The sequence below is a fragment of the Pleurodeles waltl genome, chromosome 8, assembly GCF_031143425.1.
Source record: "Pleurodeles waltl isolate 20211129_DDA chromosome 8, aPleWal1.hap1.20221129, whole genome shotgun sequence".
NCBI classification, from domain to species: domain Eukaryota; kingdom Metazoa; phylum Chordata; class Amphibia; order Caudata; family Salamandridae; genus Pleurodeles; species Pleurodeles waltl.
Genome location: NC_090447.1, coordinates 620854655 through 620926743, shown reverse-complemented (window position 1 = coordinate 620926743; position 72089 = coordinate 620854655).

Here is a 72089-nt window from a genome sequence, read left to right as displayed (position 1 = left end):
CCCCAACCGGAGAACTGAAGTGGTGGTGGATGCTAGCCCCGTTGGGCTTGGAGCTGTTCTCTTGCAGGAACAGCGGTATAATGAGTGGATCCCAGTTGCATATGCCAGTCGGGCGTTGTCGGCAGTTGAAGCGAGGTATGCGCAGATTGAACGAGAGGCCCTGGCCATTCGATGGGCATGTCGCCATTTTCATTTGTACTTGTACGGACACGAGTTTCAGGTAGTGACTGACCACAAACCTTTAGTGTCATTGTTTGCGGGGAGTCCCCGTCTTGCACCTCCGAGGATTGAGCGATGGACAGTTCTTCTTCAGCCTTATAGGTTCACGGTTGTTTATCGGCCGGGTGTGAACAATCCGGCAGACTATCTGTCGCGCCACCCCTCTCCGCAGGGGTTTGATGCTCGGCAAGGACAAGATGAGGAAAGTACGGAGTGTTTTGTCAGCATGGTCGTACAGTCGGCATGTCCTAATGCTCTTCTCGTAACTGACATTGTAAGTGCTACCCAGGATGATGCAATGTTGAGTCATGTTAAGGAGACTTTGAGCCACAAACAGTGGAAGTATTTTCTAGAAAAGACACATGTGTCCTGCCCTGATCAGAGGATAGCTATGCAGAGTATTTGGAAGGTGCGTGATGAGCTGTCCACCGACAAGGATGGTTTGGTTCTGAGGGGGCGAAGAATTGTACTTCCACAATGTCTCTGGTCCAGGGTGATTGCTCTGGCTCATCAAGGGCATCAAGGAGCTGCTAAAACCAAAGCGAGATTACGTGCTAAAGTGTGGTTTCCAGGCATAGATAGTCAGGTTGACGAGATGGTAGGGAAGTGTCACTCCTGCATCATAACATCGATGGAACCCCCAAGTTGCCCAGTGGTGACCGAGCCGCCCTCCCTGAAACCGTGGGCTAAAGTAAGCATGGACTTCGGGAGCTTTCCAGATGGGAGATTGACTGCTGTTCTGATTGATTCCTATACTAAGTTCCCGGTGGTCGAGGTGGTATCGTCAACGGCGTTTGAGAACGTGCGGCCAGTTCTACAAAAGACGTTTGCTTTGTTCGGCCTGCCTGATGAAGTTAGAACTGATAATGGGCCCCCGTTCCAAGGGCAAGAGTTTAGACTGTATCTTGACAGTTTGGCAATTCGTCATCGCAAAATAATGCCATACTGGCCTCAGGCAAACGGTGATGTGGAAAGGTTCATGCGAACTCTGAATAGGGCTCTTAGGATTGGAGTGGAGCAAAAGGAAGACAGTGAACAGTGTTTGCATCAGTTCCTAAGTGCTTATCGTCAAACGCCCCATAGCACTACTGGTTGTGCTCCTTCTTCCTTGATGTTCCGAGTGGCTCCCCGTGACTGTATTCCCTCAGGCCCTAAATGGAAACCTCCGGTGCTGGACGTTGAAGCAACTCAAAGACGACGAAGAGCTAATAACCAAAGGGCGAGTAACCAACGACGATCTAAGTATAGAGGGTTTCAAGAGGGAGATCGCGTGGTAGTAAGGAATCGGCGAGGAGGAGGAAAGTTTAAAACACCATTTGAGCCTGAGATCTGGGAAGTCATTGGGGTAAAAGGATCTATGATAACTGCAGCCCGAGGAAGGAAAAGGGTCACACGAAATGTGTCCCACTTTAAGAGAGCTGGCCTGAGGGAGCCGGCTAGTGAAGAAGAAGAAGAGGAAGATGAGACCATGGATGGTCCATCCACGATCGCTCACGAGATGGAGAGTGTTACCAGGCCAGTGCCAACTAAACAACCTGGGCCTGGTTGCATTTCAGAGCAAGGAGGTTTGCGTACCAGAAGTGCGAGATATAACTTACGCCCCAATCCTGTGCCGAGCAGTCAATTGAAAGACTTTGTCTGTCAGATGGACTGTCCGTAACATGGGTTCTGCTGATGTCTAGTAAAGGTTGAGCTGCTGTCGGAAAAGGAAGTCGATAGTATAAAAGAACTTACAACTGTTTAAAAGACACAGGCCCTCATTCTGACCCTGGCGGTCGGTGATAAAGCGGCGGCCAAGCCGCCAACAGGCCGGCGGTCTAAAATATGCAATTCTGACCCTGGCGGGAACCGCCAACACAGCCCGCCGTATTAACACTCCGCCCGCCACGGCGGTACAAACAAACAGCGCGGCGGTCCCCGCCAACAGCCAGGCGGCAGACAATGTACCGCCCACCCTATCACGACCCACCAATCCGCCACCTTTTCCGGGGCGGGAGCACCGCCGATAAGAACACGGCGGAAACAGACTACGAACGGGAAAACGCTCACCTCTACGCACTCCACGCGAGATTCCGGCAGTATGGAACCAGAGTTGCAGGTCATCCCCGCACTCCTATACCTGCTCATATACCAGGAGCACGCCCGGCGGCGCGGAAGACATCGGTGAGTACTGCACCTACGACACAGGGGAGGGAAAAGATTACCGGCACACACCCACCCACCCACACCCACTACAACACACACATCAATGCATTCCCACAGATCACTGTCACAACCCACAAACCACCCCCCTCCGAAATAATGCAAAGACCAAAATAAGAGATCATAAACGGGCAGATATATTGAAATATGTACACCAGTAATCCCAATAAATAAATAAACTATGTACAAAATATACACAGCTACTAAATGTAGTCCAACCACTGTCCGTGGATCACAGGGGTCCTGTGCAAAGGGGCAAGGCCCAGTCCCACGACAAGAACTCCACGGAGAGAACACTGCAGGGGCATCAGAAAGAAAATAGGACAGGCACCTCAGGGGGAAGGGAAGGGGGGGCACCTCAGCCACTTGAGTACACGACGCCAGATCCACGAGGGGACTCCATGACCACTGGCCCATCCTGGGGAGTGCTAAGCCACAGTCCATACAGTCCATACAGTGGGTGGCCTGCCCACTGGGCCATCCTGGGGAGAGCAAAGCCACAGTCCAAACAGTCCATACAGTGGGTGGCCTGCACACTGGGCCATCCTGGGGAGAGCAAAGCCACAGTCCAAACAGTCCATACAGTGGGTGGCCTGCCCACTGGGCCATCCTGGGGAGAGCAAAGCCACAGTCCATACAGTCCATACAGTGGGTGGCCTGCCCACTGGGCCATCCTGGGGAGAGCAAAGCCACAGTCCAAACAGTCCATACAGTGGGTGGCCTGCCCACTGGGCCATTCTGGGGAGTGCAAAGCCACAGCCCATACAGTCCATACAGTGGGTGGCCTGCCCACTGGGCCATCCTGGGGAGTGCAAAGCCACTGTCCATACAGTCCATACAGTGGGTGGCCTGCCCACTGGGCCATCCTGGGGAGAGCAAAGCCACGGTCCATACAGTCCATAACAGACCCCACTGCCACTGGAGGAGGCAAGTTGGCCAGAGGACATCCTGCAGCCCTGCCCGAGATAGATCCTGCCCTGCCACGTCTGCCAAAGGGCCAGCGGTTCTTGCCTTGAAGGGCCCAGTTCAGCGGTTCTTGAGACGGCGGGGCCCAGCGGAGCGGTTCATGAGACGGCGGGGCCCAGTTCAGCGGTTCTTGAGACGGCGGGGCCCAGTTCAGCGCTCCTTGCCTTGAAGGGCCCAGTTCAGCGGTTCTTGAGACGGCGGGGCCCAGCGGAGCGGTGCTTGAGACGGCGGGGCCCAGTTCAGCGGTTCTGGAGACGGCGGGGCCCAGTTCAGCGCTCCTTGCCTTGAAGGGCCCAGTTCAGCGGTTCTTGAGACGGCGGGGCCCAGTTCAGCGCTCCTTGCCTTGAAGGGCCCAGGTCAGCGGTTCTTGAGACGGCGGGGCCCAGCGGAGCGGTGCTTGAGACGGCGGGGCCCAGTTCAGCGCTCCTTGCCTTGAAGGGCCCAGTTCAGCGGTTCTTGAGACGGCGGGGCCCAGCGGAGCTGTTCTTGAGACGGCGGGGCCCAGTTCAGCGGTTCTGGAGACGGCGGGCCCAGTTCAGCGCTCCTTGCCTTGAAGGGCCCAGTTCAGCGGTTCACGGCGGGGCCCAGCGGAGCGGTGCGTGAGACGGCGGGGCCCAGTTCAGCGGTTCTGGAGACGGCGGGGCCCAGTTCAGCGGTTCTGGAGACGGCGGCCGGTCTATGGCCAACTGCTCATTGCCTGGTGGTGCCCTCCTGGGCAGCGGGGATGGTGCTCCTTCAATGCCCACCTGGGCTGTGGGTGGTGGGGCCCTCCTGGCCAGCTGGGCTGAGTCCTCCCTGGGCAGCGGCTACGGGGGTGGTGGGCTCTCCCGGGGCAGCTGTGCCGGTTCCTCCCGGGGCAGCGGCTATGGGGGTTGTGGGCTCCTCCTGGGCAGCAGGCCTGCTGCCTGACCTCTCCGACTTGCTGCCCTTGCCCTCCTTAGTCGTGGGCCTGTGGCCCTTTCCTCCCTTTGGAGCTGTGGCTGGTGACTGTCTCTGGGTGGTGTCCGGGGGGGATGTAGAAGGCGGGCTCCTGCGGCGCCCCTTCCGCCTTCTGCTCCTCTTCCCAGGGGGTGGGCTGGCTGTCCCCTTGCTGCTGGGCGAAGATCCAGACATGCGGGCTGGCGGGCTCCAATACCCCTGCACCCTTGTCAAGGGGGCTGCAGGGCTGGTGGTGGCTGAGGTGCTCTTCTTACCCCGACGAGAAGGAGGGGGGGGGGCTCAGGGTCAGGAAAGAAGTTAGTAGTGGCGAGGAAGAGTTTCTTGGGACAATGGAGAGTGGGAGGTACAGTGGGAATGGGAGTGGAGGGAGAGGATGTGGTTGTAGGTGAGTCACGTTTGCTGTCTTTGGGTGCAGGTGCAGGAGGGATAGGCTGTCGTGAGGTGGATGGCTGTTGGGTGGGTGGGTGGCTGCGTTTGTGTGGTGTGGAAGAAGGGGTGACAGACACAGTGGGAGAGGACACAGGGGACGTGTAAATGGCAGTGGGGGTGGTGACTGCACGTGTGCGGACTGGAGTGGAGGGTGTGCTGGTGATGGAAACACTGGCTGATGGTGAGGTGAATGGAGGTGTGAGTGTAGACGTCACAGGGAGGGAGGAGGGAGACGAGGAGGTGGGGGTCACAGAGGCATGTCTGCATCGGAATGTTGCGTGTGTGAATGTCTGCGTGATCTGTGGTGCTTATGTTTGGATGAGCTTCTCTTGGGTGTTGAGGTGTGTGCAGGCTGGTCTGATGGTGTGGGTGGGACAGGCAGAGGAACAGGAGACTGGGAGGAGGGAGTTAGTAGAGGGAGGCAGGAGACAGGGACAATGGCTGCCGTCAGTGCTGAGGCCAGAGCCTGGAACGATCGCTGATGGGCAGCCTGACCCGAATGAATGCCCTCCAGGTACGCATTGCTGCGATGAACCTCCCTCTCCACCCCCTGGATGGCATTCAAAAGGGTAGTCTGCCCAACAATGAGCGTTCGGAGGAGGTCAATGACCTCCTCACTGAGGGCAGCGGGGGTAACAGGGGCAGGGCCTGAGGTGCCTGGGGCGAAGGAGATGCCCGGCTTCCTGGCAGAGCGGGCACGGGGCGAACGCTGAGGGGCTGCTGGGAGGGCGGAGATGGTGCGCTGGGTGGCGGCTGTACCTGTAATGGCGGGGGGCACGGATGGTGCCACCCCCGCAAGGGAGCCCCCTTCCGAGGACGTGTCCGTGTCGCTGCAGGGTCCAGTCGTCCCCGTCGTGGAGCTCCCCTCGCCCTCCGTCTCACTGGTCCAGTCTGACTCTGTGGCATGGCCCTCCTGGGCCATGTGAGATGCAGCTCCCTCCTGCCCCGATGCCACTTCTCCTCCGCCTGATGATGCTGATGCACACAAGCACAGAAAGACAAACAAAAAGGGGGGGGGAGAGAGAAATAAAGGGATATTGAGTACATGGATCTCCGGTACAGTTAGCGGACATGACAGACACAGATGCCCCCTGCACTAAGTTGCGCACGTGGGGTCCGCTACGCATTCCGTGGAACATGCCCTACACGCCTAGAGTTGACAACTGCACCCATGGATGACACGGCCCAGGGATGGCTGTACTGACAAACTACTGAGGGTGGTGGCTGGGGACACAGGGGCTTACGGGGGTGCCCAGCCTACAGATATCGCCCTGGCCTAGGGGGACCCCCAGCCCTCCTCCCCCACCCAGACACCTCCACTGCGCGACAACAGAGTAGATAATGCTTGTACTCACCCCCTTGTGTCTGCTGTGCTGCCCTCACGCGCCCATCCAAATCAGGGTAGGCCACCGCCAGGATCCGGAACATCAGGGGGCTCAGTTGACGGCAGGCACCCCGCCTACGTTGGGAGGCCATCCCCAGCAGAGACTCGGCGGTCTTCTTGGTCCCGCGGCGGATGTCCTCCCACCTCTTGCGGCAGTGGGTGCCCCGTCGATGGTGGACCCCCAGGGTCCGGACTTCCTTGGCGATGGCACGCCAAATCCCGATCTTCTCATGGGCGCGGACCTATGTGACACGTACAGGGAGGGAGAAATACCACGTTCAAGTTTGTCAGCATTTTCCTTGCCAGTGGCCCAACGCCCCCCATCCCCGCCAGGCCCCCCGCCATGCCCCCCGCCAGGCCCAACATGCCCCCCATCCCCGCCAGGCCCCCCGCCATGCCCAACATGCCCCCCATCCCCGCCAGGCCCCCCGCCAGGCCCAACATGCCCCCCATCCCCGCCAGGCCCCCCGCCATGCCCCCCGCCAGGCCCAACATGGCCCCCATCCCCGCCAGGCCCCCCGCCATGCCCCCCGCCAGGCCCAACATGCCCCCCATCCCCGCCAGGCCCCCCGCCATGCCCAACATGCCCCCCATCCCCGCCAGGCCCCCCGTCATGCCCCCCGCCAGGCCCAACATGCCCCCCATCCCCGCCAGGCCCCCGCCATGCCCCCCGCCATGCCCAACATGCCCTCCATCCCCGCCAGGCCCCCCGCCAGGCCCAACATGCCCCCCATCCCCGCCAGGCCCCCCGCCATGCCCCCCGCCAGGCCCAACATGCCCCCCATCCCCGCCAGGCCCCCCGCCATGCCCCCCGCCAGGCCCAACATGCCCCCCATCCCCGCCAGGCCCCCCGCCATGCCCAACATGCCCCCCATCCCCGCCAGGCCCCCCGCCAGGCCCAACATGCCCCCCATCCCCGCCAGGCCCCCCGCCATGCCCCCGCCAGGCCCAACATGCCCCCCATCCCCGCCAGGCCCCCCGCCATGCCCCCCGCCAGGCCCAACATGCCCCCCATCCCCGCCAGGCCCCCCGCCATGCCCAACATGCCCCCCATCCCCGCCAGGCCCCCCGCCAGGCCCAACATGCCCCCCATCCCCGCCAGGCCCCCGCCATGCCCCCCGCCAGGCCCAACATGCCCCCCATCCCCGCCAGGCCCCCCGCCAGGCCCCCAAGCCAGCCAGTGGCCCCAAATCCAGATTGAATTAAACTCACTTGTTGGTCTGGAGGACTGTAGAGTAGCGCATACTGGGGGAGGACCCCATCCACAAGTTTCTCCAACTCCTCTCCAGTGAAGGCAGGGGCCCTTTCCCCAGGCGCAGCAGCCATTGTCCCTTCCAGACCGAGGTCACAGCAACACTTGCAGTATAGGTCCTCTCCTGTGAAAGTTCAAGTCGCAAGTGGATAAGTAGATAGAAAATGGCGGTCACGTCCGCGGCGGTGCGTACCGCGGCGGTGCGTCCCGCCACCGCCGGCGCCCTTCGCCATTGGCTCCTGAAACCCATAGGCTTCAATGTTAACCAATGCGGCTTCGCGCCGCTGTCTTCGCCCGCCGCCCGCCGCGGTGTGCCACGCCAGCGCATTGACCTCACATCCCATTGTCACACTTCACAGGTCAGGCAGCCGCCATTTCCAGGGCCCACATGGCTCAATTTCAACTGCGTCACACAGGCCTAGGCCTTGCATAGCCACTCAGACACGCCATTCACTGCATAGAGAATCGTTTACTGTGCTAGCTGTGAGTACGTACCTGTGGGTTGCTTGACTGTGTGCTCCATGTTGTCCTTCCTAGGCACCGTCCGCTGGGTTGGGCGAGGAGACGGATGAATCCTCCCGTGTACCGACCGCTGGTGGACCTGTCGACAATGGAAGAACGCCACATTATCCTGACCTACCGTCTTAACCGTGCCACTATCCATGAACTGTGTGCCCAGCTGGAGCCCGACCTGATGTCCCCCATCCGCCAACCCACAGGGATTCCCCCTCTGGTGCAGGTCATGTCAGTACTCCATTTCTTGGCAAGTGGGTCATTTCAGACAACAGTGGGAATTGCTTCTGGGATGTCTCAGCCCATGTTTTCGAAGGTGTTATCCAGAGTGTTGTCTGCCCTGATGAAATCCGTGAGGAGCTACATCATTTTCCCTGAGGTGGGCGAATTGGCTACAGCGAAGGGTGATTTCTACGCCCTTGGACATATTCCCAACGTAACTGGTGCCATTGATGGGACCCATGTGGCTTTGGTTCCCCCAAGAGACAGGGAGCAGGTGTACAGGAACAGAAAAAATTACCATTCAATGAACATCCAGGTGGTGTGTTTGGCTGACCAGTACATCTCGCATGTAAATGCCAAATTCCCAGGGTCAGTGCATGACGCCTACATCCTCAGGAATAGCAGCATCCCTTACGTGATGAAACAGCTACAGAGACACTGTGTATGGCTAGTGGGGGACTCTGGGTACCCCAACCTGTCGTGGCTACTGACCCCAGTAAGGAATCCCCGGACCAGGGCAGAGGAACGGTACAATGAGGCCCATGGGCGTACTAGGAGGGTGATCGAACGCACCTTTGGCCTCCTAAAGGCCAGGTTTAGGTGCCTGCATATGACAGGTGGATCCCTAATGTACTCACCTAAGAAGGTGTGTCACATCATCGTGGCCTGCTGCATGCTTCACAACCTGGCTTTGCGCCGCCAGGTGCCTTTCCTGCAGGAGGATGGTCGAGACGGTGGTGTTGTGGCAGCGGTGGAACCTGAGGAGAGTGACGAGGAGGAAGACGACGGGGCTGAAACAGACAACAGGGACAGAATCATTGAACAGTACTTCCAATAGGACACAGGTAACATTTCAAAGATAATTTAGTAAATGTTAACTACTCTCCTGCATCTCTGCTGCCTGTCTATTTGCCCCAGTGTATGATGACTGAGTTTTGGCTTTTCCCTCCCTATTTCAGATCTGGGGTCCCCACTACGAGTCCTGTGCTTCGTTTCCCCATGGACTACAGCTTTGTGGCAGCTGTTTGTTGACTTCACCATGTACAAGGACATATTTGCACTGTCATGTCAATTACAATATATTGAAATCACAGCCAGACTCCAGATAGTTTTGTGCAAAATAGGTGTTTATTTAAGTGCTCAAAATGGGATGGGTGGTTTCAAGTGGGTGGGGGCTATGGTGAAGGAATGTCCATGGCAGAGTCCAGAGTAACAGTCACACAGGTGCATTGTCCAGAGGCCTGTGGAGAGATGGAGCATGGGCAGTTCAAGGATGGACAGGGTGACAATGTGGGACAGTGGGATGACATCAGGTGGTATCCATTGCTGGCGGGGGTCTTGACATCCTACTCTGTCTTCTTGCGAGATCTCAGGGCCCTCTTGCGGGGTGGTTCTTCTCCTGCAGGAGGTGGGGGTCTGGTGGGCTGCTGCTGTGCGGGGGCCTCCTGTCCACTAGCGCCGGCGGAGGTGGTTGGCTGTTCTTGGTCCAGGCTAGTGGCAGGGGCCCTTGGGTGTTGTTGAGTGTCCGCCCTGGTGTTGACGAGGTCCTGCAGCAGCCCTACCATGGTAACCAGGGTGGTGTTGATGGCTCTGATGTCCTCCCTGTACCCCCGATAGTGTTCCTCCTGCAGTACCTGGATCTCCTGGAACCGGGCCAGTACCGTCGCCATCGTCTCCTGGGAGCGGTTGTATGCTCCCATGATGGTGGTGAGGACCTCGTGGAGAGTGGGTTCCCTGGGCCCGTCCCCCCCCTGTCGCACAGCTGCCCTCCGAGTTGCCCTGTTTCCCTGGGCCTCTGCCCCCTGGCCGGTGTGCCCACTACCACTGCCCCCAGGTCCCTGTTGTTGTTGGGGTGGTGGGTTATCCTGGGTGCCCTGTAGTGGTAGACACACCGCAGATTGACGCGCCCTGGAGACAGAGGCATGGGCCCGCTGGGTGGGAGCTGTGCTGGTGTTCCCAGAGGGGTTTGGGTCTGTAGTGGCCTGGGCCTGTGTGAGGGGAACCGACTGTCCAGAGGTCCCCGATGGTCCGGGCTGGTCATCGGTGTCCAGGTCGACAGAGCTGCTGTCATCGCTGACGGCCTCTTGGGTGGGGGGGTGTGGAGAATTCTGGCCCCTCCGCCGCGCTGTGTTGACGGTCGGGTCCTGCAGGGGTATAGAGGTATGGTTATAGTTTCAATGTGTGGCATATGGGTGTATCTATGGGTTCTCGTGTCCCCAAGTGCTGGCATTCGTGTGTGGGGGCTTTGGTGAGGGTGGCTTGTGGGGGGGATGTGTATATGCATTGGGCATGCTTTGGTGATGGGTGTCCATGCTTAGTGGACGCATGTAGGCCTAGGTTTTGGGATGTGTGGGTTGTGATGGTGAGACATTTGCGGGGAATAGGTGTGCTGGGGGTGGGGGTGAGGATGGTGGTGGGGGTGAGGATGGTGGTGGGGGTGAGGGTGGGGGTGAGGATGGGGGTGGGGGTGAGGGTGGGGTTCGAGGATGGGGGTGAGGGTTGGGGTATGATTTGGCATGCAGGTGGGGGGGAAGCAGTAGTGAAGCTTCAACTTACCAGTATCCATTCCTCCGCCGACTCCTGCGAGGCCGTCAGGATGCAGGATGTTCAAGACTTCCTCCTCCCATGATGTGAATTGTGGGGGTTGAGGTGGGGGTCCTCCGCCAGTCTTCTGCACGGCGATGTTGTGCCTGGATACCATGGAACGCACCTTCCCCCGTAGGTCGTTCCATCGCTTCCTGATGTCTTCCCGATTTCTGGGGTGCTGTCCCACTGCGTTGACCCTGTCGACAATCCTCTGCCATAGCTCCGTCCTCCGGGCAATGCTGGTGTATTGTATCTGTGTGCCGAACAGATGGGGCTCTACCCGAACGATTTCCTCCACCATGACCCTGAGTTCTTCGTCTGTGAAGCGGGGTTGTCTTTGGGGTGCCATGGGGTGGTGTGTATGATGTGTGGGGTGGAGTATGTGTAGTTAAGTGTGTTGAGTGTGGTGGTGTGTGTTGTTTTGTGTGTGGATAGTGTGTGGGTGATGGTGTTGAGTGGCTGTGGCTGTTAGTTTGTGGATGCTGGTGTCTCGCTCTGGCCTTCTTTCAGAATTTTTTTGCGTAGGGGTTTGTGGGTGATGTGGGTGGGTGTTTTATATTGTATTGTGTGTGTGGGAGTGGTGTGTGTATGTGTATCAGGTGTGTGGGATTAAAATCATCCAATGTGGCTGAGTTTTGTTCGTTTGTGTGTATTCTGACCGCGGCGGTGTGTCCCGCCAATGGAATACCGCGTTTGAATGACCGCCGCGTGGATTCGTGGGTCGTAATGGCATGGGCGTATTTCTGTTGGCGTGGCGGTGGAGGTTTGGTCACCTCCACCTTTCCGCCGACCGCTGGTCTGGCGGTAGGTTGTGGCTGTCGGATTTTTGGAGGTTTGCCTTCTGCCTTCTGAGAATGACCGTGGCGGGTTTCCGCGGCCGCGGCGGTGTTATGGCGGTCTTCTGACCGGCGGTAAGTGCATTTTACCGCCGGGGTCAGAATGACCACCACAGTGTTTGCGGTCCTGGGGATAAGGGTGTTAACAGGGTTTGAAGTGATTATTATTATTAGCTAGTTATATTGTTCCTGTTTTGTTTAAGTTTTGCTTAAGGTTATTTTATATTAATCCCTCTCCATGTGGAGTAAAACATGGGGGGGATGTAAAGAGTGTATTGAGAGCCGTGCGGGCTCTCCTTGTTTGCGTAAGCATGCTCTGCGTGTCCGGGAGGGGCACGGAGCACGAGGGTATAAATAAAAGAGGAACTGCGATGACGCAGTCTCCGGAGTGTACGCAACCAAGCACTGTCTCCGAGTTTTGTGTGCTCGCCCGCATGTTTCTCCAAACTAACAACTGTCATATCAACAACTCTATCCATATTAAGAGGGAGGAAAAAGGAAAAATGGGCACAATATCAATCTGTGCCACAAATAACTATCACACCAAGGATCCAAATTATCAAATACACCCCACTCCAGCGCCTCCGCGGTAACTAGTGGGGATTATTGCTAAATCTCTAATTCTTTTCCATTTTGTTGTTATCCTATAACAAATTATTTCTCCCAAATCCTTACTCATCCTCTATTGTATATACAAAACACTGGCTGTAATATTCTTGTGGGTACTGATGGGAAGTTTTATTCCTAGTACAAATACCTCTCTGAGTCACAACATGTATTCCATTCCCAATCACTGAAGGTCACAAAATTGGCTTTGAAATGTTTGTGCTGTTTTGTCAATACCTGGTTGTCCAGCTTAAGGAGAGAAATGATACACATTCAGGTGCTTTATCTTGAGGCTATTTATTTGGAACATATCTTTTTCCCTGTACTAGCCAAAGATTATCTGTGATTTGCCCTCCCTTTATTTACAAATCCAATGTTTTGATAAGCTACTTGCAAATTTTGACAGAAATCTTGAAACGTCCCACTAATAATTTTATCTGATGAAAATATTTAAGGGAGAACTGTAGACATATATTCAGCTATGAACCCATACCATTTCTACACCCAGTAAGAAATTGAGTTACAAAGACATAACCACAGTACAAAAACAATTGTAATTATCTTAGGGAGAGGGCTCACACTGATTTTAAAAATAAGAAGTTACAATGATCAATGTGAATTTTCACAATGTGTTTGGCACCTAGAAAATAATGGGCCTCATTATGACCCTGGCGGGCGGCGGAGGCCGCCCGCCAGGATCCCGCCCTCCAAATTACCGCGCCGCGGTCAAAAGACCGCGGCGGGTATTACGAGTTTTCCCCTGGGCTGGCGGGCGGTTCCAGTAAAACCGCCCGCCAGCCCAGGGGAAAACGACCTTCCCACGAGGATGCCGGCTCGTAATCGAGCCGGCGGAGTGGGAAGGTGCGACGGGTGCAGTGGCACCCGTCGCGTATTTCAGTGTCTGCAAGGCAGACACTGAAATACTTTTCGGGGCCCTCTTACGGGGGCCCCTGCCGTGCCCATGCCATTGGCATGGGCATGGCAGGGGCCCCCAGGGGCCCCGCGACCCCCCCTACCGCCATCCTGTTCATGGCGGCTTTCCCGCCATGAACTGGATGGCGGTAGGGGGGGTCAGAATCCTCATGGCTGCGGAGCGCGCTCCGCAGCCATGGAGGATTCCAAAGAGCAGCGGAAAGTCAGCGGGAGACCGCTGACTTTCCGCTTCTGACCGCGGCTGAACCGCCGCGGTCAGAATGCTCATTGGAGCACCGCCAGCCTGTTGGCGGTGCTCCCGTGGTCGGTGGCCCTGGCGGCCACCGGCCGCCAGGGTCAGAATGACCCTCAATGTCTCCATTACTCAAAGGCTACCTTAATCACAAGTAGCTCCCTATCAACAATAGAGTAATTGCTTTCTGCTGGGGACATTTTTCTAGAGAAAAAGCAACACATTGTAATTGTTCAGTTTTAAAAATCTATTTGAGATAGTATCACACCCTCTGCTGCCTGAGATGCATCTATTTAAGAATAACATGTTTACTGATATCAGGGTGCTGCAAAAACAGAACACTAGTAAAACATAGTTTTGATTCAGTTGAACACCATTTCTGCTTCCTCAGTCCAACTAAAACACACCACATTTTTCAGTAATTGGAGAGACGACTTTGGTAAAATGTCTATGAAACACCTGAAGAAGTTTGAAACACCCAATAATCTCTGAACATCTTTTACTGTTTCTGGTTCTATACATTGATAGCTTTCACCTATTTTTAGTGTCCACAACTAGTTGCTCAGGGGAAATGTTGAATCCTAGATAATCACACTTAGTCACAGGAACCATATATTTCTCCAATTTGGCATGTTAATGATTGGGTCCCAAGTTTTAAATAATTGCCTTTACATTACCAATATGCTCTTCCTCTGAGTTTGAAAAAATCACAATGCCACTAATATGCATATGGTCACAAATATCATTGAATTAATGTAAAACCTGAATAATAAAGAAATGAGAAGCTGCTTGAGCATTAAACAACCCAAAAGGCATAACAGTGTACTCAAATAGTCCAAATTTGGTGCGAAAAACTGTCTTCCATTAGTCACCTTCACTAACTCTGTCCAAATGATAGGCTGACGATAAACCAAAATGAGTGTAGCATAAGCATTACAAACATGCTCCAATAGTTCAGGTATCAGAGGCAATGGATAATGGTTTTTAACCATAACGTGTTTTAAAGCTCTGTAATCAATAAACATTCTCAACTCACCACTTTTCTTTGAAACAAAAAGCAGTGATCAAGAGTCAGGGGAATTTGAATAAGGAATAAAAACAATTGCTAACAATCCATCTGTACATTTTCTCATGAAGTCACTCTCTTTTTCTGGAAGAGAAAAATGCAACTACAGAGTAAAGTGACCCTGACCTCAAATCAATGCAACAGTCAAACTCTCTTGGGGTGGTATCACTGTAGCTTTTACTTTGTCAAAAGCAACTCAAAATTGTTCATATTGGTTAGGTATTGACACCTCTCCTTCATATCTGACACAGCTGTTGTTTACTTATAATTTCAAAATAATGCTCATGAGTACAATTATCTTGATAAGACTGGGAATTAAACTCAAGACCATGCTTTATCAAACCAATTTCAGAATTATGTTTGACTAGCCATGATAACGTCAAAATTACCTGAGATATGTGAGGGTATGGGTCCGGGGGGCAATTCAGTCCTATCAATAGGTCCCACAGCCTCTCTTTTTGTTTAGAAATTATAGGTATTTCAATGGATATAGCAAACATGAGATCCATAAAATTGCCCCTTGCTTCAGAATCAATTAAAGTAATGATATATAAATCTTTTGTAACATCTTTCGCTGTTACAGAGGCAGTTACTAAGTAATGCAGTATGGGATCTAATTTTACATGCAATACGTTATGTGAAGTCTGAGCACATTCCTTACTTGAAGAGTGACCTCAGTCACTACCAAGTGTTTTTTCTCCTGTAGATACTGATTAAAATTCCCTGGTTTATTTTTTTGTTTAGTGGGGCAATCACAAAGCAATTGGCCGGCTTTTTCACAATATTGACATTTTTTCCCTTCACCCCTATTTTACCTCTTTAGACAGTGGACATCTGATTTGCCCAATTTGCATAGTGTCAGGGTCTTCAATTTTAGGAATTGATTTGACTCTTTCTTCTTGTAATTAAACCAGCCTAGGATCCTTCTTATTTTTCCCAATTTTTCTCGCGATTAAGCAATGGTCTAATTTTACAAGAAGATCTGTCAGGTCAGAACAATTTTCAGGTAAGTCATCTATTGGGACCAGCAAACCTAAAAAATAATATTTTAATTCCTTAGAAAAATGGGGGAATCTCTTACACTCAGGCTACTGAAAGTCTGCCACAGGGCAACTAAATACCATTAAATAATTAATTAATGACTATTGCCTTGTTTCAGTTTCAAAAGCTCAATATCTACAGACTCCAAAAGAATGTTTAGGGAAAGAAACTGTTTAAACTCCTATTTAAAATTGTTAAAATTATACAAAAGAGGATCATTTCTCTCAATCAAAGTCACAGCCCAAAAAGCAACAGTTCCACCCAAAAATGACAACGCCAATGCCACTTGGGATTGTTCATTAGGGAAATTTGAGGGCTCACATGTACAATGTGTCTGGCATTGAGCCAGAAAGACTACACATTTATAGTGTCCCTCAAAAAACATTCTGGTGGAGCTAAAGAAGTAGTTGGTGCTGAAACAACATGAACAGCTGAATTGCCAGTCATTAACAGCAATGACTCTCTAGAATGCTGTGAGATTTGAGTGTATTCTTTATTAAATTGAAAAGTGGCTAGACAAATAATGGGTGTAGGATAGTGATCTATTGGAAAAGGTAGCACCCACAAATTTGTAGCTGCTTGTAAATTATTCAATCTCTGTACTCACAAATTAGTGAGAAGCTGTGAATAATTCAGCACATTGTGTAATGTTTGATTATCCATTTATACATTTGCAACTACATAATCATCCATATCATGTAGTCAGAAAACACGTTCTTGGACGTCTTGTACTGTCTTAGCTATGCAAAAGCTTTTAGAACAACCCATACAAACCACAGAATTTTCTGAGGAGGTGACAAAGACGATAAGCTCCACTTACCCAATGTGGCTAGACACCCCCCCCTGAATGTTGGTAACCTGAGGAGCGTGACTACACAGGTGCTGAAGGGAGAAGTGAATTAAAGAAATCAGAAACACTGGATTTTGATATCTTTTACTGTTTTCTTAAGAAATCAGCACTAAGTCATCATTCTTGAGTGTTGATCCAAATAGTGAAAAACATAGTATTACTAAGGTGTTCATTCTGAGTTTGGCGGTAACCGAACCGCCACGCCAATGGTGGTCTTGTGACCGCCGGCAGGGTGGCGGTGCAGACCGCCAAATAACGAGTAAGGCGGTGAACCCAACGCAATACAGACAACTCTCCGCCAGCACCGCCACCGCCGATGAGCAGCATTCACTGGCGGAAGACAACTTGAGGCAGGAGGAAGCCAACGTCCCGCCCTCCATATTCCGAGTAACCACTCAGCCAGGATATCCAGTGGGGCCTTACTGCCAAGAAAAACCTGGTGGAAACAGAAAGTATAAAAGGAAACACCCACCTCCAGGCACAGAAACGCGGCGGCGGCTGCCATGGCAAATGAACTACTAGTCTTCCCAGGGTTGTATCTCGCCATACACCTTCAGGACCACCGATGAAGACAACAACCGTAAGTATACCTAGCACAGAGGAGAGGGAAATGGCAGTGATACACTCCCACACAGAACACACATACTCCACACACACAGTGAAGGCCACGCACACACAACATACGTCAATGGCAAATACCCAATACAAACCCAAAGCCACGCAGATACGTGCCAAACATACAGCACAACGCACAACAACACCAACACACCCTATAACCAAACAACAACAACTACCCCACAAACACCTCAACGATGGCATAGACGGGCATGCCACATTCACACACACCATGAACTCCATGTAGCAATGACACACAATCAGTAGCTGTGAACACACATCCAGACAATCATGCTGGATGACACTACACGTACAACCAACAATCAAGGATATACACACATGCATCACTAGACACACAGACGCACACAAACCCCATACAAACACAGAAGCAGACACACACATCACAACATCCCCACGGCCCAAACCATCTACCAAGCGCATGCAACAACACAGACACAATCCACACACAGACCTAACACACCTTTGCACACAGATGTCACACCACCATGTAGAAGGAAACCAGGACAAGCTGCTTATCTTGCCAACTACAGCAATGTGGGCAGATGTATTCAAACAATGAATAAACTATATACAAAATGTGCCAATGGCAAGTCCAAATGTCCAATTCAGCAGGACACATTGTCCATCAATATGGGCCCAACTTAAGGCATGATTGAAAATAGGCCTCCACTTCCTAGGGGCAGCAATGGGACAGGCAGGCACCTTAGGGGTGTGGTGGTGGTGGGGGAGGTTTGGTTCTGGAAGGGGAATGTTTCGGCCTGGGCTTGGGAGGGGTGACCTTGACACTGGGAAGGGTGGCTTTTTTGCTGGGTGGAGGAGCAGAGGAAACACCAAAGGGGGTACCCAAGGAATGGGAGGTGGAAGGGCCTGAGAGGGGCAGGGGGACATGCTGTTTACGGGGAAGATGGGGTGGGAGAGGAGTAGGGAAGAACTCAAGGGCGGCAAGGAAAACTCTCTTAGGTACACAGGGCGGTCACATGATTGAGGGTTGGGAGTGGAGATAGAGGGAGTGCTCGTCCGACGTGTCTGTGTGCTCTATGTGGATGCTGGTGTGTGCAGTGTCTGTATGTATGTGGTAGCTGAATGTTGAGTGGGGAGCAGAGTTGCAGGGAGAGGGAATGGGTGATGTGTGAGTGAATGTTGTGGTGGTGTGTGCAAGTGAGGTGGATGTGCTGCAAGTGGCCCGTAGTCGTGGTGAGTGTGGATGTGGTGTGTGTGGTGTGTGATTGTGAGTCTGCTGTTGTGGTGATTGAGGGGATGACAGGAATGACAGCAGGACCAGTGTGCGATGATGCTGTGCTGGCAGGTATGGGTAGAGATGTGACTGTACGGGAGGAGGTGGTGGGTGTCTGTTGTTGTGTCTGCAGATGTGTGTTGTGTGTGTGCATCCCTGTGTGAGCATTTGTGATGCCCATGTCTGTCTTTGCGCACCTTGTCTGTTGTAGTGGGTGTATGCGTGTGTGTTTTTTGTGCCATGGACGGGTATAGGGAGAGTGCTTGTGGATTGGGAACAGGTAGCTGGGGGGATACAGAAGATGAAGGGACACTGGCTGCTGTCAACGAGGAGGCCAGAGCCTGAAACGATCTCTGGAGGCCAGACAAGGCACCGTGAATGCCTTTCAGGAACGCTTTGGTCTGCTGCATCTGGGATGCCAGACCCTGGATGGCATTCATGATCGTTGTCTGCCCCACAGAGATGGACCTCAGGAGGTCAATAGCCTCCTCATTGAGGGCAGCATGGCTGACTGGGGCGAGTCAGAGGTGCCTGTAGCGAAGGAGTCGCCCACCCTCCTGAGGGAGCGGGCACGGGCAACTGGGTGGGGTGCTACAGGGAGGGCGGTGCTGGTAAGGGGGTGGCAGACAACGATGGTGTTGGTGTGGTACCAGAAGGGTCCGCCATTGCCAGGGAGCCACCATCGAAGGAGGTATCTGTCAGAGTCACCAGATCCTCGGGGTCTGTGCACGTACACTTCCACCACAAGACAGCTCCAATAATCTGATTAGAATTATCACATAGTCTAAGAGAGTCCAAGTGGGGAAAAGGGGATTAGGAAGGTAACAGCTGGGAAGGAGACCTGTAGGAAGCAAAAGGTTAAAACACACAATATCAAGATTATATCACATTAATCAGTACTAGATTATAACTCTAAGCATTGTCGTTCGGAAATCATAGACATCCTAAAAATGAATTTAATAACTAGGCCTCAAGATTACTGATACCTGAGAAGGAATCAAGTAAGGTTAAATACACTTTCAGATTCAAACATTATCTTTTGCATGAGGATCAGGAAAAACATCATAGGTATCGGTTTTGAGGAACTTATTATATACATACTACATCACACCTAGGACTCTAGCATTTTGTTTTCTTAAATTGTCGGAACATGAATTGTGCACATTGTATACTTTCACAAAGGTTGTAAATACCATAGAATGATCATGCACAATGAATAACATAAGTTTAGATTCGAGAAATAAGTCACGCGTCTTGCTGACTAGAAAACCCCCTCGTAAATGCCATGAAGAGGTAGCACCTTATGAACACATGAACACCGTGGTATTAAACACAAGAAAAGAATTGCGCTTCCTGTCGATTTGAATTTCACCACAAAAAATGCCAGAAACAGATAATGCACAATCAATAATATGAATTACACACAAGAGTGAAATCGCGCGTCTCTCCGATTTGAATGCCACCATGTAAATGCCAGGAAATGGTAGCACACAATGAACAGCATGAATTATACACGAGAAATGAATCGCGCATCTTGCCGATTCGAATGCCACCATGTAAATGCCTGGAAATGGTAATGCACAATGAATAACATGAATTAGGCACGAACAAAGAATCATGCGTCTAGCCGATTCGAATGCCAGCATGTAAATGCCCAATAAACATTAAGGGCACTTTCACACGCACAAGAGTCAAAAGATTTTGTTTTAGTAATTAGGCCCAAGAACTCTAAATCCTTCGAAAACGGGGTCGGGGCCCAACCCGACCTCCGTCTTACCGCCCTGATCAAGAATCACCAAGCAGAGTGAAAGGGCGAGGCCTGGAAGATCCAAGTAGGCCTCCGGAACAGGAGCTCAGGAAGTTGCTGCTGCTCTGCACCGGGACCTCTGAATAGTGAGCACGTGGAGCTGGGCTGGCTCCCTTTTATAGAGACTTAGCCCAGCCCACCACCCACACCTAGGCATGCTGCAGGGAAGCTTCTAGAAGGCCCTGGAAGGGGACCACACCCTGACACAGTCTGAATGCCTGCAACAGTACATTACATGTGAACAGTACTTATAGGCATGCTGAACAGAAGTCTTCAGGATGAAACTCTGCAATGCAAAAAGTTAAACAACATTACATCAGCACAATGCATAAATTATGTTAGCTTGAAATCATTAGGTTTTTGCATTCTGGTCGCAAGTAGAGCGCGTACTGCCCTGATGTTGACAGTATCTGAATCAGATGTGGTGGCTCCAGTCTCCCCTGTGGTACTCCCCTCGCCCTCTGTCCCACTGGTCCCCTGGGCTTCACTGCTGGCCGCCTCCTGGATCCCATAGGCTGCAGCATCCGCACTTGCCAGTGCCCTTCCTCCCTGACCAGATGATGCTCATGCACACATAGAGGAGGAGAGAGAAAAGGAGGGTGGCAGAAAGGTAGGAAAATATTAGAACCCACACATCCACTTCACATAGAAACAATGCAGATAACAGTCCCTGCCTGCGAAACAATAGACCAATTAGCAGTCATTCACAAATAGAGTCATGCAAGCTATGTTCAAACCCATCTCAGCTCCTGCATGAAGACAACTACATGCCCATTAATGCCAAAATGACTACTCCTAGAATCAAGCCCAGGACTATACCCAATCACATGTCATCCATTACAGGATGATACTAATCTAAGCAGAGAGGGACTCAGGACACTAACTAACTGACAGGAATGTGAGGAGTGCATGTGGTACAGAGGATCCATTGATGTAAGAAGTGATGCAACTGCAACCTTCTTGTAACATGCCTGTCATTACCCATATACAATGCCATCATGACCACTTCATACTACTACAGTACACGCAGAGTTGGAGGATGCAGCCATTGACATGATAGCAGACTTGAGAGACCTATACCTACAGCTGAACATGTGTCACTGTACCACAACTTCTCATCCTACATGGCTCAACATAGCGACCGACACACACTCCTACTTGGTGGGTGTGGCAACCAGGACTGTACATTCCCTAAATCACATCTGACTACATTCATTCCAAGTCCAAGGTGGGTGGCAGAGCACAACCATGCAGTAGTGACCTGACAGTCAACACTTACCCCCTTGTGGCTGCTATGCTGCCTTCAAGTGCCCGTCCAACTCAGGGTACGCCACCACCAGTATGCGGGCCGTTAGGGGAGTCAGGGTCCGACGTGCAACCCTCCCACGTTGGGAGGCCGTCCCCAGCAGGGCCTCTGCGGTCTTCCGGGCCCAGTGTCAGAGGTCCTCCAACTGCTTCCTGCAGTGGGTGCTCCACTAGCAATGGAACCCCAGGGATCACACTTCTTTGGCAATGGCTCGCCACAACCCTTTCCTCTGGTGGGCGCTGACCTGATTGGGAAACAGTGAGAAAAGGGGGGACATGATGTAAATGATACCTATCCAGCAGTAAGCTCTGGCGACACACAATGAACACTGCTCATGCACACTGGCAATATCCCACACATATCATGTGCATGCTACACACCTGATCAGTCATGACATGTCAAAGTACACACACATACATTGTCAAACACCACCCAACTTGTGGGACAAAGGACGTTGTACTGCCCTGTTGCCCTGGAGCTCTGAACAACCACCCATACAGGGGTAAGACCCCTTCTCTGTGGAGAAGGCTGGGGCCCTTTCCCCAGTAGTGCGTGCCATTTTTGCTCCAAGAGACAGGACACAGCAGCACCCAAAGTGGAGGTCTATCTAGCCCGAATGCCAGGAGTCAAGTGAGCTGTCCCATACAAGATGGCGGTTACGACCGCAGCGGTCATGACTGTCACTGCCGGCGGTGATCGTCATTGGTCCCAGTCTCCCTTTGACATCACTGTTAACCAATGAGGAGTTGCACAGCGGTTCTGACCGCACTCCGCCATGACGACTTCCATCGGCGGAACAAGGTCACTTCCAGCAGTCCAATGCATTCTGGACACGTGGATGCCATTTTAGTCTGTTACATTACTGTCCTGAGTTCACACAGCGTTACTACCTGCATGTCATCACAAATACATACTTCAGATCTGACATGGTGAATATAGACACATGTAGTGCATGTCTAGTGACATTTACAGTCTTGTCACAACAATTGTCAGCATATTTGATCAGTATAGTGGAACACAGGGAAGGTGTAGGTGTACATGTCCGGTATACGTCCATTCACTCAGGCATTATGTGCCATTGTCTCGTTAGGTACGGAGGGTAATGTGTACTTCCACATTACAGGCAACTTGCATGACTATTACATAATGACTGATGTGTGTCATACTGAATAGCCTACATTGTGAGAGATTTCCAGATTGTTGTTTGTGTCCCCGCACAGATTTGGCCACAATGGAGTGATGAGGAATGAACCAATTTACAGGCCACTCGTAGATCTTGAAACCATGGACTAGCGCAACATCATCATGACCTATCGACTAAACCATTTGTGCTTCAAGTTGAAGCCAGTTTAAGCCAGACCTCCTGGCGGGTTTGAGGAATCCCCATGCCATCCCTCCAACAGTCCAGGTGTTGTCAGTCCTGCATTTACTGGAGAGTGGCTCTTTTCAGGGTCACAGTGGGACTGGCTGCAGGGTTTTTGCAGCCCAAGTTCTGTAGGGTGTTGCAGGATGTGCTGGATGCCCTACTCAAGCATGTGCACAGGCACATTAGGTTCCCACGACCTCCAGATTTTCCCACTTTGAAAACACCATTCTACAACATCTCAAATGTCCCACATGTAACTGGGGCAATTGATGGGACTCACATTGCTCTGGTACCTCTGAAGATCAATGAACAGGTCTACAGAAACAGGAAAAGTGGTGTGTCTTGCAGACCAATACATTACACATGTGAAAGCTAAATTCCCTGGATCAGTACATGATTCCTACATCATGAGGAACAGCAGTGTCCTTGCAATGATGTCACAGCTACAGGGATAAAGGACCAGGCTCATAGGTATGTGTACTGCTTTCCATGTCAGATGTCGATACCCCTCATGAGCTGCTAAGTTCATTTGTGGAATGCCTGTGCCATTGCGGTACAGCCTCCTAGGTGTACTAAAGGTTTAGAGTCCTCAGGCTGCCTGTTTGGGGATATGTTAGGGGGACTTATCAGTCTTGTCCTGCTGTATGGGCATGTCATGCATTGTCATCAGCTGTGTGTCAAGTACCTGTTCCTGACTACTCAGGGAGTTGTGCAATTGAGGATGTTACCTATGTTTCATCTTTCCTGTCCCACACATGTGTGAATGCCAATGCAGACCCTTACATATGGTGTACCGTAGCTGCTGGGACACTCATCCTGTGTTTGTGTTCAACTGCTATTGATGCATGACTGTGGATTACATTCCTTACAACCTTGTACCTCATTCAATTTATTTATCCCTCTTCAGGTGACATCTCTGTTTGCAGTCTGCTTGCTGATTTGCCTGTTGGCATAGTTGACAGTGGATGTTAAAACAATATGGATACTTAGACTCCTGCTGGAGTATCCCACTACATCTGTAACTTGGACATTTTGGTTGTGTAGACGTGTATTATTTTGTTGTTCTTTAACATATTTGGCAATTCTAACAATAAAGAGACATGCACCATGACTTGTGATATGTGTTTATTTAGTGTTCAATTTCACAGTCCAGAGCAGTGGGGTAGTGCTCTAGGTGATGAACAGAGTGGGTGGTCCAGCTGTTAGGTTCATAGGTCCTGTGTCCATTTGCCTAGAAATGATGTGACCTTGGTATTGGACAGCCAACCGCGTGTAACAGTGGCATATAAGGGTGAGATTTCGGAAGAGGGATTACTTCCTGGTGGGGGGATTGGTCTTGGCCTGAGGTCCTGCAGGATGTCTAGATGGGCGGCCTCTTTTATGGGGGGTTCCTCTGCTGCAGGGGTGGGGGTACTGTTGTCCTGTGGGTCCTCCTGCTGTGCTTCAATTCCAGTAGCAGGTGCTGATGGTGAGGGCAGTGGTGTTGACTGGATGGGGCCTGCCACTGCTGCCTGGCTTCCTGGTGATATTCCTCCTGCAGCCTTTGTGTGTCTTGCAAGGTGGTGAGTATCTGGCGCAACTGGTCCTGGGTTTGCTGGTAGGCTCCCAGGACCCTGGAGACGGCCTTGTGGCCAGTCGTGTCCTGTACCTGCCTCATCCCTTGTCCCACGATTGGCCTCCCACTGGCCCTTGCCCCTGTGCCCCTGGTGCAGTGTGCCCCCTCCGACTGACACCAGGACTGTCAGTGTCTTGGGTTTGCACCGTTGTCTCCTGCCTCTGTCCTGTGGGGCACACTGATGATTGATGTGACCTTGGGACACAGGTATGGGAAGGTGGGCTCTGCTGTGCACTGGCTGCCACAGTGGAAGTGGTTTGAGTTGTGGGCTGGGTGAGGCTGGTGGTGGTGGACTGACCACTCATGCCTGATGGGCCAGGTTCATTGTCCGAATCCAGACTTGCATGTGAATCCTCCCCTATTGGTGCTGCATCCAGGCCTGGGCTTCCTGTCACTGGGCTCCTCTGCTGTGTGTCAGCACTTGGGAGACCTGTGAGATGAGAGGTATTGTGTCAGATGATGGTATTCCTGCGGTGACACACATGGTTGTATTCCCTCATTCACTGTATTTGCAGGGCAGTAATGGCATTGACAGTTTCCAGTCCACTGCTTGTGTTCCCATCAGTGGAAGGTTGCAATGACCCTAATTTGGAGTACAGTTTTTATTTGTCTTGCTACTGTCATTGCCATGTACTGATGTGCATTCCCACCACATATTGGTGATAGGGAGTGACATGGTTTAACATGTAATTGCAGAGATGTGATATGGACGTAGCAGTCAGGCAAGGGTAGGGAGTGTTGCATTGTGGTAGTTGTGGTACTTTCTGCTGTGTGAGACATACATGCACTAGGTTGGGCTGTGAGGGGATGACGTCAGTGGGGAGATGTGGCATGCAAGGGAGGGTATAGGGCCACTGATGGGATTGTGCACATTCGAGTGGTTTGAGGGGGTGAAAAGGTGGTGGGGGTACATGCTGTGACAGGGACATGGTGGCCGGTGAGTACAGTGGACTTACCAGTGTCCAGTCGAGTCGCAATTCCCGTCAGCCCTTCCGGATGTAGTATGGCCAGGACCATCTCCTCCCACTGTGCCATTTCTGAGGGAGGTGGTGGGGGTCCACCACCAGTCCTCATGACAGCCACTTGGTGCCTGGAAGCCATGACCCGTACCTTAGCCCCAAGGTCATTCTACCTCTTCCTAATGTCCTCCCTTGTGCATGGCTGGTTCCCCACTGCATTCACACTGTTGACTATCCTCTGCCATAAGTCATTCTGCCGGGCAATGGATGTCTGCTGGACCAGTGCTCCAAACAGTTGTGGCTCCACTTTGACTATTTCTTTGACCATTACCCTGAGCTCATCTTCTGTGAATCTGTTTTTTTTTGTGGTGGCATGATGGCTGTGTTGTAGGTGGGGTGTATGGTGTGCAGGGATTCTGTGTGTGCTGTTTGTAGTTGTGAATATGTGTAATGGTATGTGTGTGCTCTGTGATTTTTGTGTGCAGTGGTGTGTTGGGCGATGAGTGCTTAGTATGATGGTGCCTGTGGTATCTAGGTTCAGTGCCTCCTTTCAGTGTGCTCTTCTCTCGCTCTGTCAAGGTTTCTAGTTGCAAAGGGTTCTGGGTATGTGTGAGGGTGTGTTTTGTAGTGCTGTGGACAGGTGTGTGTACGTCTTTCAGGTGTTGCTATTGGTGTTATCCCATCTGGTGCAGTGTTGCTGCGGTGGTGGTCACTTTTTTCCAGCGGCGGTTTGGACCGCCTATGGGTTACCGCTGTGTTGGTTTCCACGATGTTGATTTGTGACTCGGAATTTGGCGGGCGGCATTTTCACTCAGCGTGGCGGTGGTGCAGCCACCTCCTTCATACCGTTGTTTGGGCCGATGTGTTGATTTTTCAGTCTAATTTGGCTTTGTTGCGTGGATCACTCGTAATGCAGCAGGCTTCACTCCGCCATCAATGGTGGTGTATCGGCTGCCGATTGCACAGCGGTCTTCGGTAATGACCGCCAAACTCGGAATAAGCACCTAAGTGTTGAAAGTAGAAAATGTATGTATATTTATATTTCTGTTATTTTCTTGCGGGCACTTAGGCCCATATTTATACTCTGTTTGCGCCAGATTTGCGTCATTTCTTTTTACGCAGATTCGCGCAAATTTAACTCCATATTTATACTTTGATGCTAGACCTGTCTAGCGCCAAAGATATGGAGATTGAGTAATTTTTTGTAAGTGAAAACCTACCATGCACTAATGACATGCAAGGTAGGCATTCCCGTGCAAAAAATTACTCTAAGGCATGTGCGCCTTATTTATCCTCTGGTGTCAAAATGACACATAGGAGGAGGCGGGCCTTAAAACATGGCGCCCAGCCCGATTTGCACCGTTTTTTAACGCCTGGGTCAGGACAGGCGTTAAGGGACCTGTGGGCTCATTTCCATGGAGGGAGACCATGGAAGCAGTCCACAGGTGGCCTTCCCTGCACCCAGGGACACCCACTGCCACCCTCGCCCACACCTGGAGGACACGCATGGATGGGAGACCCATCCATCATGAGTGCAGGTAAGTATATATATATATATTTTTTTTTATTGGCATGGGGGGGCCTAACTTGGGCTCCCCTACATGCCACCCAATAGCCATGCCCAGGGGACAAAAGTCCCCTGGGCATGGCCATTGGGCAGGGGGGCATGACTCCTGCCTTTCCTAAGACAGGAGCCATTTCCATGGGGATTGTGCGTCAAAACATGGCGCAAGTCAAGTTATAGTCAATATTTTTTACTCTAACCTGACTTGCACCATTCTTTGGCGCACAACCCCCAGTCTTCCCTTCGCCTCCGCTGTCTGGCTACCATCATTTATTTTGACGCTAACCAGACCGCAGCGCCGGTTAATGTCATTCCATAAATAAGGCATCTGGTGGCGCGTTGGAATGGCGCTAGCCGGCGGTAAACGTTTTGACGCAAATCTGCCCTAGCGCTGATTTGTGTCAAAAAGTATGAATATGGGCCTTAATATTCAGATAGTGCTAGAAATGTGTTGTGTAATTTCTGAACAATGTTTAAATTACATCTAATTAAGGAAAGAGAGCATACAATAAACAGATGATTCCTTAAAAATATATTTACCTATCTTTCCCTCTCGTTCTACCTAAAAGCACATAAGATTAAACCTGGAACAGCTTTGTGTATTTAGTATTAACACTAATGTTGAGACACTTACTGAGAAAACAAAAATTCAATATTTCTTGTTGTTATCATTATTTACAATTATTCCAGAACAGAACATAAATGAGAATTTACAGACTGTCCCCCGAATTAATGTTCTGCAGGAAAAGTGTTATAACCCATAGGAAAAAAAACATTCCAATCTCCAGATGTGTTTAATAAAGTCCAAGCAGCACTCCAAGTTCATAGAAATAGACCAAGTCAATACCTTCAATCAGTAGAAGCCTGGAGTTTACAATTGATCCCCTAATAAAGAAAAGAGACTGCTTAGGGGCACATGATAACACAAGGCAGAAAACAAGATAATCCGAAGAAAATGAAATGAGCATTAACACAGACTGCTGTGCGACACTGTGAGCATACCTGGGGAACGATTCTAGATGGCAAGCATGTTCTCGGAATTTCCATTTTTTTTGCTTTTGTCTTAATTCCAGTAGCAGACATTCTCATGAGAGTATGTGATGTTCACTTTTTCTGCCGTTCAGTGAAAAAGTGTTGTTAAGGAGGGCTAAGTTCATGATAACTATTTGCTGGTCAGCCAATTAACATGAAACTCAGTTTCACTCACTGGATTTCAAAGCATGCTTAGTTCAAATTAGCATGCCAACCACTCAGAAGAAGAGAAAAGTAAATCCCCAGATTGAATCCATTTTTAGTTTAAACATAAAGACTTTGTCCAAAAAGAAAGGAATATACTAAAGAGTTTCTATCATTTAATATGGGCAGTATTGGTGGAACTGGGATCTCATTTAAATATTGGTTTATCAAGTGAGGCTTAACAATTCATCAGGGTAGAAAGCCTCAAGTCTCGGACCGATGGACCTTGAATGTAAATTGAGATTAACCAGGAGCTGCACATCAGTGCAAATACAATTTTAGTTATTATTTTCAGTCTTGATGAGATTCGGTGCAAGTTCTAAAGCTTTATTTATAAGTCTTTTCAATTGCTGAAATCTTTTTTTGTATGTAATTGTTAATGCAAATGTATTATTTTGAAATTATTAATGAATGTTTATGTATTTTGAATAATGAAAAATGTAGAAAAAGATTAACATAGAAAAATATTGTCCACATTTTAAAATGTGCCCTCGGAGAGTGGATACTGCGATTCACGAATTATACTAAAAAGTGACTAACCTAAGTGGAACTTTAAAAATGTAATAAAAATAATGTTGTAGTAGTAGTAGTAGTAGTAGTAGTAGTAGTAGTAGTAGTAGCTTTATTTCGGTAAGAAAAAAATACCAAAAAAGCACATAGACAATTACATAAACTCACCCAATAATATAATAAAAAAGGAAAAAGTGATAAAATCGCTGGGTGATAATAACAAGCAATAAATATATCAATTCTAACAGGTAAAATCCTAATTTGAAAAAGGAGTGCAATGCAATAAAAGCATATAAGACTGGTACAAACAATATTAAAAATCATATCTACAAAAGCACAACACATCACATATTCTCAGTTAAAAAACATTCCTCTTATGTCCTCACTGGGATATTAGCTTCCAAATTATAATCACTGACTCATAACAAGAATAGTACAGAGTGTCAAAATTTACATTTCAAAGCTTAACATCTAATGGGCCAAATTGTTTCTAATTTTTTTTGCCACTGCACATACCACATTACCATGGGCATTAGATTTAAGGATCCTAAGGACCAATATCCCACTTCTAAAGCCCATGGATCCACACAGTGGTGTGAGCCAGCGTGCTCTCTGCCTCGAGTAAGCAGGGCAACCAACTAGGATGTGGGCTGTATGTTCAACAGCTCCGCATCCCATTGGGCATAAAGCATTATCCGAAACAGAATTAGTCCATTTATAAGTAAAAGAACAAAGTGGCAAAGTACGCCACCTAAATCAAATGTAAAGTGCACGTGTTGAAGGAGAAACAATCAAATCCATAAATTGTTCAAATTCATAATGACATTTCAAAGATAGAAAACTATCAGTTAAGCTTAGCAAAGGGACCGCCGCTAATTTTTTCACTTGGACACTCAGCCATTCTGCATCCTTCAGAATCTGTGCAGCATTTTTTGGGAGGTGGGAGTAATCTGACCAAAAATTCCCCAATCAAAGATTAAAAAAGGTTTCTCTGACATAACTACACCACCTGCCTTTCTTTACAGCTTGTATACTCCTCAGGGCACTAAGCCCAGCTAAATATGGCCCAAAAGTGTCCAAGGACCATATCCTGATCCAATGCATCAATGGCCTTAAGGCGGCAACATGCAAAATGGGGTGAAGATTCAGATCCAACCTAATAGGCAGAGTAGGGGAACTTGCAGGTACTTTTAATAAGGCTTTCAAAAAGAAGTTTTCTGCTTTCTCCAAATCATTCAAATTACAATAACCCCATACCTCTGCACTGTATAATACTCCACCCCTTGCCTGGGCTTTGTATATTTCTATCGCAGGAGTAATTGCGAAACTGGGAGATTTAGCAGCATATCTTAAGATACATCCAGATTTTTGGTTTAAACTCATGAGAGACTTCGATAGATGTGCCTGCCATTTATGGGAGTCCTCCAATCTTAGTCCCAGATAATCAAAATCAGTTACCCTCCCCAGGACCTCTCCTTCCAAACACATCTTCCTCCTTATTTTTTGTTTGGGGTCACCAAACGCCATGTATTTGGATTTGGAAGTATTGATTTCCAGGCAGTGTTTTTTGCAAAAACTTGTAAACTTCTTGAGCAAATTGGTAAGGCCTAAGGCTGTTTGGGATAATAGCAAAGTATCGTCTGCGAACAGCAGACAAGGAATCCTCGCCCTCTCTATTTTGGGTGCATCACTGGCACAATCCATTAGTTGGGGGATGCAGGCGTTAATGAATAGTAAAAAGAGGGTAGGGGCCAACACACAACCCTGCCTCACTCCTCTACATATTGCAATCTCGCCTGTCAATTCCCCTTTTGTCCCCCATCTAATTCTGGCATAACTCCCAGAATACAGCTCTTTAATGAGATGTAGCAAAGGGCCTGGTACTCCAACTTTATTCATAACTCCCCAGAGTTTTCTACGTGGGACCAGATCGAAGGCAGACCTAAGATGGACAAATGCAACATAAAGATTCCTTGCCTCCAGATTCACCAATTTCTGTTTAATCGTGAGGAAACGAAAAGCCTGGTCAACCATGCTAATCTTCTGCCTGAAGCCTGCCTGTAAGTGGCTCAGTGCTTGGTTATCTTCCATCCATTCCTTAAGCCTGCTCAATAACTGATAACAAAATTTGTTTTGTAAATTGTCAAGGAGGCTAATTGGTCTATAATTTCCTGGTATGCCTTTCACGCCTTTTTTATAGATAGGTACATTAATTGCTCCCTTCCAGGTTTTAGGATGGATGCCACTTGCCAAGACGGCATTAGACACCTTATTAATATAGGGGCCCCAGTAGACAAGATCAGATTTATACATGTCCACTGGTATACCATCCAACCCAGGGGCTTTACCAGATTTTTGGGCTTTAACAGCATTCATAGTTTCCTTCAAAGAAAACGGAGTAAGAGTAGATATAGGCGGCAGCTCTTCAATGAGTTCATTATCAAGGACAAAAGAGGAAGGCGGCTCACAGCTATACAACTCAGAGAAATGGATTATCAGTTGATCAGGGGAAATATGGCAGTCAGGTCTAGAGTTTTCTCTACGTCCGTTTTAGGCAACGAGGGTCCAAAAACGATGAGAATCCTTGTCCCTTGCCGCCAACAGTAACTCCTGTCAAGTTGTTTCTTCACATTGTTGTTGTTGTTTTCTAATCTTAATTGCCGATGCATATGCACGCCTAGCTTGGGATATCACATTTCTCTCTTTTAGTTTTATTGCTCTTATGAGATTCCTCTTAGCATCTTTGCACAGCTTACCAAACCACCTGTGGTGCTAATTTTCTCCCACACATTTGTTCGCACCACAGGATCTAATAAATAATTCTCTCATAGCAAAAAAAAGGCCCTCATGCAGATTCATTACCTCATTCGGGGAGCATGGGGAAAAACTAGTGGATATCTGATGAGAAGAAATTAAGTTACAAAATTTTTCCTATAGTACATTCAAGTTCCTGAATGAAACCCATTTTAAAGAATGCTTATTAGAAGATACCTCCAAAGAAAGAGGAACATCATGATGAGGAATACACTTTTTTTTATGAAGAGCTGTCTATCATATAGTATTGGTCCCCCACCTTGAGATCTTTAATGAAGTGCCATAATCTTACATCAATAAGTACGAGATCAAGAGTGCTGTTATAAGACCCTCTAAAATACGTGGGTTTGGCAGGGACATCAAATGGAAATTGACCATTCCCTGGACGAAGACCATGGGTTAATATAAGATCTATGACATGGAGGGTCCTGACATTAGATTTCAGCTGCTTTCGCTGAGATGTGTACGGAGGAATATTCCATATCACATCCTCTACCTGTGTAATTTCTGCTAATGCGGAATTAGGTTCCAACGATACATTAAAATCGCCAGCTATGATGATATAGTGGGTCAAACGGTAGTCCATCACGAGAGCATACAAAATCTGAATGGTTTGAGACGTTTTGTTTGGCTGGTCAGGCCTATTATACACATTAACACAGAGTAGCGGTGTGCCTTGCTTTGTCTGAATAGACAAGAGCAATATATCGGGCAATTCCACATTCACTTCTTTAACTTTCCCCACCTCTGATGTTGTTATCCAAGTGATGAGCCCTCCAGCTGCTGTACCAGTAAAGGACTGCCTAGCTACCTTACAAAAACAGTAAAACCTCTGTCTATATATATTTGATAAAGCCCAAGTTTCCTGAAAGAGAAATATACTGAATTTTTCTATATATATCCCCCAGTCAACATCATCTATTTTGTTTCTAATTCCCGCCACGTTCCATGTTAGAAAGTTGGATGTTAATATCTCATGGGCCCTAAAGTTCTTTTGAGAGAGCCCAGAAGAACCCACTCCAACATGACTCTGTGGAAGTTCAGAATTAAATAGGATGGCTCTCATTACAACCCTGGCGGTAAATCCCACTTTCGGCCATGCTGAAGACCGCCAACATACCGTTGCGGCGGCGGAATTCCGCTACAGGTATTACGACTCACAGCTCGGAATCCACCACAATACAGACACCCACACAAGTCCGCCACACCGAAGGTCAGTGATAAACTGGCGATACCAAAACCTCCACAGTTACACCAACAAGAATACGCCCACACTTTCACGACCCATGAATCAACGCGTCGGTCTTTCAACCACGGTAATCCATTGGCGGTACACATCACCGCGCTCAAAATACACACACACTTACGAAACACAACTACATTGGACAATTCGAAATGCACACATCTGATACACACACAAACACCGCACCCACACACCCAATCCAATATGAAGCACACACCCACATCACCCACAAACCCTTACAACCAAAATTTTGAAAGAAGGCCAGAGAGAGAGATTAGCTAACACAGCACCAGCATCCACAGACACACAACACCATCACTTATACAACATCCACGCACCTCAATCAACACACACCAACACATCCCCTCACATATCACAACAGATAGCACCTCACACATCACCCACACCACATCATGGCACCTCAAAGACACCCAGGTTTTCTGAGGAGGAGCTCAGGGTCATGGTGGAGGAAATCATCCGGGTAGAGCCACAGCTATTCGTATCACAGGTGCAGCAGACATCCATTGCAAGGAAGATAGAGCTATGGCGGAGAATCGTCGACAGGGTCAACGCAGTGGGACAGCATCCAAGAACACGGGATGACATCAGAAAGAGGTGGAACGACCTACAGGAGAAGGTACGTTCCATGGTATCCAGACACCAGATTGCTGTACAGAGGTCTGGCGGTGGACCCCCACCTCCTCCCCCACAACTGACAACATGGGAGGAGCAAGTCTTGGCAATACTGCATCCTGAGGGCCTCGCAGGAGTAGAAGGAGGACTGGACTCTGGTAAGTCATATCTTTACAACTATATTCCCCACCCTATCTGCATGCCATCACATACTCCCACCCTCACCCTCACACCCATCACCCCAACACCCCACAGATACCCCACTACCACAACCCACACATCCCAAAACCAAGCCCTGCATGTAACACCAATGCATGGACACCCATCACCAAAGAATGTCCAGTAGAGAGACTCACTCATGCCCCAAAACCACCAATCACACTAGGGCCACGGCAATAATGCAAGCACAGGAGTAGAGGTTAACTCACCCATTGCACAAGATGGCACACACAGATACTAAGATCATGTATTCACACCCCAACAGGATCCCTACCCAACATCACCGGCCGGAGGTCACAGACATATCCAGTCCCTCCACAGAAGAGGCCCACAGTGATGACAGCAGCTCTGCACTCCTGGATCAAGATGACCAGCCCGGCCCTTCTGGGACCTCAGGACAGTCGGTTCCCCTGACACAGTCACAAACCACCACTGAACGTCCCCCCTCAGAAAACACCGCCACAGCACCCACCCAGCAGCCCCATCCCTCTGTCCCCAGGACATGTCAATCAGCAGTGTGTCCACCACTACAGGGAACCCAGGAAAACTTACTAACACAGGATGATCAGGGACCTGGGGGCAGTGGCAGTGGGCACACGGTTCAGGGGACAGAGGCACAGGATAACAGGGAAGCTGGGAGGACTGCTGTGCGGCAGGGGGAGGACAGGCCCAAGGAACCCACTCTCCATGAGACACTCTCCAACATCATGGGAGCTTACCACCATTCCCAGGAGACCATGGGCACAGTACTGGCCATGTTTCAGGAGACCCAGCGGCTGCAGGAGAAACACTACCTGGGGATCAGGGAGGACTTGAAGTCCATCAATACCACCCTGGTCACCATTGCAGGGGTGCTGGCAGACCTTGTTAACACCAGGAGGGACACAGTGGCACACCAATGGACCCCTGACACTAGCCTGGACAATGAACAGCCCTCCACCTCTGCCGGCGCTAGTGGACAGGAGGCACCGCCACAGGAACACCAGGCCACCAGTATCCCACCCCCTGCAGAAGGAGAACCACCCCGCAAATGGTCCCTGAGATCCAGGAACAAGACAGAGAACATTGCCAAGACCCGCCAGGAAATAAGACCCCTCTGAATGTCACCCTTCTGTCCCACTTTGACACCCTGTCCAGCTGAAACTGCCATTGCTCCACTTCCTATGCCCCATTGGACAATGCACCTGTGAAACAAATAGACTAGACTCTGCCGTGGACATTCCTCCACCATCACCCCAGCCCATTTCACAACCCACTCCACTTATTTGCACAGAAATAAACACCCTTAAATCACAAAACAATCTGGAGTCAGTCTGTGCTTTCACAAATGTGTAATTGCAAAACCTCTGGAATATAGCAATGCCAATTTACTTGTTCACATACCAATGTAGCACAGCTGTAGGCCAGCAGTAAACATAGCAGAGGGCACAAAGTGGTGCTCAGATCTGTGAAATGGAAAGGCAAAGTAACAAGTCAGAGTCCAAACACTGAGTGACAATGGCAGACTTTTGCTAGCTCCAACATTAGTATGAGATGTGGGAAGCAGTCACATCTTCTTACCTGTGTCTCACTGGAAGTATTGCATGAGGATGTTGTTTTGGTTGTCTACATCTTTTACAGAACTTGCACAAGAGGGGGGATTCCTGGGAGTTGGCGGATAGCTGACGTCAGGTCTGGCTCCAACTGGGCACACAGTTCCAGGATTGTTGCATGATCAAGTCTGTTAGTGATAATGATGTACCTCTCTTCCATTGTCGATAGGTCCACCAGGTGTCTGTACACCGGAGGATGCCGCCATCTCATCACCTGCCCCAGCATATGTGCCCTATGGAGGAGAACAGTGAGCAGAGGGTCATCCAAAACTTAGGTATCACAATGTGTTATTTGCTAAAACGTTAGAAATTCGCAATGTGCCTTTCTCTGTCCGTATTTCAGGCCTAAATAGGTGTGACACCGTTTTTTTCCCTGCCATGTGGCCCCCTGAAATTTCGGCTGCCTGACCTGTAAAGTGGGACAAGTGGAAATTAGGTAACTGCGCTAGCGTAGTACACCGTCGCGGTAGGCGGTGGAAGAACACAGCGCAATTCAGCATTGGTTAACATTGGGCACTATGGGTCCCAGGAGCCAATGACAATGTACGCTGGCGGTGACGGTACGCATCACCGCAGAAGTGGCCTCCATTTTCTAACTGGTCCCTCACTTGATACCTGACCTTCAACAGGAGAGGACCTACACTGCAAGTGCTGCTGTGACCTGTGTCTGGAAGCGACGATGGCTACAGTGTCTGGTGAAAGGGCCCCTGCCTTCACTTCGGAGGAGTTGGAGAAACTGGTGGATGGGGTCCTTCCCCAGTACACACAACTGTATGGTCCTCCAGCAAACAGGTGAGTACACTGTGAGCATGGTGGATGGCACATGATTGTAAGGAGTGTCGTGGATGGAAGAGGGTGGGGAGGGGAACAGGCCAGCATGTCAGGATTGTGTGTGTATGTATGTCTGGGCCAGGGTGGGAGGTGTTTGGCAATGCGTGAGATAAAATGTACGGGATAGAAACATCCATTCTAACTTCACTTTCCCTCTAGATCAGCTCCCACCAGGAGAAGGGTATTTGGCGTGCCATCGCCAAGGACGTCCGGACCCCGGGGGTCTACCATAGACAGAGCACCCACTGCCATAAAAGATGGGAGGACCTGCGCCGCTGGAGCAAGAAGACGGCGGAGGCCCAGCTGGGGATGGCCTCCCAACGTGGAAGGGGTGCCCATCGCACCATGACCCCCCGATGTACCGGATCCTGGTGGTGGCCTACCCGGACTTGGATGGGCGCTTAAGGGTATCACAGCAACCACAAGGGGGTGAGTACACTCTAATTCAGCTGACTCAGTGCGCTTTACGAGGTGTCTGGGTGGGGAAAGTGGGCTGTGGGTTACCCTAGGCCAGGGAGAACTTGGTATGATAGGCCCCTTGTTAGGCAGGCTCTGTGGCACCCCAACCCCGCTACTGGTAATAGAAATCTACATCTAGTCAGGCTCCTGTGGCCTCCAGGTGTGCAGCAATCGGGCTTAGGCCTTGTCTCCCATGGGCATGTGAATTTGCTAAGAACTGTCAGTGCATGGCTTAGTGCATACGGCTGCTCCCTGTGTGTTGTGTCCGCCAACGGTAGTGGTGTGGCATGCACTGAACATGTGTTTCTTCTGTCTTTCCCCTCCTTTTTGTTTTGTTACTCTGTTCTTGCGTGCATTACCATCATCTGGCGGAGGAGCAGTGGTACCGGAGCAGGAGGGAGCTGCATCCTACTTGGCCCTGGAGGGTGAAGCAACGGAGTCTGAACCCACCAGTGCGACGGAGGGCGAGGGGAGCTCCACGACGGGGACAGGAGCATACAGCAGTGACAGCGACTCCTCTGATGGGAGCTCCCTTGCGGTGGCGGGCACCTCTGTGCCCACCACATCAACAGGTACGGCCGCCACCCCCCCTACCATCACTGCCCTCCCAGCAGCCCCTGTGCGTGTGTCTCGTGCCCGCTCTCCCAGGAGGGTGGGTTTCTCCTTCGCCCCAGGCACCCCAGACCCTGCCCCAGTCAGCCCTGCTGCCCTCAGTGAGGAGACTATTGACTTCCTGAGAACCCTCACTGTTGGGCAATCTACCATTTTGAATGCCATCCAGGGTATTGAGAGGTGTTTGCAACAAACAAATGCATACCTGGAGGGCATTCATTCTGGGCAGGCGGCCCAGCAGAGAGCATTTCAGGCTCTGGCCTCAGCACTGATGGCAGGCATTGTCCCTGTGTCCAGCCTCCCCCCTCCAACTTTCTCCACCCAGACCCAATCCCCTGTACCTCAGCCTATCCCAAGCATACAATCAGACCAGCATGCACACTCATCAACACACAAGAGTGGACATGGCAAACATAAGCACCACACATCCCACAAGCACTCACACAAGCACCATCCCCATGCAGACACAGCAATATCCACTGCCTCCACTGTGTCCCCCTCCTCCATGTCCTCCTCCTCCCTCCCTGTCTCGTCTCCACTCACACCTGCATGCACTACATCCTCAGCCACTACCTCCATCACCAGTACGTCCATCACCACACACCGCTCATGTGCAATCACCACCCCCACTGCCATTCACACTTCCCCAGTGTCCTCTCCCAGGGTGCCTGTGAGCCCTCCTCCCAAAGTACATATACGCAGGCACACACCCACCCAACAGCCATCCACCTCACAACAGCCTCCGGCCCATGCACCTTCACCCAAATTCAGCAAATGGACACCTCCTACAACCACTACCTCTTCCTCCACTCCCGAACCCCCTCCATCTTCCCGTCCCAGTGTGTCTAAAAAACTTTTCCTGGCTAACATTGACCTCTTCCCTACACCTCCCCCCGTCTTTCCCCTAGGGCTAGGCTTTCCGGGTCCCAGCCCAGCACCTCAGCCACTAAATCCCCAGGCACAGTGGTGCCAGCAACTGCGTTGTCATCGAGTGCGCCACCCATCAGGGCTGCCAGTGTGCCACCTAGCGAGGCCAAGGACATTCCGCCACCCTTCAAGGTGAAGAAGGTGCCACAACCCGGAGGGAGAAGCCGCACCTACCAGTCACCAAGGGCTCCTCCAAACCAAAAGGGGACAGTGGCAAGACACCAGTGGCAACATCAAAGGTGGGGAAGGGACACAAGCCGAAGAGCAGGTCAGGACAGGGCACGGTAGCTCTGACTGAGGGACTAGAGTCATTCCTTCTGTCAACCACTACACCAACCTGTACGGTGGCGGACACCGCCACCTTTACCGCTGCCAGCACCGCCACCTGCACCTCCACCAGCACCGCAATCTGCACTGCCACCTGCACCGCCACATGCACGTCTGCAGCCTCAGCAACAGTCCCCAGCATCTTCCCCAGTGGGCAGCCATCCGAGGCTGCAGGAGAGGTCCTGCTGTGTCCCTCAACGGGTGTTAACACATGCACCACCACCAGCACCTCCACCACAGACACCACCGCAAGCACCGCCACCAGCCCCGCGACCTGCTCAGATAGTGCCAACACATCTGACATGGCTACCATCCCCAGTGGGAAGCCGTCCAAGGCTGGAGGAGACTTCCTGGACCCTTGCCAGCTTCCATGAGGCATGACTCACATCACTGTTTGCACCTTCAGGTGGCAGGAGAAGCGGCAGCAGGGTGGGGTATGTCTCTGCCTCCATGGCATATCATGCTACCTGTTCCTATTCAATCTCGTGGATCACACAACCATGTGAGGTAATGGGACCAGCCACACTGCATGTGAAGCACTCTGGGTTCCAAGCCCCCTCCAGAACCAGTGGAGAGATACTGTGGCTTTGCACTCCCAAGGATAAAGCAGTGGGCAAACCACCCTCTGTCAGGACTTGAGAGACTGTGGCTTTGCACTCCCCAGGATTAAGCAGTGGGCAAACCACCCACTGGAAAGACTTGAGAGACTGTGGCTTTGCACTCCCCCAGGATACAGCAATGGGCATGGAGCCCCCTCGTGCAGCAGTGGCGTCGTGCGTTCATCCTGCTGAGGTGAACCCCCTCCCCTTCCCCCTGAGGTGCCTGTTTATTTTCCATTTGATGCCCCTGCAGTGTTCTCTCCGTTTCGAGTCAGGTATCTTGTGTGGGCTTCGCCCATGCATTTTGGGACCACTGGTCCACGAACAATGATTGAAACACTATCCGGACTTGGGTAGTTCGTGTACAATTTTGTATATACTGATTTTAGAAGTTGCACTATCTGATTTTTCTTGATTACACTCATTGCAATAATTTCCTTTTGTTCTTGCATTCTTCCAGGGGGTGTATATGTAACGTTGCTGCATGTATTTGTGTGTATGGTGTTGTGGGTGAGGGTGGGGGTGGCGGTATTGCATGTGTGTGTGTCACTCTCTTTTCCCTCCCCCCTCCCCTGTGTTGTAGGTGCAGTACTCACTGTGGTCGTCGACGGCGTCTGTCCTGCTCCTGATACAGAAGGAGGAAGACCAGCATGGGCAGGATCTGTAACTCGGGCTCCATGGCATCCTGCTTCCTCGGGTGTCGAGAGGTGAGTGGTTTCCCTTCTGTGTACTGTTTCCGCCGTGCTTTTGATAGCATTGGTTCCTCCCCAGAAAAGGTGGCGGATAGGCGTGTTGTAATACAGTGGGCAGCACTTTGTCCTCCGCCTGTCTGTTGGCGGTTACCGCCGCGGTGTTTGTGGCTACCGCCGTGGCGGTCGGAGTGTTAAAGTGACTGTCTATGTTGACGGTTTCCACCATGGTCGTAATTCAATTTTTTTTTCCGCCGGCCTATTACCGCTGCTTTAACACCAACTGCCAGGGTTGTAATGAGGGCCAATGTCTTTAAATGGCAAGACCGAGCTCTTATGAAGGGGAGAATTTAAGTTCTCATCTCTGGTTACCTTTGTACTGATTTTGGAAAAAAGCAAGTCGCTATCTTCATAAAGTGGCAGTCAATCTGTATCTGAAGCAGCACTGCTAAGCCTTGGGCACATGGACTAAGCCTCCCTTCCACACAGACACATTTCTTGGTTTGTGACTCATCTGTTAGGCGCCCTCCCATACGTTTGTGTCTCTGGTTTTGGGACTTTCTTGATAAGCCACCTCCCACCAGATGGAGATATTAGCGCAGGGAAGTGCAGAGTTCCTCGAGACGTTATTCTCAGGACAAGTACTACGAAGACAAATACTTGACCCGCTTTGCATAGGGTGGCGGGCTTCCATAGATAACAATCCTGTTACCAAGCTTGGAGGGGCTAACGTTAACTTAATGAAGTCCCATTTATCTACCTTTTCCTAAAAACGTTTGGCCGAAATTATGTCTGAATAAATAATAGAGCCACATTGTCTAGTCTGTCTTAACCAATGTACAACTTTGTTAATCAGGGATGTGTTATCTTCAAGTGACTTTGGGTGTAAGGGGGGTACCTTACACATATAGAGTGAGTGATTCTCACTTGGACAGATATAAGATGTTTGAGTAACCATGGAGTCCCACATCATTTTTCCATGCAATCGTTGCCCGGGTAGAACTTTAATATGGTCCTTAGTGCACTGTAGGCCATAAGGCTTGACCGAAGGGACTCCTAAATCATGCACTGTCCAAGGAAAAGCTCTGGAGGCAGGTGCATTTACGCAAGTTCCTGTTTGCAAGGATGCGGTGAGGTATATAGCCTGTGCAGGTTCATCACAGAGGTGGAATGTTCTCTTAGTTCTGCCTCTGCCTGATGTCACACATTACATCTTATAGAATGTGGAGTGTTCATCTGGGTTTGAGGAGAGCAGAGAGGAGAGCAGTTGTGTTGCGTTGTAGTGGATGGGATGCTCCAATAAAGGACCTACAATACTTATTTGGAAATACGCTCTTCCTTTCTACACTGGCGACGAGGAGGCTTTGGAGCACCTTAACACTATTTTGGACTGTTTCTTTCAACCTTTCTTTATTCCTAAGGAGGTTGTGCTGTGCTGGTCGGATCGTGTCTCAACTTATACTTTGGATCAGTCTTCTGCTCTCTGGACATCATACTTTCTTTTAAGGTATTTTGTTTTTTTTTTCTCCCGATTATCATCTCGGTTTGATAAATTTATCATCAGGCTCTCTTGGCCAACTGTTTGGTTTGGTTGTTTTCTTTTTTTTGGCTCGCGCTACTCTCGCGCTGCAGCCGTTTTTTCTAACGTGCTCAGAGGGTGTGAGTACCTTTACCTAACCAGCGCGATCTTACTTCTACACTCGCTCTCAGGAGAGCGCGAGTGCTGCTCACGGCTGGGCGCTTTACTCACGCTCCAGCCGACTTGAACACTCGCGCTCAGGAGGGCGCGAGTGCAACTCAAGGCTGGAGGCTTTGCTTGCGCTCCAGCTGATTTTAACACTTGCGCTCAGGAGAGCGCGAGTGCTGCTCACGGCTGGGCGCTTTGCTCACGCTCCAGCCGACTTGAACACTCGCACTCAGGAGGGCGCGAGTGCAATTTAAGGCTGGAGGCTTTGATTGCGCTCCAGCCGATGTTAACACTTGCGCTCAGAAGAGCGCGTTTCTGTTGCATATACACTCGCGCTCAGGAGAGCGCGAGTGCTTTAAGGATCTAAATCCAAGCAATAAATTGTGCTTACCAAGAAAGATCCAGGCGCAGCCTTGATTCTACTTGCTCTGTGATTTTCAAGCTGGAAAAAAAAAAAAACACAGAAAAAGGCATATTTCCTGCAGAAAAAGATCTGATGGACACAATATTATAAACAACATTGATTGGTCTACAAGCGATCTGTGTTTTGTGAACTTACTTAACAGTGTTTTTTTCTAAAGTATTTTTTTAAAATGTATTCATATTGAAATACAGAACTTTAATCCAGTTTTACTCTTACTAATGAAGCATTGGTAACCTAACAATATGCAGAGTATTACACCACCTCCTTTCTTTTTAACAACACCTGGTGAACCACTGATAAAATGGTCCAAGTGGAAGAAAACATTTCTTCATTATGCCAGAGTTTGTGGAACGAATTTAACAAATGAAAGGAAAACAGCACTCCTTCTGCACTGTCTTGGTTGTGAGGGTCAGGAAATATTCGAAAGTCTTCCTGATCCGGGTGAAGAGGCTACGGACCTCAGTGAATTTGAGCTGTGTCTAAAGAAACTCGATTTGCATTACTTGCCTAAAGTCAGTACAATCTTAGAACGTTATCATTTTGGGATGAGAGAGCAGAGAGCGGGCGAAAGCATTGAGGAGTACATCACAGCTCTTAGGAAACTCGCTTCTACATGCAAATTCGGTATCACGATTGAAGAAAGAATTTGAGATCAGTTCATGTTGAGATGTGCGAGTGACAAGATTAGGCAAGATTTATGGAGCAAAAATTATCCTACGTTGCAAGAAGTGATTGTTCTAGCCAAGAGCGTGGAACACACCATGGCTTGTGTGAAGGAACTAGAAAAGCAAAAGAAAATTGAAGTGAACAAAATTATCACAAAAGGGGAATCTCGCAGTACTAAAAGCAACAACGCAGAGCGAGAAGAAGACAGGATTGACCAAATATAGAGAACTGTTATAAGAATGCTAGGTGTTTTCGTTGTGGGAACATAGGACATTTTGCAACTTACAAAAAATGTCCAGCCTTGAATTCAACCTGTAAGTTATGCAACAAGAAAGGGCATTTCGGTAAATGTTGCAAGTCACAAAAGGGTCAAGCAACAGTGAGAACAGTTGAAGATTGCATTCTGTCAGTTCTTTGAGTACAGAAAGGAAGAAACATCCTAAAGATACTGTAACCATTCTTGGTGTATCGAGCGGTATGTTGTTTGACTCAGGAGCATGGTTAACATTAATCTCAAACAAAGTTTTTGATGAAAGTCTAAGTCATAAAGTAAAGCTGAAAGATCCTGATCTTGTTCCTGGTGGCTATGGAGGTCAAGTCAGTGATCTGCGAGGATATTTTGAGGCGGAAATTACTTACAAATCGAACACTATTTATGGGAAGGTTTGCGTTCCTGTTAAAGGAGATAGTGTTCTAAGTTGGCCTCATCAGGAAGGTTTGAGGGTCATTCTTGATCCAAACTCCCCTTCTCCGGTTATGATCAAAGAAGACTATGCTAAAACTTTACATCGCATATGTGAGGTAGAGACGATGAAACAAGAGTCTTTACCTGAATTTGTTGATGAGTTCAAAGAAGTTTTCAATGGGAAATTAGGCTGTTTGAAGAAATATACCCATCAGATAAGATTAAGAAAAGGCTCGGTACCTGTGGCAGCTAAGGTGCGTCCAGTTCCTATCTCCCTAAAAGATGATGTGGAGAGAGAGATTAGAAGGTTATGCGAAGAGGGCATCATTGAGTCAGTGGAATCATCGGAACGGATTTCACCCATTGTTGTAGCAAGGAAACAGTCTGGAGAACTGAGGCTGTGTGTGGACTTGAGGAACCTCAATAGATGTGTTGTCAGTGACCAGTTTCCTTTGCTTAACATCACAGAAATGGTTACAATGTTATCCGGTTCCAAATACTTCACTAAATTTGATTTGACCTCAGCGTATCATCAGATTGAACTACATCCTGATTCACGTGATTACACCACCTTCATTACTCCGTTTGGTACTTTTAGATTCATTAGGATGCCTTTTGGGTTGGTTTCAGCAGCTGCTGTGTTTCAAAGACTTATGTACAAACTGTTTGGTTCTGAACCTGGTGTCAAGTGCTTCCAGGATGATATTTTAATACATGGAAGCACCATGGAGGAACATGATTTGAGAGTCAGAAGAGTTCTAACCATCCTCAGAGACCATGGGTTAACTCTTAAGTTGAAGAAATGTTTTTTTAGGAAAACTGAAGTGGAATATCTAGGCCATAAGATCACAGCAGGAGGGTTGCGTCCAAAGGAAGAACTAGTAGAAAACATTTTGCACCTACGTGTTCCAGGAAAAAAAAGAAGAGTTGTTGTCTTTCCTAGGAATGATTGAATTTCATGCAAAATTCTTACCTGATCTAGCTTCTAAACAGTGTGCATGCGTCAGCTTTTTTAAAAAAATGCTGAATTCGTATGGGACGAGGAGTGTCTGAAAGAGTTTGAGAACATCAAAGCAGAATTATCTTCCATTGGGTCTTTGGAATCCTTTGATCCAGAGAAAAAATGCGTGATTATGACTGATGCGAGTGAGAGAGGATTGGGAGCTATGCTATTACAAGAAATGGACAATCATGATCGTAAACCAATAGTGTTTTGTTCTAGGACGTTGCGAGGACCAGAATTCAACTACTCCACGATAGAAAAGGAGGCTTTATGTGTGTATTGGGCTATTAATAAGTTCAGAAATTTTGTGTGGGGTAGAGAGTTTGAGATTTTTACGGATCACAAACCGTTAGTGGAGGTATTTATGAAGAAGGGCCTGAATTTGATTTCTGGAAGAGTTAGTAAGTGGGTTATCAGTTTACAAGATTACAACTATACTGTTCATTATGTTCCAGGTTCCTACAATAGAGTTGCGGATTGTCTATCCAGATTAAGCTCAGAAGTAGAAGAGTCTACTGATAAGAAGGGATTAAAGGACATATCCGTGTGCAGTGTAACTGGCAGTATAGTAGAACAAGATGAGTGGATAAAGGCTGTAGTAGAAGACAAGGTCATACAGCAGGTGTGTGAGAAAATCAGATTTGGATGGAGTAATGACGCTAAGCAGGACAAGGATTTGTGTGGTTACTGGAAAATGAGAGATGAATTATCAGTGGAAGATGGTTTTCTGTTACGGGGTTTGAGACTGGTGGTTCCAGTAGAGTTGAGAGAAAAAATTATAAGACTTGGGCATGAAGGGCACCAAGGTATGAGCAGGACTAAGGCAAGGATTCACCTGGATTACTGGTGGCTGGGTATGGATTTGATGGTGCAGAGAGTAGTAAGGGAGTGTGCAGATTGTTGCAACAGCGACAAGGTTTACAAGACGAGGGTTCCTCCTATGTGTATAAGAGACATGCCACAAAAACCATGGGAAGTAGTAGCAGTTGACATTGTTGGACTGGTGCATGGTAGCGGTGGCTCCAACTATTTAATAGTATTGATTGATCAGTTTTCCAGATGGGCAGAAATTGGAATTTGTGGCACTACGGAGACAAAAAGGATAATTGAGTTTTTCAAGGATATTTTTGGGCATGAAGGTTTGCCCAACCCGATAGTTACGGATAATGGTCCACAGTTTGTTTCAAGGGAGATGAAGGATTTTCTTGGAAAATTTGGTATCAAACACAAGAGGTGTTAACCACATTATCCTGAAGGGAATGGGACAGTGGAGAGGTTCAACAGGTGTGTGAAGGAATGTATACAACTGGAAATTGCGTCTAATAGGAGCTGGAGAGATGGTCCGAAGAGATTTCTTTATGCTTACAGGGTAACTCCGCACACCACTGCGGGTAAGGTTCCTTTTGATCTTTTCAGAGGCCGAAAGGCTAACACTTCGCTTGCACCTGCGTGGGTGTGTTGGAGGAAAAACAGTAAGGAACAAGAGAGTGTTATAAATGTGGAGAATGAGTATGAGAGAGTAAGTGTACAGAAGAGGAAGATGTACTATGATAACAAGAAAGGCATGCATGATTTTGATGTAAAGATTGGTGATAAAATTTTAGTTAAGAAACCGACTTTATGTAAAGACAGAAGTAAATTTCTTGGACCCTTTGAAGTTGTTATGCTTTTTAGGAATGCTGTGAAGATTAAGGATGGAAGAGTGTGGAATCTTAATAGAGTTGTTAAGTCTATTGGTAGATGTTAAAGATGTTAGTAGTTTCTATTATAGTGAACTCTTTATTTTTTATTTTTTATTTTTATCTCTTTTAAAATCTTTGTATATAGTTTCCTTGGGGCTTCTTTGTGAAGAGGAAGGTGTGTGGTATATAGCCTGTGCAGGTTCAGCACAGGGGTGGAATGTTCTCTTAGTTCTGCCTCTGCCTGATGTCACACATTACATCTTATAGACTGTGGAGTGTTCATCTGGGTTTGAGGAGAGCAGAGAGGAGAGCAGTTGTGTTGCGTTGTAGTGGATGGGATGCTCCAATAAAGGACCTACAATACTTATTTGGAAATACGCTCTTCCTTTCTACATGCGGGAATACTGGGAGTAGGAAATTCCTCTTTTTGTGCGGGTACAGTGTCCCCCATTGAACTAGTTGCACGCAAAATGTTTAATATTTCCGTTAGTGCTTGCTTAAGTTCCCTCACCTCTCCTTGTAAACCCAATATGAGGGAGACCATCTCTGCCTGAGAGGGAACCATAGGGGGTAGATGTTCTGGGGATCGGGGATTTTAATAAAGGTCTCCTTGCTCCCGTATTTGAACCTGCAGGTTCAATGGCAGGAAGCGATTTGAGCAAGGGACACTGTGCACAATCACATCGTCCAGCAAGGGGTCATCTGAAGACCGATGTACCAATGTACCAATCAATCAATCAATCAGTGTATATGTAGAGCGCACTACCCACCTGTAAGGGTCTCAAGGTGCTGGGGGGGGAGGTGCTGCTACTGCTCGAATAGCCAGGTCTTGAGGCGCTTCCTGAAAGTCAGCAGGTCTTCGGTCTATCATAGGGGCAAAGGAAGGGTGTTCCAGGTCTTGGCAGCAAGGTGGATGAAGGATCTGCCTCCGGTAGTCGCTCTTCGGATACGGGGGATGGTGCCGAGAGCGAGGTCAGCTGAGCGGAGTTGGCGGGACGGGGTGTAGAAGGTGAGTCGTCTGTTGAGGTAGGCTGGATTGGTGTTGTGGAGATCCTTGTGTGCGTGGGTGAGGATCTTGAAAGTTATCCTTTTGTTGACAGGGAGCCAGTGTAGGTCTCTTAGATGGGGAATGATGTGGTTGTGGGGGGGCATTGAAGATCAGGCGTGCGGAGGCGTTTTGTATGTGTTGTAGTCATTTGAGGAGTTTGGCCGGGGCTCCTGCAAAGAGGGCATTTCCGTAGTCAAGTTTGCTGCTGACGAGGGGTTGGGTGACTGTTCTTCTTGTATCTGTGGGGATCCATCTGTGGATCTTGCTGAGCATGCGGAGGGTGTTGAAGCAGGATGAGGAGATGGCACTGATTTGCTTGGTCATGGAGTGTGTTGAGTCAAGGATGACGCCCAGGTTGCGTGCGTGGTCGGTGGGTGTCGGGGCTGCTCCCAGAGCGGTCGGCCATCAGGAGTCATCTCAGGCTGAGAGGTTGGCGCCGAAGATGAGGACCTCCGTCTTATCTGAGTTCAACTTCAGTTTGCTGTACCTCATCCATTCGGCGATAGCCTTCATTCCTTTGTGGAGGTTGGATTTGGCAGTGAGGGGATCCTTGGTGAGGGAGGGATCAGTTGGGTGTCATCGGCGTAGGAGATGATGTTGAGGTTGTGTAGCCAGGCGACGTGGATGATGGGGCCATGTAGACGTTGAATAGTGTAGGGCTGAGGGACGATCCTTGGGGGATGCCGCAGGTGATCTTGGAGGCTTTGGATCGTGAAGGGGGGAGGCGGACGCTCTGGGTTCCGCTGGAGAGGAAGGAGGTGGTCTACTCCAGAGCTTTGTCCCGGATCCCTGCGTTGTTGAGGCGTGTGCGTAGGATGCGGTGGCAGACGGTGTCGAAGGCGGCCGAGAGGTCCAGGAGGATGTGGGTCACGGTTTAGCCATTGTCAAGCAGGGCCCTGATGTCGTCGGTGGCGGCGATGAGGGTGGTTTCGGTACTGTGGTTGCTGCAGAACCCTGGCTGGGATGGGTCCAGGATGTTGTTTTCTTCGAGGTAGTGGGTCAGTTGTCTGTTGACGATCTTCTCGTTGACCTTGGCCGGGAATGGGAGCAAGGAGATCGGACGGAAATTCTTGAGGTCTCCCGGGTCCGCCATGGGTTTCTTGAGTAGGGGTTTGATCTCCGCATGCTTCCAGATCTCGGGGTACGTCGCAGTCTCGAAGGACTTTGCGGAGGTGGGGTGCAATGGTGGGGCTTGCTTTGTTAAAGATGTGGTACGGGCATGGGTCTGACGGAGATCCAGAGTGGATAGTGCTCTTGGCTTTGATTGTCACGTCTTCATTCACGTTGGCCCAGACGAGCAGGGGGTCATATTCGAAGGTGGATGGAGAGTCTGAGGAGTCGGTGGTTTGTGGGGTGGTCTGGCTGTTGAAGCTGTCATGGATATCTGTGATCTTGTGGTGGAAGAAGGCCGCAAGTGAGTTCACAGGTCTTGTGATGGTGGGATGTTGTTTGTGCTGGAGCTGGGGTTGGAGAGTCCCTTCAAGATGTTGAAGAGCTCCTTGCTGTTGTGTGCGTTGTTGTCCAGGCGGTCTTTGAAGGAGGTTTCCTTGGCAGATCTGATGAGGTGATGGTGATTGCGGATGGCGTTCTTGAAGGCAGCATGGTTGTCCGGTGTCTGTTCGTGGAGCCACTTTCTCTCCAGTTTTCAGCAGGTTTGCTTGGAGGCTCGAAGGTCCGAGGTGAACCAGCTGACTCTCTTGTTGGCACCTCTGTTGGAAGGTTTATTGAGCGGGGCGAGAGTGTTGGCACAGTTGTCGATCCAGCACCAGAGGTTGCAGGCTGCGAGGTTGGGATTGGTGGGTTCGTGGGTGGTTTTCGGGCAAGGCTGGTGTTCAGCTGGTCTTGGCTGACTTTGCTCCAGTTGCGGCGGGGATCTGTTGGGTGTGGTGGTGCGTTTCTGGAAGGTGAAGTGGATGCCAGTGGTGGTCAGTCCATGGCAGTTCGGTGGTGTGGCTGAAGGTGACATGGGGGCTAGCGGAGAAGACGGGGTCCAGCATGTGGCCGGCGGAGTGTGTTGGAGCAGTGACGAGTTGTCTGAGTCTGGGGGTTGTCGAGATTGTCGATTAGGGTGGTGGAGTTGGGGTTGTTGTTATTCTCCAGGTGAAAGTTCAGGTTGCCGAGGAGGATGTAGTCAGCGGATGCTAGGGCGTGCCTGCTGACGAGGTCGGCGATGGAGTCACAGAACTGAGGCCGTGGTCCGGGGCGTCTATAGATGAGAGTTCTTCTGAGGGTGGTGTTGGGGTTGGTGTGGATCTTGAAGTGCAGGTGTTCGGCGGTGCTGAGGGTGCCGTTGGTACAGGTCGTGACCTTGATGGTGTTCTTGTGGACGATGGCGATTCCGACTCCCTTGGTGCGATCCCTGCGGGTGATCTTGTAGCCACCCGGAATGGCTATGGCATAGTCTGAGGCCGAGGAGGCGTTCATCTAGGTCTACGTCAGGAAGGCGACATCCGGGGTGGAGGTGTCGAGCAGGTCCCAGAGTTCTACGGCGTGTTTGCGTGCGGAGCAGGTGTTTAGTAGGATGCATCAGAGGTAGTTGCGGTCTGGCTCGGCTGGGGGTTTGGCGATTTGGAGGCTGGTGAAGCTGCAGTTCCAGCAGGTGAAGGGTCCATGGGTCTGGTTAGGGAAGGCCAGGAAGGAGGCGTGTGCTCATCCGGTGTTGAGTGTGAGGAAGGTGCTGGCAGTGTAATGGCATTGGTTGCTGTGGCAGTCTTGGGGACCAGGGGTCCTGGCGCTGGGCGCGGTCCGGACGCGGACGGGTGCAGACTGGCTTGCCTTGCGCCAGCGGCGTAGCCGTGCAGCGGCTGCCATAGAAGGGGAGGTGGGAGGGAGGGGCAGCTGGGAGGTGGGAGAGGGGCAGCGAATGGGCGAGCGGGGGGCGGGGCTGCAGGGACGCAGAGGCGGGAAGAGGTAAACGAAGTAGAGGGAGGGGGCTGGGCCGCAGGGACGCAGCAGTGGGAAGAGGTAAACAAAGTAGAGGGAGGGGGTGGGGCCGCAGGGAGGCAGCGGTGGCGAAAATCAGGACAAAGAGGGAGAAATAAAAAATAAAAACCTGGAGCAGCGGCAAAACCGGCACGCGGTGCAGGGGAGCGACCTGCCTCAAAGCAGGGTCAAGGGTCGCTCCCCTGTACCGTGCCCCGTCCCATAGATTCTATATTAAGACCATCAGATTGAGATATGGGAACGAACGGGGGGTTTTCATTTGAGGGGACATTCGCTCTGGAGGGATTTGTAGTCAAAAAGGAGTCAAAGGTACCAGATTTCAGCCCTTTCCGTGGAAGCTTCTGTTTTTTATTCAATATAGATTTGACCTCCTGTATCAGGGTATCAATTTCATTAGATACACAGTTAGAGAAGGTATATGAAGATTGTTGGAGCTTTTGAAGTCTAGGCTGAACTGAGCCCACTACAGGGCTTCCTTTTTCTTTACGCTTCCCCATTCCAGAACAATGTTGCCTTGCACAAGCTCCAATAATAGACGAAAGACCCCCAACGTTCCTACCTTAAAGCCAAGGGGGATGGCCCAGCCAAGCCTCTCACGGTCTCAGACTGGCGTGGACGGGCCCGCCCTTGAACCGGGCTTTTCCCGGGTGCGTCCCGCGTTGCGGGACGCTGTACCATGCTAAAAGCGCTTGTCGGATGGCTCCACCCCCACCAGTTGCACGGGGCACTTGGGACAGGGAGTCCCCAGCTGCTCTCTGTCAAGATGACTACAATGTAGTAGTATGTCATATTGAGATACACAACTTATGTTTTGCATTATATTGTAGAGTTTAACTTAGCCAAAGTCGTGACCTAGTTTTGCTAGGCCTCATGCAGAAGCTGAATATTAACGGTCAATGTAGAAACGCTGATGTGCTGAACTGACCGTGAACTGCTTATTGTTTAATAAAACCTGCTCAGCTAGAAACCTTGTGCATGAACCGACGGACAGGAGATGATGGAATCAGAATTGTATCAAGGACTATGTAAAGCATTCTAAGTGTACTTTCCTAGGACTCAAACAATAGAGAAACTGACTGGAGAAGAAGATGCAACATTTTCGATACCCGACGAGCAGGATGATGAGGACATCGTAAAGTGAACCAATCAAATACATGGGAACTGTATAATGCTAGAACTCATAGATTTGAATTATAAGGATCATTGGGTAAAATAAAACAGTGTGATTATTTGACCAATCAGGAATTGGGGGATAGTCTGGGTGACTTTGATATAATGTTGTGACAAAGGGAGAAAACTACAGATGGAGACAGATGTTAGATGGAGATGTTAGGTGCAGATGTCCGGAGAGAGACTACGAGATTCGAAGAGATTTGAGATTCTGTCATTGGGCTCAAGGTCTTGAGAGCCTGATGCGATGCTGATCGATTGATGACCTGAAGATGAAGACTGACTTTGTTGCTGATCCATACTGTGGATAGGTAGCTATGACAATGTGACTGAATTACTTTTTGTGCCTTTTCTTTCTATGTACCAACTGCGCTGTCTAATAGTTTCCTTTTAGCTAGATGTTTTTCCAAATTCGTGTTTTAAATTGTTTTCACATGAAGTCCCATATGCTAATGCTAATCTGGATTATGTGAGATTCATATTTTAGATTTTGACATATACAGTGACAAATGATTGACGGACTGATTTGCTGAACTCTGCTACTCATGTTGACATATTCACCATTGTTTCATATGTTGACTTATGCAATTGCTTTAGAATGTATTCTGTCACAAGTTTTGATTAGATTATGTTATTGGTTGAAAGCTTGATTCGAATAAAGTTTGAAATAATCTCATGATTTAGTATTGTAACTAATAGGGAAATGAAATTATTAAAATGTATATTGAGTTGTGGTTATTCATGACTGAAGGGTCATGGTGTGATTTTATTAACTGTTGATTAATGATTTGCTTAATGGTTATTGATTCTTGTGTATTGATTTCTGAGAAACATTGGTCACACCGTAGCTAGGATACTCCATGCGAATCAAAAGGTTAATCGACCTATACGTGTCTCCTTGTAAGTTTACTTATTAAAGATCGGGTGCGCGAGCATACTCTTTATTGATTTTCAAAGGAGAAAAATCAACAGTTTGGATAATCAGCCTTTCCACATATATCTGATTCAGAAAAAAAGAAAACAAAAATAGCAGATTCCCAATTCCTCCTCCCACCCTCTGCTGCTCCCCTCATCCCTAATAAAGTGTAAACCGGTACCCATTGTTGATTAAATATAACAGCTATCCCGAGCCCTGTGCCTCCACCCCTGGGACTGTGAGAAATTAACTCAGTCCCCATAATAGGAGAGCTGCAATCCTAAACACGTTTGCACACACATCCATTCTGCCGTCTGCGGTGTGCTCAACTCCAGCAAGCCCTCCAAATGGCTGGCCTTTTCCACCTGCCCATAAACTAACTCATTCTAGATTAAGACATCAGTTCCATGCTCGTCATCTCCTCAACATTCATGCCAGGTCCTGGGGTATCACGCAAGTCAGCCAATATTGCTGTCCACGTAATCAGATCATCTTCTACTATTTTATCTCATCTTACGTACTTCATCCACACTTCACCTGCCACTGACCATTCTGACATATCTCAGAGTCAATCTGAGTATCTTGTGGGAGTAACCCCCAGCCATTTTATTGCAAAACAGCGTTTTGCAAGCAGGAATCCCAGTTAAGAAAATTCTGATCAGTTTCTTGTTATCCGGGGTTGGTATCAAGTCCAGCAGAACTATAAGGGGTGTAGGTCGCAGGTCCCACCCAGTGGCCCTATTAAGGCCTTCTACTATGCCTGACCAGTATTGTGCCATAGTTGGGCAATACCACAATACGTGCATAAAATCTGTCTGTGTATTATAAATGTTATGCAAGATTTTAGATGAGATATACGACTAGTATGTAAAATTATATGGAATCAATTTAAACCGTGCATTTGAGCTGACTGTCTATACACCAGCATGGACCTTTTCCCACTTCCAGGTGGATGGGGGTTCCCTAAGGCTTTCCCCCGCCTTGCGCAGGCTTTTGGTGTTATTCTTGGCAAGTCTTCTATTAGAGCCCGGTAGGTATGTAAAATCAGCCTGCTCCCTCCTGTCAGTGGTAGGAGTGATAGCAAGGCCTGTGAGGGTTCCAGCTCCTCTGGGAAGCAATAGCTCCCATTGCTGAAATTTTTGAATATTGTAGTTATTGCCCTGTATAGAGCCCAAAGGAGTTGATCACATCTCCACTAATTATAATTTGGTCCCAAAGTTTAAATCTCCAAACACACCACAACCACCATTGTTCCATTTTTGTACTGACATCATGTTGGAAAATGGCCTCTCTGAAGAATCACCGTAAACATTTTGCCTTCCCCCTCTTCTTTTTCTGACCTAATTTTTGCTGGCTTTAGGACTCTGGACACTTTACCACTGCTAACCAGCGCTAAAGTGCATGTGCTCTGTCTCTAAAACATGGTAGCATTAGCTCATACCCAATTGGCATATTTAATTTTCTTGTAAATCCCTAGTAAAGTGCACTGCATGTGCCCAAGGCCTGTAAATTAAAAGCTACTAGTGAGCCTGCATCACTGATTGTGCCATACACATAAGTAGCCCCTTAACCTTGTCTCAGGCCTGCCATTGCAAGGCCTGTGTGTGCAGTTTCACTGCCACTTCGACTTGGCATTTAAAAGTACTTGTCAAGCCTTAAACTCTCCTTTTTCTACATATGTCCCCCCTAGGGTAGGCCCTGGGTAACCGATAGGACAGGGTGCTAAATAGGTAAAATGCAGGACATGTACATATGTGTTGTTTATGTCCTGGTGGTGAAAAACACCTACATTCGTTTTTCACTGCTGTGAGGCCTGCTCCTTTCATGGACTAACATTAGCCTTGCCCTCATATACGTTTTGTAGTGGTAGATTCTGATCTGAAAGGGTTAACCAGGTCATATTTAGTAATAATAATGGTAATGAAAATTCCTGCTTATTGGTGATGTTGGATTTTATATGACTATTTTAGAAATGCCACTTTCAGAAAGTGCAAAAACAACAGATGATGGATGGAATGCAGAGCAAATCAAACATTCACCCCCAGTCACAGATCTGGATTTAATTCATCAGTTTTTTCGCTTGCCATGCCATTTCAGTTTGGACCCAGCCATATGCAAATCAGTCTTGACCCTGTTCCACATGGAAACAGTCAAGCCCGAACTGCTACGTCAGGTCCTCCCTGAACCAGAAACAAGCATCCTGGGACCAGTTTCAGGGTATCTCCCTTCAACAGCCAGGCTAGCTTGAATCTGGTGGCATAGCAAGCATGGGACCCACGTCTGGGCATACTCTTCCCACTTGGGGTGACAAATGCAAAAAGAAAGTGAGCATCTCTCTGCACTTAAAACTATCTGTGACTTACAGCCTGCCAATCAACATCTGGTCTACGCTGGTTGACCACTCCCTTAGTCAGTAGATAGTAGTTTGATCCAGGCTATGTAGTGTGGGCCAAGGCCACCCTTACCTATAACCTGCCAGATGTATTCCCAATCTACAGAGTTGAAGACTTGTTCGATGTCTAAAAGGTCCAGGTCATAGTCGACATCTTCCAGGGGAATATCATGGTGTATATGTAACAAGCACCTAAGGTTGTGCATAGTACTTCCACTCGGAACAAAGCCACATGGGTCAGCTTGTACCAATGTTGGGAGATGCTGTAGCAATTATACTGCCAATATACCACTAAGGACTTTTACATTTAAGAGGAGGCATCCAGCAGGTCCTTCCCCGGCTTGGGAATCAGTACAAGGGCTTCATGCATGAAGTCAAGTAGACATCCATTCTGAAGGGCCTCCTAATACACCTCTTATAATTTCTGCACAACCAAATCTGTGTATTCTTGGTAGATTTCAGCCAGGAGGCCATCATCTCTGAGTGATTTAGCAGTGTTACATTTTTCAATGGTGGACAGGACCTCCGCTCCGGTAATGGGTTCCTCTAGTGAGGCCCTTTTGTCATCAGACAAGCATGGGAGGTCTATTCCAGCTAGAAAGGCAACCCTGTGATCACTTGTATCGTCCCCCATGTTGTGTCTATTGCACTAAGCTGGGCCCAGAAGGTGTCATTGAAGGCCATCTGGGAGTTGACCAAGGTCCCCCTCTCATTCCAAAGCACCAGCACTGGTTCACGACCCTCCTGTTGTCGGATCAAATGGGCTCGCATCATTCCCATTTTACCTACCTCTGCGTGTAACCTCTGGTGGTACGCTGTATATATGTGTTTCTGCAGCCTGGGCCAGTCATCTAACAGCTCTTTACGTTTTTAGCTGCATTCTGCAATTTTGAATGGCTTGGCTGGGAGTCCTCTTTCCAACTCACTCAGATGTGACTCAAGGTGGCCTAGGTCTCACTCCAGTTGCTTTTTGATGCCTCAGGAGGTCTTGAGGCGCACACTTCTAATGACCACCTTCAAGGCATCCTAGTCAAGGGCCCTGCTTCCCCAGTTTTTGACAAAGTAGTGTGATAGTGACTCCCTCACTTCTGCATCATATGGGGAGGGGTCTGTGAGGGCCTTTGCTCTGAGTCGCCAGAGCACTACTGCTGGACGATCATGCCCTTTGCCTAAGCACATCAGTACCGGGGAGTGATTTGACAAATAGCAGGCCAAAAAAGAGATATCCTTCACATCCTGTGCCAGCTTGTATGACACAAGACAATAGTCTAGTCAGCTATATGTCCCAATAGCTGGTGTGTAGCAGGAGTACATCCTAGTGTCAGGGTGCCAATCCCTCCATAAGTCTATCAGGCCCAGGCTTCGCATCATATCACCTACCATCCTTGTCATGTTTTACTTGGTGTGAGCTTTTGGTGGTGTACGGTCAAGTGACCCATTAAAGACACAGTTATAATCTCCCTCTAAAACAATGACAACTGCTAGACATGGAGCCGCAGCCACTGCTATTCCCTGATAGTAGACTGCACACTTATTCTTAGGAGCATAAATTTCACCAAACATATCTGACACCCATCTAGGGTACCAAATAGAATTACAAGCTTCCCTCTGGATCAATTACATACCCTCTATGATGAAAGGGAACCCCCAAGGCTACACATATCAAGACCCCATATGCATACCCAAAGTATGAGGTGGCATGCAGTCGGCCTCTCCATCTCTTCTGGAGACTAGGAATATAGTCCCCCCAAACATGAGTTTCTTTAAAAAAAAACAATAGAGACATGGTAGCGCTTCACATAGGCATTCACTCAATGGTGTTTCTTAAAATGGGCCAGACCTATGACATTCCGTGTTATTAACTTAACACTTCATCTGCCATTATCATGCAATTCCAGACTCAATAACCATTCAAACTTCCTGGACCAACCGGTGTTCAACAATTTCACTGGATTCCACCAAGGAAGGTAGCAAATTTTCCACATGTGAGAGCAGCAGTTAATTCTCCAATTTTCAAAAACCTTAACAACAAGACTCCCCTCCAACCCCCCTACTCCCCATCCTTTGGGCAGTAATGCTAACTTGCCCTGTCCAAAACTAGACAAGCTGTAAACTGGCATCTCTTTCCCCATACCCATACTGTGTGAGAACAATCAACCCAAACTCTTAGTACACTAACTTCAAGCTGCACTAGAGGCTAGAGTCCAATGGGTGCCATGAGGCCGAAGCACTCAAGCTGCCCCTCCTTGTGCCCGGACGCCTTGCTTTCCCTATTGCTCCTGTCGACTCATTAGTAACATCTTGTGTACAGTCAATGAACATCATCTTACGTGATAGCATCCTCAATTTGTAAAAATTTGATTGCATAGATGATAAAGAATGATATATAGTCTCCCCCCTTAACATGTATATACTAGTGTCTCATTGAAGTCCAGGGCAGCAGGAGCTCCTCTTCAATCTCACAGCAACTGACGTTCAGGGCCTCCCTCTTGCAGTGGAACAGTACTCACAGTTTCATTGTTGGACGTTTTCCCTTTTGCAGGGTCATCTCCATTCTTTTTACCTCCTTCCTCCTATTTTTTCTGACCTGTTGTTGCTGGCTTGAGGACTCTGGGCACTTTCCCACTGCTAACCAGTGCTGAAGTGCATATGCTCTCTGTGTAAATTGTATTGTTGATTGGTTTATCCATGATTGGCATATTTGATTTACTAGTAAGTACCCAGTAAAGTGCACTAGAGGTGCCCAGGGCCTGTAAATCAAATGCTACTAGTGGACCTTAGTAGCCCTGTAATCATGTCTCAGACCTGCCCCTGCATTGTCTGTGTGTGCAGTTTTACACTGCAAATTCGACTTGGCAAGTGCACCCACTTGCCAGGCCTAAACCTTCCCTTTTCTTACATGTAAGACACCCCTAAGGTAGGCCCTAGGTAGCCCCATGGGCAGGGTGCAGTGTATGTTTAAGGTAGGACATATACTAATGTGTTTTACATGTCCTGGCAGTGAAATACTGCCAAATTCAGTTTTCACTGTTGCAAGGCCTATCTCTCTCATAGGTTAACATGAGGGATGCCTTTAAATATGATTAAAGTGTAGATTCCCTTTGAGAGCAGATAGAGATGTGGAGTTTGGGCTCTCTGAACTCCCAATTTAAAAATACATATTTTAGTGGAGTTGGTTTTTAGATTGTGTATTTGAAAATGCCACTTTTAGAAAGTGAGCATGTTTTTACTTAAACCAGTCTGTCACTCTGCCTGTTTGTGGATTGCCTCTCTGGGTCAGTTTGACAGTTGGGCTGTTTGCACCTCTCTCTAGACAGTGACTCAAAGGGGTGTAACCTGCATATCCTGATGAGCCATCTGTGCTGGGAGGGAGGGAAGGAGTGGTCACTTACACCTGAAAGGGCTGTGCCTGCTCTCACACAATGCAGTCTCCAACCCCCTGGTGTGTGTCTGTGGCCTGGCCTGGGCAAGGCAGGATCTTGAAAACAAGAGAGACTTCTCTTTGAAGTAGGCCTACTTCAAATGCAGAAAGGGGTATAAGAAGGGCACCCAAAACCCATGAAAATCATATTACTTCTGGAACCAAGAGGAACCTCTGCCAAGGAGAAGAGCTGGAAGCTGAAGGAGGAGTACTGCCTGTGACTGTGCTTTGCTGGGTTGGCCTGCAGTAGCTGCTTCTGCCTGAGAGAGGACAAAAACTGACTTTTGTGTGACTTCCTACTGGTGAAGAATCTCCAAGGGTTTGAACTGAGATTGCCTCCAGCTGTTAAAGTCTCAGGGACATCAAAGACTTCTCTGTGCCAGCACTTGGGCTTTGTGCTGAGAGTCCTGCCTGCCAAGTGGTGCCCTAACCTGTCTCTGGACCCTTGGAAGATGCAGCTGGTGGAAAAGGACAGAAATCCACGCAAAGACCGCCGTGCGGGGAAACTTCTGATGCACCACCCGCCTCGCGGCTGAAAAACAGTGCGCCGCCGGCCTTGTGGCTAACATCGACTCTCCACTTGCATCCCGGCTGGACGATCGATGCAATGTGGCTGGAGAAATGATGCGCACCACCCACAGTGGCTGCTGTTAACGACACAAGCCCCCATGCAGCACGGTTTCTGGACACCGTGCAACCAGATTTCAATGCAACATCGCTGGGTGCAGAAAATCAACGCAAAGCCTGCCCGGACCCGAGGTGCTCATACGGATCGACGCATCTCTCTCTTGCGGGAGAGAAGAAACGATACACGCCAACCCGAGCAGAGAAGGAACAATGCAAGTTCTCGCTTGCGGGTGAGAAATCGACTCATCGCTGGCCTTTTTCGATGCACACTCGCCCTTGCGGATTTATTTTGACCCTACCCTGGTACTTTTGTACGCTAACAACATTCTCACTGTTTCTAAAGGATTTAAGGCTCTTTTGCTTTTTAATTCATAACTTGACTTGTCTATGTTGGATTTTTGTCGTTTTGGTCTTGTTTTGTTTAGATAAATATTACCTATTTTTCTAAACCTGTGTTGTGTCATTTTGTAATGTTTTTACTGAGGTACTCTGTGTGTTGGTACAAATACTTTACACATTGCTTCTGAAGTTAAGCCTGCCTGCTCGTGCCAAGCTACCAAGGGGGTGAGCGGGGGTTAACTGGGGGTGATTCTTCTTTACCCTGACGTGAGTGCGGGTCCTTGCTTGGATGCGGGGTAACCTGACTGACAACCAAAGACCCCATTTCTAACATTCATGTATATCATTAAAGAGGGACCCACGATGGTGCTGTCTCTGCCGGTGCCTAAGTCACTCTTCCATCACTGAAATGAGTCCCGGGAGCCCGGTAACTCACCCCTGTCCATAAGGGTGCCATCCGAACAAATAACAATTCGTCCTGTCAAGTTTGGGTCATTATGGTCCGTTGTGCGTCTTTTCCATTTTTTCAGGCTGAATGTCTCAGTGTGCTTGAGACTGCCACGCTCTTTTGTGCCGACTCCTGGCTAGGCCCCCAGGCAGTGTGTCCAGCCATTCACTTGTTCACTTTCTTCCTCCAAAGTGAATTAAAAAAAGGACTTTCCCCTTGCAGACCACCCTAAGCTTAGCAGGAAACATCAAACTATATCTCAAGTTAAGGTCTCTCATGCACTTCTTGACCTCCAAGAGGAACTTCCTTTGGTTTTGCACTTTTTGGGTGTAGTCTGAGAAGATTGCGATCAGATGTCCTTAAAACTGACGAGGGCCATGCACATGTACATGTTGTAATATAGCACCCCTAAAATTAAACAGGTGTGCTATAATGGCACGCAGTGGAGCTCCAGACTGAGGCGAGAGCACCAGTGCCCAGTGAACCCGCTCTATCCTAAAGAATTTGGAGAGGCTCCTAGCAAGCATGGCGCAGGTGACCCATTCTTCCAGAAACAGTCCTGCTTTCTCCAGAAATCCTACATTTTGGAGAGTTTTCCAGCTGAGTCTCTCTCCAGAGTCTTCTATATGTTCCTCCATTCACACTGTGAGTTTCTGTAGTGATGACACTGTTGCCTGCAACATAGTAATTTTTCGTTGCAGCACTCCCACATTGTCCTCCACAACCTTGACCAGGTGTGCCACTTTCCAGAGATCGATTTGAAGGATGTTAACATCTATGGCCACCGAGTCAATCTTGGTAGCTAATTCAGTTCAGGAGCTGTTGATGGCATCTGACAGTGATGGGTCTTAGTCCAGCATATCACTCAATGAGGTGGTAGATTATGCATCTTTAGGTGGGTTGCCCGATGGTGCAGCATGGGTATAATTAAAGATTTTGTTGAACTGGCCAGGTCACGCTGCTTTGTCCTTTACCATCTTTGTAGAGCTGGGACCAGGGGACCACAGTCACTGGCCTATACTTATCTGGTAGACAAATGGACAGTAATTTGCCACCTAAAGATTCCACGTTCCAGAGTCACTATCGCCCCTACAGTAGTGCCAGGGGGTGTTTCCACAACATCCAGCAAACACCAAAAGCTTGCCCCCAGATATAGCTTCTGCCACCCTTTTGAAAGGAGGGATACCCCCACCAGGCCAACGAGCGCCCTCCACCTCTAGTGTCCTGAAAGATGGCGGGTAGCATACAGCACCAATCAGGCTTTCTAGGCCCTGTCTCTCCATTGCACAGCCAACACAATAAAAGTTACTGGGTGCCACAGAGGGGACAGGATGTCATGTGTGGGTGAAGGACCCTAATTTATTGCAACGTTTGGACTTACCTGATCATCCACTTCTTTCAGTGAGTCATCAGGCCACCTAGGGCCACAGAGCAACAAAACCACCAGGTGCCCACTCTAAGGTGGTAGGAACTACATCACCCCTCTCCTTTCAGGGCTGCCCCAGGCACATAAGTAGGCCAAATAGTCATTTAGGCGGTCATTCTGACCCTGGCGGTCTTTGACCGCCAGGGCGGAGGACCGCGGGAGCACCGCCGACAGGCCGGCGGTGCTCCAATGGGGATTCCGACCGCGGCGGTAAAGCCGCGGTCGGACCAGCACCACTGGCGGGCTCCCGCCAGTGTACCGCCGCCCCATTGAATCCTCCACGGCGGCGCAGCTTGCTGCACCGCCGCGGGGATTCCGACCCCCCCTACCGCCATCCAGATCCCGGCGGTCCGACCGCCGGGATCCGGATGGCGGTAGGGGGGGTCGCGGGGCCCCTGGGGGCCCCTGCAGTGCCCATGCCACTGGCATGGGCATTGCAGGGGCCCCCGTAAGAGGGCCCCTACATGTATTTCACTGTCTGCTGCGCAGACAGTGAAATACGCGACGGGTGCAACTGCACCCGTCGCACAGCTTCCACTCCGCCGGCTCGATTCCGAGCCGGCTTCATCGTGGAAGCCTCTTTCCCGCTGGGCTGGCGGGCGGTCTGAAGGCGACCGCCCGCCAGCCCAGCGGGAAAGTCAGAATTACCGCCGCGGTCTTTCGACCGCGGAACGGTAATCTGACGGCGGGACTTTGGCGGGCGGCCTCCGCCGCCCGCCAAGGTCAGAATGAGGGCCTTAGTCTTTTGCTCCACTACGGGGTCAAGCACTCTAGCCCTGGCCGGCAACCACAGGTGCCTGCGGGCATTCCCGGGCGGGTGACTCCCTTCGCTCCTGCTGTAATCGCAGGCCACTTCCACTTAGCAAAGGAGCGGCCAGCTTATCACACCCTCACCGTCCCTTCTCTGATGCTCTTTTTAGCTCTCTCACCAGGTCCAGGCCACAGGGATTCAGGTCACAAAGTCCTCCGGAGGGGCAAGCTACAGAGATGACGCGTTGCAGGCTTCAGGTTCTCATGGGAGCCTGGCCTTCCCCACACCATCCCCCATGCGATGCCAGAGTACTTAGGCTGCAGCTCACTGCACAACAGGCGTGCGCTGATTGCAACAAGAGGTCCAGCCATCTTCGCCCGCATCAATCTCGTTTTGCGGCATGGCCCAATGTTGGAGAGCCACCTAAGGCCTTTCCATTCAAGGGCCCTCACACAGCACCAGGGCCTGGTTGTCTCCCACAGCTCGGCAGGGTCCATCTTTGGAGTGCTCTGCACCACAAGGGGCAGGCGGCACAAATCACAGGAGTCAACATTAGCGCTGCAGGTGCTCGTCGCTCTAAACCCCCATGAAATGCTGTCTGGAATGGTGGGAGATGGCCCCTAATTAGGACAGATAATGCATGATTTCATTGAATGTCATCTTGGTTGGCCACCCCCCCTTAACTGCTCAAATCTTTATTGAAATCAGAATAGAATGTCATCAATTTCAATCAATAATTAGTAAATCAAAATAATCAGTAACTAGCAAAATAAATGCATTGTGTGTTCTATAAAGGAAAAAGTCCTTAGTCTAACATTCAGAATGCATTTGAGGAAAACAGGAAAAAAGATTCAGTCAAAACTCTATCCCATTCAATGCCTGAAACTGGTCATCCATTGTTGCCCACACACCCAGCGGATCCATAGCAAGAACAAACAGCAGGGATGTCAGGGGACAACCCTATTGAGTACCCTGCTGGTCAGAAAATGAAGCCAATCTGGCACCCACCACACAGACCGAAGCAGCTAAATTGGCATACAACAATCTGAGGTGAGAGGCAAATCGAGGGCCAAAGTTAAGCCGATGAAGTAAAGCAAAAAAGATAGTCCCAGCTAACGGAGCTAAAGTCTTTATTGATGTCAGCCAGAGGGACTGCTGCTGCTGGGACTCACAGCCTGTCGGCAAGTGCAAACTACTCACATGTATTTAACCCCCCAAAAACCTTAGACCCCAATACAAGAACATTTTTGGAACTTGCAAATGCCAAAGATATTGGAATCATATCAAGAACAATGAAATAAAGACATTGCAATCACAGATTTAGAAAAAATCATTCAAATATGTTAAGGAGATTTCCTAAGTTTTATGCCTGCTCTGTAAGACCAATTCTCTAAACAAAAACGTTCCCAAAGAATTGAAAGGTTCAAATATTATCTTCATTACTGAAGAAGGCAAATTTAGAGCACAAGTTACACACCCATGTCCTTGCTAAATGGAGACCATAAAATCATCACGGAAATGTGGGCTGAAAGACTCCAACCATTTATTTGACAATTGTTCATAAAGACCAGACAGGATTTATAAGGGAGTGCTATTACTATAATATCATCTAACAACTAATTAATATATTGCAAGCCGATTAGAGTGACTTAGCTTCAAAGCTCGGGAAACATCTGACAATATTAGCTGGGATTACTTATTCTGGATCCAGAGTATAACAAACTTTGTGAAAAAAATATTTATTGCTATGCTTACTTGTTATGAGGATCCCAACTCTAATATGTACAAATGGAGAAGAATCAGACTCAATTGCACTTTTGAGAGGAGCAAGGTAAAACTGTTCTTTACCCTTTCTTATCTTTATATTAGCATTAGAGCCATGGTGATTAAAATCAGGGAAAATGTAAACATTATAGGTGTCCAGTTATGCAAGATAATTGGTATTAATAGTGATATTAAGTAATTGTGTATAGTGTACAAATGCCCTAGGGCATGTTGGTGCTTTTTTCCCACTAGATTAGCACTGAGACAGGAACACATAACAAGACATCACAGAGAGAAAAAAGAGCCAAGTCTTAAGGTGTTTCCTAAAGCTGGAATAGTTATCTTGACAACTAATGTGTGTCGGTAGACTGTTTCAAAGTTGGCACATAGTGCAGACAAAGCTTCTGCCACCCCATGCTGTTCTCTTGATTTTAGGAACATTAACTGTTCTGAAGGTAGCAGAGTGCAATTTTTTTCTGGGAGTACTCCTCTTTATGTAATCTGGACCTCTACCATGCAGCGCTTGTGTCGCAAACAGAGTGCCTTAAAAGCGATTCTGTTCTTCATCTGGTGCCAGTGGAGCTCCACAAGTACCTTTGACACTGACTTGAACTTAGGCATTTTCTTACGGAGTCAAACCACTGCATTTTGCAGCATATGAAGTTTCTTGATTGCATGTTGACGAATGCCTGCATATGAGGCATTAAAATCACCTAACTTGGACAAACCAGTGTTGTAACCACAGATTTCTGAAGATCATATAGTGTGAAAGGAAAGGGTTTTCTCAAGGTACCCAACAAAGAGAAGCAGGATGAGGTGAGTTTATTGAGTTAGGCATTGAAAGGGGTCAAAAATTACCTCCAAGTTCCCAAATGAAGGTACTGGAATTGGGGGGGGGGGGGGGACCAAGGGCCCGAGCCCCACCAAATTGATCACAAAAGGGGGTGTCCTTGCTAAAAAACAAGAACCGTGGTTTTATCCAATTTCGGCGTGAGGCTGCTATAATTCACCCATTCCACCACTGTGCCCATACACCTATTGAAACTGTGTGCAGTTTTGGCTACATTGCTGAAGAGCGACACCCTAATTTGTGAGTCCCCAGCATATGCAACTGATGTGAAGCCAAAAGTTCGAATTAGCGTAGTCAAGGGGGGCACATAGATTTTAAAGAGCAATGGTAAACATATGGTATTCCCTGAAGACATGGTAGTATCAGTTACCTCCAGCAGGCTGTCAATTTCGAATCTTCTAAAACTGACCAACAGTTTAAGATCGTTTTCAGGAAATAGTATACATTGGTCTCATTCAATGGTATTACAACTCAACAGAAACCTAGAGAAGTTTTACTCTGAAGAATGGCGTTTCATTAACTAAAGCATAGTCTTAAGTAATTAGTGACTGTCTTTGGAACCAACCTAACAAATCTGATTCCATCCAATACATGCTTGGTAATTAATAAGGCCTAAGCGGAAGTATCTACAGTACAAATGACTAAAGGTCACTTTGAAGCTTTTCTGCCATCAGAAAATACCATGATAGCTATATTTGAAACTAAGTCAAACACTTTCACCAAAGAATAACTGATGAAACTTCAAAATAGCTTTATATTGAGCAAGCACCTATGCCCTAATACAATACGAACCTAATCGTGTTTTTTCGGCTCTTCAGAAAATGCGATGGGCTTTTAATTACTTTGAAATTGATTGTTACTGCAGATTTCTCTGCAGTGAGTGGAGAAAACTAAACTGTTGTAAATCCCAGAGAAAGGCTGGGAAGTGAGTGTTGCATGACATGGTTAGCCATATACGTTTGTGAACACTCACAAACATATATGTTTATGGACATTCACAAACCACCAACCCTTCAAACCCAGAAAATGGTCAGAAATGTACTTCATGAATGGGAAGTGGAACATATCCCCTCCCCAAATTTGGTGTCGGTGCAGGTAATGAGCTTTTTCAACAGGGAAATATATTTACCCACTGAGATAAAAGACAAGCAAACAAGAAGTTGCACAGCGAATTTCAATTCTCTCTATAAATAAATCTACTCTATGTACAGTTCTGCACACTAGAGTACTAAGAGCCCGTAGAAGCTGTCACAGATAGCACAGCTTTCCAAGTGCACATCTGGGACGGCTTGTGACGTAAAAAAACATGTAAAAGAACGTCCAGGCAGACATAGAAATCTCTGTAGTACTTTGAATGTTTGTTCATGAGTTGGGTCCAATGTGTTTCCCTTATAAATAGTAATAAAATGAAGCAGGTCTTCCTTTGATTGGCTTCCCTGTTAGGCCAATAGCTGTAAAGATTGACAGCAAAAGAGTTTGTAAAAAAAAGAATAGATTGCCTAGTGAAACATCAATAGATGTACATGTGTTTTAGTACACTGTTAACATTTATAGATAAGTCTATTGTATTGTACATGGCAACATTCAGCTCTAAAATACTACATGTCGATTTTTAGATTATGGTTAAATGAGCATTGGAAAACTGAAGTTGTAACTTTTTCCTACCATAGCAACATTTAATCCTTGACAATAAGGATAAGATGAGGAGAAAATAAATAAGGATACATACAGGAGGAAATGTTAAAAAGTATATCACACTGCTGGCTGTCCTTCCTATTATACTTGCACGTTTGGTATTCCGTCTGTTTTCCCATGCCTGATGAACGTGTCATCTAATTCATGTTATTACTGCTTCATCTTTTAGAGCTGGTAAATTCCAGCTATTTATGTTTTAGTCATATTTTCTTGGAAAAATCAGAGGACACTAATCTCTAAGGAAAATGGTATTCCCAATCTATAACGGTTAAATTATTTGCTTTTGTCCTACGTTGAGGTATTTATGTAGCAATGTCAAATGCAAAATATATTTTCATGCTTCCTTCTGCTGCATAGCAAAGTGCAATACTGTACTGGAAAATACATAACATATATAAGATGGAATGGATGTTTACAGCACGGACTACATTACGTAGCAGGTCTACATTGTAAAGGGAAATATTTCTGAATAAAATGTATATTACCCTCTCAACTAAATAAAAACTGTGATTACCCCACCCTGGCATATTTATTTGCATATTAATTTAAACACATCTCTAGAATATAATAAAGAAACTTTTTAAGGCAATATTTTATTTATTTTTATATTCCTACAGATATATAAACGGCAGGTTAGTTAGGCTCGAACAGGTACTGAGCATTGACTAGTAGATGGACAAATATTGCAGCAAAAAATAGAACAATGTATTAGTAGGAAATATTCGCCTCAGATTCTAGGACTGCAGCGAGAGTGCCAGCTGGGTATGATGAAGGGTCAAGAGATAGGATTGAGAGTAAGTAGGGACAAAACAGGCACAGGTTTCAGGGTGGTATGAGTATCATCCAAACACTGATTACTCTCCTCCTCATCAGGTTTTTTTAATGTCATTCAGAATTACCCCCAGGCTTTGGATCCCTCTATGTTTCCCTTACCTCGCTTGGTATCTCTAGGCAATAAGTCTTCATACCTGGCACATTTAGCAACTTCCACTTTCTAGATCGCAGCACTTGGGCAACCTGCTGCTTTCCATTTCATAGTTAATTGTCTTTTAGCCACCATGACGACCAGATGGATAAACCTGGTGGTCACTTTATTATGCTTAGGCCTAGAATTCAAACCCCATAAACATACCTCTGGCATTACCTCAATATCCCTTTCTGAAGGCTCATTATGTGTCAATACAACCTTGCTCAGATCACAATTTCCCCACAGCTAGGGCATAAAATTGATCCTTAGGTTGAAGGAAAGACACATGAAGAAACCAGTGACATTAGAAAGCAGACCCAAAGAGTCAAATCTTTGGTCCTTTTACGAAACAGAGTTTGTTAGTTTGTGCCTTATATGCAATGGAATCAAATATAAAAACAGTACTGAAAAAAGTGTTCTGCTCTTATTGTAAATTGACTTGTTAGCATAACAAGACAAAGAAGGAAGGATAATCATAGGCCCCAGATGTGTGAACATTTAAGTTTGTAAGTAAATTCTTTAATTTGGTTAATAAAAGAACCACAGAGTCCTAAAGTTTTTCTTAGCAGCGCATCTCTGGTGCTGTCAAATGTTCCTCCTTAAGTCACTTTCTTCCAACACCTACACATCTTGTCTCTTTATCTCACTCTTACATGTTCATCATCATCCCTTATTTTCTCCTCTTGTCACTGTTTTCCTACCTTTCATTCACTCTTTTGCCCGTTTCTGCTTTTCTCTCCCTTGCTCTGGGTCAATCACAATGATAAAAAGTACCTGCAGCCTCTGGCTTTATTTAAACAGTGTGCAAGATACTTAAAAGCCTCCCTTTGAAAGACTTGGGTTCTGGGGTGTAATAAAGGCACATGCGGCCCCTGCGGAACAGGGGAAAACCCAACCTTTAGTGCAGCTGAAATTTGACTGATACCTTTGACATTACAATGTTGATCTATATGTGACCATATGGACATTATAACTTATAAAACTCATAACAAGCTAATTGTAAAGTGGTGTACCAAAGGTTTATGTTAAGGTGCACTCTCTGGAGTGAGTAGCAAAGAAATGTGTGTGGTATAGCCATATTAATTGAAATGTAACAATTTATTATGATTTTATGTTAATCCTGTTATTAATATAGAGCTTGTACACTTGAAGCAATAATGAATCTCATAACGGATGTGTGCTAAATGTTATATGTTAATGTTGAAAAATGTAGTTCCCTATCATATTTATTTGCATGTATTAACAAGTTATTTAATTTTACATTTTACTGTAAAATGAAGTTCAAACAAGAATTATTATGGATGGTTTCATAATTGAAAGGGTTTGTGTTCTGATTAATTTGAGTAAAGGGTGCCATTTTAACTCTGCTTTAGTTTAATCATGCTAGGCCTACTAGACCCAGTCTCATAAAATATGGGAAACTGTTTTTCTTCTTTTTTTAACCTGTCATTTATTTTCAGATGTCGTTCACATGAAATGTTAGTATGGGGATAGATGTGTTATTGTCTTATTCATAGAGAGTCTGACAAATTAACCTTGAGCAGTACACAGAGAGACTGAGGATTGGAAGACTAGTCCTATTAATGTTGTTGCAAAATCGTACAGGACACCAAGGATGGACACCTTCCCAGGATGGTCTTGGAACCCCACAAGCATGTTGTAGATGTCTGTCATGTGATGCAAAGGGACTTGACAATGAAATTGACCGATCCATAGGTGTTACCAATGGACAAATCACTGTTTACTTTAGACTTCAATCAATTTCAGTTAAGTTGGAGAGATTCCCTTGGACCTTGAGAGGTACAGGCCTCCTTGCTCTTGCCACCCACTGTTCCAAATGCTTGCTAAGAGAACTTAGAATTTATCTGACCCATGAGAAGACTCTTGGCAGCGCTTCTGATATGCTGATTCCTTCCCTTTTTCCTTAGATTCTGCCAACCTTAGTTAGCTTTATTTTGCCCTAGATGTCATTTTTCCAAATTCCTTTGCCCTTTATTTTCTTTTTACTTTTTGTCCCCAGGTTTGCAGCCCAGCCAATGACAATTAGTGACATATATACTTTGGAGGATTCCTTTTGTTTTAACTAGCTATTTAGATGCTTTTAATTTGCACTAATGCTTAGACAAGTTGGTCATCACTTATTTTCTGAGCACCAAGTGTTGTTATTGTTATTCAGGGTAGCACTGATTGAGGGCTTAATTTGTTTAATGTTAATTGCATTGCAATTATTTCAGAGGTGTGGGCACCCAATGGTGCTACTATACATCTACAGCCTGTTCTTGAGAGTTGTCTACATTAACCTGAGCATTGATTTGTAAGAAAACCCTTTAACTTTATTTACAATTTGGGGTTTTATTGTGTGGCCAAATTAGTGATACAGTGAATCAAATGTTGCTATTGGTGTACATGTTAATCTCTCTTACCCCCTGCTAGGGTAAAAAGATTTGTCAACCTCATTTAGAGGATACGTGAAATGCTCCATTACCCTTTTGGGAGCCCCATTCTGCCCAAAGCCTATGAATTGAATATTTGTGAGATATTGGCAAATTAGGGTCTCCGTACCACATTCTGCTGGCAGTGGTGGGAAAATCATTTTGCATTACGTCCTGCTAGTGTACTAGGCCACAGCTGGATTTCTGCCATTCTTGAGGCAGAAATCCACCTGTGGTCATATTATGGCGGACGGCTGGTAGCCACAACAATGGTTTTTTGGCGGCCGTCGCAGCGGCGGTAGGCGGTTTTTGCCACCGATGTTGTACTGAGGGCCTATGTGATTTTATATTATTTTACTTTGTGGGTAAAATAGGATCTCTTGCAGATTTCGCTTACTTTTCCTAGGAACTGATGTTAGGCCCTCCTGCTTTTTGAACCATGCCTCTTCCTTTGTAGGCCTCATATGAACCTAAAAGTGACATGCTGCGACGTTGATAGGAATCAAGTAAGTATCAAATAAAGGCTAAGATAGAGGCCATGCCAGCCAACAACTCATGATTTAGTTCCAACAGAAGAAGCATTGAAACATCTTTTGAGCATGGCCAGCTGTACATTAAGGGGAAATTATGCAACAGTTTTAGGGTCCCTTCACATGGGAATGCCAGATTGCAACTAAGGGGCTCGCCCTGTTGTTGGGGAGGGGAGCACACAATGCTAAAATGCTAAATGTAATTTGACGTGAGTCTCCAAACATCCTTGCACTGGAGTCTTTGGAAGAATCAGCTGAAGGATATTTTTGCCTGGCAAGCAGGTGGAAAACGCTCCAAGAGTACAATCAAAATGATTTAGCAAAAATTGTTGCTCCTCATTTCGTAAAAAATACTGCTAATAGTAAATTGCTGCTCCACCTACAGTACATTAAATTTACAGCCAGTAGATTACTCATTTTCGTCTTCCAGTTTAGAAACGTACGGACAGCCAATAAAACTGTAGTCAACCATAACATATTTACATTTCATGAGCAAATAGAAGGACCCTGTATCACAATCCACTCCTTCATTATCAAAAATGTAGTCACAGAACCATGCTTCAATATACTGTAGATTATTACTGGGTTTTAGATTAGCTCACAGTTGTTGTTTTGAGTGTCTATTTTCAGTATCTTCAGGAGTATTTTGTTCTGTAATACGTATTGGTCACAGTAATGAAAATTCTGTCACTGGTGATAATTGTACTAGAGGGGTGGTTTTACCACCACCAGCATCTCGGAACACCAGGATTAATTGTTCCCTTCCGTGGTTGATTGTATTTTGCAGCCTGTTCAATAATATCGTAACTGAGAACTTTATGTATAAAGAGTGGATTGCAGGGCTGGACAACGATTATGTAATTTACAGATTCTTGCACATTGGCCTGTTTCGCAAAGAAATATACCCACTGAATTTCAATTGATGTGTGCAAATGCCATAATTTACATGTGCTGACATTCTCAAAAGGTGGATTTATACTTTTTTGTGATCAAATTTTGTCCATGGGGTAGAAAGAGGGTTTTTACCAATTTGGGAAGAAGAAATTGGCAACAGAGTATGAATAAATGATTGAGCATTCCCAAAATTAGTAGAGGTGTAGGGAAGGTGGTTCCTTCATGGAAACAAAGATCACATGTTTTGAAGAGCAATACACTGCTGAGTTGCATTCCCCCTCTCGTCAATGCATACTATGTTTTTTCAACATATCTTTTTACTATGGTTTTTTCTAAACGTAACACAACTTGGTAAAAGCAAAGCAAAATGTATACAGTGGCAATGCTCATATACATTTTAAAGAATAAACTCAGGGAGTGGCGCCACCCCAAGCAAACAGAGATGTCACGTCGATGGGGCAATGGGATCTTACCGGGAAGCCAGACAGAGGGGAACAAGCAGAACAGGGCCCTTGGGGGAGGGGAAGGGAGCGCACAAGAAAAGTGTTATGGCTGCAAAATCCGGGACAATCGCATGTTTAGCAGAGCGGGAATAGACACTACGAGGGGGCAGATGGCCAGTACACATAAACATCAGTCTTCAAGTGGATAGTGTATCAGAATCTGAAGAGGACCCTGAGTGCAGATCAAGTAGCTTAGAGATCAAGGCCACCCAGCCTGGTGCCAATGAAGGTCCCACGCGTCCTCCCTGTGCAGCGCCACAGCCTCGGCTTTTGCCCTTCTGGTGAATAGTGCTAACTACTGAGCAGTGGTCGGAGGAATGGGAGATTTCCATCGGGATGTGATGGTCTTCCATGCTAATATGAGAACCATATCATAGAAACAGGTAGCAGTCCTATGATTCTGTGGTTTGGAATGGATGCCCAAGTAGCGCAACTCCTTAGTGGAAAGATTCGGAATGCCCGTGAGGTGCTTCAGTTGCGTGAGGATAGAGGGCCAATAAGTGTACAAGTGTGTGCAGTCCCATATAATGTGTATCAGATCAGCTGCCTGGGCACTAAATCTACACAAGTCGAGGGCGCCATCTGTGTTATCTGTGTGATCTGTTTAGGAAAAAAATGTGCACAGTGAAAGATGTAAAACTGAATAAGCTTGAGGTGGGCCCTACGAGTACCCTCCTCAGAAACGTCAGTAGCCCCTCCCACTCCCCATCAATAAGTGGTCAGCTAAACCCCTCCTCCCAAAACCCTCCTTAATGGCTGGAGTGAAATCTGCATGCACACAAGGATGCCCCTGTTGTATTACATAGTATAAGCTGGGTCCCGACTGTCTCCGGGCGACAAGGATTCTGGAATGCGGGTGGCGGAGAGAATGAAGGCGGTTGGAGATGGAGACAGCCGGAACGGGGTCATCGTGTAAATAAATACATATTTTGGACTACGAGATGAACCTCACCGTGTGATCATTGAACCTAATAGTGGCAATGAGGGCAACCTGCCGTGCGACGACCCTGGACCGGCGGAGGCAGCGTCGATGGTAGCGCGAGAGGCGAGGACGGAGGACAAAGAATAGGGAAGCCCAGAGCATACGGACCGGGAAGTATTGGAAAAAAGTGGTGAATCTACGAATAGTAACAACGTGACTTTCTTTCCCTTCCGCATTTCTCGGAAATCGCATATGCATGTGCGCGAGGCCGGCACACGCGAGAGGGGCTAACGCGTGCGGTTGCTTAGCAACGCGCGTGCAACGAGGTGTAAATAGCTGACGCACGCGTTCGCTTAACAACGAGTGTGCGGCAAGCCGAGCAATTGAATACAATATGAAGCAATGCGGGAAGCATTACTTAAACTGAATTCATGTCGAAGCTGAATTTAT